Genomic DNA, 72,089 nt, shown 5'->3' on the forward strand with positions numbered 1-72,089 from the left:
GATGTGATGTTCTCTACCTCCCCAATCATTACCCAAATCATAGTAGGGACACTTCTGCATTTCTAAGGGTGTGTGCCAAGGGTGTTCCCTCAAGGTGATGGAGTGGGTTAGCTCAATGAAATTGAATAGAAATTCTGAACAATCGAGACGATAAATGATTTGCAAAATGAACACCAAAATTTGATGCATTAGTAAATGTTAAACATGCTTTCTTTGTCTTTGACTTGACATACATCAAAAAATCTCAAACATGCTCTTTCTTTTTCTTTTACTTGACCAAAAACTTTTGAAAGTTTTAGACAATGTGACTTTCATGTTTGCAATAGGGACAAAAAGGTTTTTTCATGTTACCATATTAGTCGCTATTTTATAGAATTTTTACATAAAGTTATATTGAACTTTGAACCACCAATAAAAGAGTTCATTCCCTCACCTTTTTTATGAATTTTATATCTTGTTTTTTCTAGATTTTTCTTCATGCAATCAACTCATGATGAGGGTATTGGTATTCACCATCATGAGTCACTATAGATGCAAAATTTTTACAAGATCCTAGTAAAGAACTTTGAATATCATCAACTATGGTCTCATCTAGAATGATTTGATGTGCAACAACTTGATGATTTAGATCTTTGATTTTTATCCCAAATACATCCATATAACCACCCTTTTGCATATACTAAGATTCCAATCATTTAAGTGAGTAACCTAGTCGTGCCTCATTATTCACCTAATAAAGACTGGTGTGACCTCCCATACCTAATTTATGTCACATAACCAAACATAAGAAATTCATTCAATTGTCCCCCAAGTGATTGCCTAGTGGTAAAGCGTATGCTTTACAACCTAGACTTTGTGGAGAGATTGTTGATTCAAGCCCTACAAGGTGCATCATGGCGGAAACGAGAGGGATGCAAGGCTCGACCTCTCTTCCATAAGGCATAGTCCCATTCCGTTCCCCCTAAAACAACGTAAACCGGGATTATTATAACCTAGAGTCTAGGTCAGCACCCTTGCTGTTCATTTCCTTTGAAATGATCTCATGGTTGTCCATTATAATTGAGAAAAGTTCCCAGCCAACCGGGACCACCCATCCGTAAGTAGGACGGACCCATGGCCACATCCACTGCACTTTCCTCGGGTTGTTTTAGTTGTCTAATTACCTATCACATTTAGTTGGACATGCATCAAGCAGCTTCCTTAATTAGCCCGTTAGGCACTAGTTCCTTCGCGTAATCTTAGCACTTGACATAGAAAAGCAGTGTCAAACAAGTTCCTTTTCAATAGGTTATCATATTTATCTTTGGAATATATTCATAAAGTCCAGCCTGTAGGCTTATCCATAATCCGCTCGAAGGCTATCCAGCAATCCACAGGGATTACTAATCCAAGATTCCACCCGTAGACTAGTATGCGAGCCTCGAGATCCAATCCTGAGTCATGTTGGCCTCTTGTGCAGGGCCCGGAAGTCGAGGGATTTACAGCCAGAGTCCCCTTGGCACCCAAGCGTCCTCCTGCTCCAAGTAGCATCAACGGAAAGACCTCACACGGTGGGTTTGGTCCACCTTCCCGGCGCGGCTAACAACCCCCTTGGTTAGGGTCAGGCAGACAATCAGGGGTAACTAAGGCTGCCTCTTCCTTCAGGCCTTCAACCTGAAGCATTAGATATCTTTTCATTCTTTAGTTCATTGAGCAAACAAAGCTGGATAGAATGTACCTTTTTAAGCATAATCTGTTTTTTTTAAAACTTATCAAAGAGGTAGCATGTACCCTCTGATAGATCTCCTTTCATGCTAGAGCTATCACAGCATGTATTAAATGATTACCAGAGCTACTACAAAAGCTGCCTCTTTGACGTGATCAGGCTTGTGTTGATCCCTATGCTCACATGGAGTGTTTGTATGGTCCAAAGTCTTGTCCCTTGAAGACTCACTGAGCAAATAGATAAAAATAAATAAATCATTTTTTTATAGATTAGACCAATAATGCATGATTCTATGCATTCTTTACCATCCACATAGCCTACTAATTAGTGTTACATCTAAACTTAGTTGTAATAATAGCACTACCAATATTAGTACATCCTTCATCTTCCTTTGTTACAATAGAGACAATACTTGTGGCCTAACATAGGTAGCATGGCACCTATAGTATAGACCTATAGAGACAATGATGTTTTTGTTGACAACATATTGAATATATTGTTATTCCCACACAATTTGATATCTCAAATGCACCACCAAATTCCTTTATTAACCTCAAATCACAAACACATTAATTTTTTATTTCAACATGAGAAATACTAGTTTATCTATGATCCTATATTGTAGATGTGTCTTAGTATAGGAGTCAATTAATGTAGCAAACTAACTCATAAATAGAAATAACAATTCTTACACACAAGTTTTTAGAAACTCTTGAAATCTAATTGTAAAGCCTAGAATACACATTTTCTATGGAAAAAAAATGTATAATAACTTGATGTCATTTGCAGACGAGTAAAAGAGGCAAATATAAGAGATGTAATGACTCCTCTAATACAAATTTTTAGGACAATGGCAAGAGGGCAAACAAGAACACAAAATTGGAGAAGCAAAGGGAAGCTTGCCACTTCAATATTGAAGATATTAAAAAAGAAGTAAAAATCTAGACTTGCTTGGTTGCCTTTGTGTACCATATGTAGTAGCAATGGCATTGATAATTTTTTGGGATTGCAAGCATGTTCATAGTTCATAAATAGAGGCAATAATATGTTTCCATTGAAATAGACTAGCCTTCATCATATGAACACTATGGTACACTTCACAATAGAGATTAAAAGGTACACAAATGAATATCACATTAACATCAACACTGAGAACACATCATTGTAGCAACACTAGAGGCATATTAACATCACACACTAAAACATATTAAAAACACATGAATAACACATCGCCATCAACAATGGCTACACTTCATATTATTTCTAATCAATATAATTTTTTCCATCATATTTTGTGTTAATCATAGGTTTCTTTGCACCAAAACAAAGGCATGACAATTAATTTCATTAGGCAACACAATTCACTACAAGCTATGTGGCAAACAATATGTTACTACACAACCATGTCATTTGACTCTACTCAAAAGGGACACGCATCTCTATCCATAGCTTTGTCTTATAGGCCATGGTGTAGGGCACCAACACATGTAGAGGAGCAATAAGGGCCACGAGAGTGTGCAATAGCATTGTTACCATACCATTGTAATAGCAGCATACACCCTTACTGGCAATGCTAACAAAGGATGTTGCGCAAGTCCAACTCCTTTGCATGGTCGTGGTAGCATTCTTTAATGTGATACCACTTCTAACTGGCATCTCCTTTGCTAAGGAACTTTCTTAGGACCTTAATACCTAGCTAGTTGGATTGCTCCAAACATCTAAAAGGAAAGTTGCCCCCCAATGTACATGCATACATATGTACGTATGCACAACACATATATTAATATATCCCATGTTCATGGTCTTCAAAGGCAATCCTCCTTAATGCAAGTTACCAAAGAAGTTCACCCTTCGCATCTTTGTCACTTTTGTGGCTCATTATTCTTAATTGTTCAGTAAAGGCACTTCATTGATCTCTATCCACATTGAACAAGTAAAGTCATGATAACTAAGATACAACTTGCCTCTCCCACAACATATGGCAATGATGCAAACCCATGGCTTTTCATACCACCATAGAGAAAAACAAAGCTTGCAAGTGACTTAGATGTGTTAGTAACAATACCATAAGGCCAAAGCATGCCTTACATTTATCTTCACTATCTTAGGCATCACAAATATCATGCAATTTTATTCAACACAGTCAATAATGTGGTTTTGACTAGAGGCCTTCCTTTTCCAAATCAATGCTATACTAACCTTGTAAAATAAATACATAGCTCTAAATTGAATTTTAAAAACAAGACCACTTAAATAGAGAAACAACCCAAATGGTCTAGACCTTACTCTCAAGGCATCATACTAAGCCTTTACAGTCAAAGCATGCTTGATTAGGGTTAGACAAACCATTACCAATAAAAACTTTTTTTATATCTCAATCAATGTTTTCATGTAGCACCACCTCTTGATATTACACCGTTGAATCACCTCAAAGTGTGCTCATAGTATACCAATGCAATATGGAAGCCCAAAGGTGAAGGCCAAACTTAGTTAGGATAAGTTTTAGTCCCTAAGGTAACTAATTTTCAAGCCAAGTCTTAATTCAACTATGTTCAAGATTGATAATCTAAGTAATTGTGTGTGCATGCATGACCATGTAAGTGGCAAAATCATATGAATTAGATGGAAAACAGACTACATTCCTTCTTCTCAACTTTGAAAGATGTTGAAATGATACGCCTTCTTTGGCTTTCTCAAGCTTGGTGGAATCTCAACAAAAGAATCGAACGTACTACAATGATTGTATAGACATAAGACTAAATGAAACCATGGAGAGATACCCCTCATTGTATAGGCTTTTGTTTAGCATCATATTTTGCCTCAACCCCTTAAACATCCACATGACAAGCTTCAAACAATAAGATCTTAATATCAAGCTTCAATATATTTGTATAGGGTTGGTTAACATCTTAAGGTTATTGTTTGCATGACAAAATTGTGTGCTCTTTAGGTCTCAAGCACTCTCCTAAAGATGTGGAAAGAATTACATAAGTTCCTATGAAAACAAGAGTGACAGCTTAGCTGTTGTGTTTTAGGTTAAAAAATATGTTGAAAAGCATACTATGAAAACAAGATTGACAGCTTAGCTGTTACTTTTTAGGTTTAAAAATATGTTGAAGAGCATACTAGTGCGGAGGGTAAAGCATGTGTGGTCCAAATTCTCAGCTTGAAAATATCTGAGATGTGAAAAAGCATGCCTAGCATGTAAGGTTTGGAAACACTCTTAGCTAGGAGGTTTGGAAGGTTTGGAAACACTCTTAGCATGTAAGATTTGTAAGGTTTGGAAACTTTGGAATGAAGAGCATTACAATAGAATTTAAACATCATAAGCTATGGAGTTTAAGATTTAAGCATCTTAAGCTGGTGCCCTTGCAAACTATAGTGCATATCTTTTACATGTTTAGACTTCTACCTCATGCTGTACATGCTTTTAAGATTCTTGCTTCCTCTCACGTCTCTTACTACACAAAGGAGCATTTAGATCTGATTAATTGTGGGTAAGATTGTTGAAGCGCATGTCTAATATTGAGGGTTGAGGGTACGTTGTCAAAGTTCTTGAGTCAACATGAGAATATAGCTTAGACGTGAAAGAACGTCTGATATCCAGGGTCAAAAAGCTTATTTATGACTAGAGGTGAGACGAAGGACTTTGGAAATAAGTGCACTACTATGGAACTGTTAAGCATTCTAAGCCGTTGTCCTTGTACATCTCTTATTCATGTTCATACTTCTACCTTGTGTTTTATATGCTTCAAGGTTGTTGCCTATTCTCACATCTCTTAGAACAGTTGAGACACACAGAGGACCACTTAAATCGAATAAATTGCCCCAGAGTTGAACATGCTTATATAGTATACACCACAAAACTTCTATTTGCTTCAGGCACCTGTCATACATGGATGAAGCATTACAAAGACTTCCGAGTAAATTGAAGCTACACCTGCCATATCCAATGTTCTTACAAAAGAGAAGTATCTACAAACCCATAGAGTAGCACAAATGTGATGGATTTTGTTACAGAAGCTGCAGAAGCTTTGCAATATTAAGCCTCACGACGAGATAATGCAGATGGATTAGTTAGAAGATCTAGAGACTGTCTCAAATAAGAGGTAGCAGTTGCCACATCATCAAAAGCAAGGGCACTAACAGCAAACCTTGCAGCTTTTTGAGCGTCAGCTATTTTCTCAGGTGGAGGGTGGTAGTTGTGTGTCTCCACAGTAGCAGCAGGAGCACTAGAAGTCCGTTCAAGCCCAGTTGGATCTTTTGATCTGGCAACTGGTGCAGCTCCTGAAGGCCGTAAACTGTCATTCAACACTGTCGATGTAGGATAAACAACTGCATTCTGAAATTGACCACCTGGAGGTTGATAGTAAACGGCATCTGTAACCTCGTTTATATCAGCATATGTTATTGGCATGGTAGGCACAGCTACATCAGCTGACTGATCATGGTGATTGTAAGGGGGCCTATTATATGCATCCAAAGGAGCATTTGATCCATACTGATGTGTGTCTGGAGGAGAAACAGATGCATCATGTGCAGCTGGATATGGGTAAAATGATCCATGATAGGGAGATGTGTAGCCAGAGAACCCCGGATCAGGACCCTGATGTGGCGCCTCATGTTCAACATTAGTACCTGAATAATGCTGTCTCTGGTCAGACTGGAAAGCATGCGGAGTAAAGGTCACTGGATGACCCAAAGACGAGGTAGATATCCCAGCTCCAACATTTAAGCCTTGTTCAGCAGGTGGTATTTGTTCTGGGGCCGTCAAAGAATCCTTATCAAACGATATCTATCAAACCCACCACCCCCAAAATCAAACACTACATCAACATATTATGAACAGCATAAAATATAAGAAACTGATGTTAGTACTCGTAAACATGAAAGAATAACCAACCTTAGCCTCTCCACCCGAATCTGATGCATACATATCTTCTTCACCACCAGGTGGACCTGGCACAGGTTTCCTTCCTTCACTCAGAGCTTTACGGATATCTGCTGCTTTCCACACTGCATATTTTTGTTTCTGCTCCAACTATTCAGCCAAAAAAAATTGCAGTGGTCAACACAGCCAATAGAAACTCTATGCTCTACTAAAATACGTCAAATATACTTACGTCAGGCTGCAATGGGCCAAATTGATGTAAAATCTCTATAAATATGCTTGCAGCATAAAATGTTTTGGCAGTATTTCTGGGAAAGAACATGAATAACATCTTTCAGGAATTAAGCATCTGGATCAAGTGGAAATATAGAGAGGAAAAAAAAGGTGGGGGACCACAAACAAACATATCCAAACTTACATGTCAGCCCTCCCTGCTCTATCTTGCTTATCAGCCTTTCTGAAAACACCTAGGGCAAAACCTTCCACATGGAGATTGTCATCAGGACTCACCACAATAGATTTCTTGTCCTGTAGAATGCATCCAAAAAAGAAAAGGAAGACGTTTAGAACAGCACGGACCTGAGAAAGTTTCCAAGTCAATGAACCGTCTTTAATGTTACTTCTAAAAACATAGGAATGAAGCATGTGATTCTACCACCAACAACAGGACAAGTATGCCTTTCCAACTTAGCTGTAGTGACTGTGATCAGTGCTGTGGTATCACAAGGAGCTCGTATTCAGTTTGAACATATAGCAACTGCTGGTTGACTAGAGCAGGCATAGACCAGCAAAAACACAATTCTACCAGAAGCTAAGAGTCCACCTTAGATAAAGAAATCAAAGGTGAACTCAGTGACCAGTGAGGGGACTCAAGCAGAATCTTAAAAAGGATGGATAAAAGATTACTGATTCACCCCATGTGTCAGAATGGCACAATGTGAAAGTAGTGTTTAATATGCATTTATGTTCTTTTCTCTCTATTCTCATCTATCTTGTGTTCTAATGAGAGCAATGGAACTGAATCCGCTAATGTCCAACATGACAAGATACAACATAGCCAATACCATGGTGAAAGAGGACCAACAATGGTAGCCCACCCAAACCATGCCATGGCTCATGTCCAAGGTCTCCACAATGAGATGCCAAAGTACACACGTAGTCACCAAATCACCAAAGAGCAAGGGTACATATATATTGAAACATCCCCCAAGGATCCAACTTGCACACAAGACACGACACAAGCCATATCCACAAATAAAAGGGACTGCACGTCAAATGTAACCAGTAGCTGAATGCTTAGCACTATTATAAGCAAGCTCAATCTAAGGAAGATAACACTCCAAATAAGATTGTTTATGAGAGACATATGAACATAACATATCCTCCATGGCTTGATTTGTCCTTTCGGTCTGTCCATCAGTTTCAAGATACTCTAAGGCAACATTGACAATCGAGTTTCCAATTTTTGGAAAACCGTTTGTCAAAAATGACCAATGAACTTAGGATCTCAGTCACTGACTATTTTATTGGGCAAACATAAAGTCTATAAAGATGTTCAACAAAGAGACCATCCAACTCATGGCTTTTTCATAGTCATCTTTGTGGGTTCGAGCCATTTTCATCAATCGGTTGACCACAACCCAAATTGTGTCATAACCTCACTTCGTCCAGAGTAATCCTACTACAAAATCCACATAAATACTACTCTACTTTCTATTGGAAATTTGTAAAGATTGTAACATTCCCACCTATCTATGCCATTTAGCTTCATTAAGTTACCACTATAGGCATTCACGCACATAAGACTCAGCCATAGTCTTAGTATACCGTTAGTAAAAGTAGCAAGTAACCAAGCCCAAAGTCTAGTGTATGCTAGGATACCCAATGCTCGATGCATCGTGACATTCACATAAAATTTTGTTGCAGATATCCTGATCTTCATCACACACACACTTGGTGAAACCAGCCTTCTGTTGAGAAACCCTTCACCCGCAGTTTGCGTTTTTTACGTTTCCGTGTTTTGCGTTTAGGATTTGCAACCCCAAAAAGGGGCACCATCCTAGACTGACTGTGCCTATTTATAGGCCACTCTCTCATTCATTACTTACGACTGATTCATTCAGTTTATCAACTCTTCTCTCCAGCCTCTCCACTACCCTCACACCCCTTCATGAGGACATTGCGGTTCGTGGTTCGTGGCTATCTTCATCATCTTCCTTGTGCTACGGCACCCTTATTCCCTTGTATCACTTTCACTCCATGATTCAGATCTTCATCATTCCATTCTTCAGAGTTTCTTCTCTCTTCTCTTCTCTTCTCCTAGTTCACTTCGTGTTCCTCTCCGCAAACCCTATTGTCTCACTGGTACGCCATCTTTTGGCATAGTATCAGAGCTAGATCTGCTCAAACAACTGCAAAGATCCTCCACTCCAATGATAGCAAAGACCGGTGGTGGGTTGGGCATCCACTTCTCTTCTTCTTCCGCCCCGCAAACATTACTATCTCGCTAGTACGTCATCTTTTGATACCTTCCTCCTCGGATAGGGTGGTAAATAACCTAATTAAACACTAATTACAGCAAGCATAAAATTCATATAAATTGAAAATACACATTACCACTTTAATCTTAGACATTGGATACACTATTGGTTCCAAAACCAACACCCCTTGCAGTCTTTCTTTAACTTTTATTGCAAATGGATGGAGTACAACTAAGATCCTCTCACCTCCTCTGCTAATCCAAGTATCTCTTGCTATCAAAACTGACCAACAAGCCTCCAAAACAATTTGTCCCTTAGTTTGCTTGGGGATTGGCCTTCACCGGGCTCCTTGAAAAACAAATTCAATCCCAAATTTGATATTGGCTGGCTGGCCTCTTAAATCTTCCTAAAATTCCTCAATTTCAGCTACTGGAATTGAAGTCCTAAACTCTCAATTCTAAGCACGCATCTCGAGGGGACTGTCAATGTTATGTTTAGGCATCTGTGCGTGAGCTGAGCTGAGAGTAAAGGTATAGAGAGTTGAGAGCAGTAGAGTGAGTGAGTGAGCACGACACAATGGGTATTCGGTGCAATGGCAAATGTACCACATTTTAGGTTTTGAATATATATAAAGTACAAAGTATAAGGGTGCGTTCACACCCGAACACAATAAAAGACACAGTGAGCCTTTATTCCCTACAACCTCCCACCTGAAGGCAACATGCTTGAAGGTAGAGGAAAGAATCAGCTAAGTATATGTATGTACAAAGCTGAAAGACACATATACTATACAACCCCCATCATCTGGCAACAATGAGCAAACTGCTCGGCTGGGAGACCTTTCGTGAGAAGGTCTGCAAAATTATCATCTCCTGCAAAATATCCAAGAGATTGCTCCTCCTGTGAAAATAAACACATATCCTGAAGTAGGCTTCCTGCAATCAAGATGGCCAGCATAGTCTACATCTGTGAAACCAACAACAGATGACTTCTACTTACCAAAGCAGATACACAAATCCTTTGTGCCCTTAAGGTATCTCATGATATCCTTCACTACTTCCCAATGCTTTTTGCTAGGATATGCCATGTATCTGCTAACTACTCCTACCGCAAATGCAATGTCAGGACGTGTAGCAATCATAACATACATTAAGCTACCAACAGCTGAAGCATAAGATATCTTCGCCGTTTCAGCCTTACCATCATCTGATGTAGGGCCGTCATCTACACTAAGATTCACATATGGAGGCAATGGTACACTAATAGCTTTCCCCCCTCCATATTAAAACCTTGCAGAACTTTCGTAATATACTCGTGCTGTGACAAATAAAGAAGGCTTTTTTATCTCTCTACGCATGCCAAGAATGTGATTTGCCTCACCAAGATCTTTCATATCAAAGCTATTGTGTGTTAAAAGACACGGGATCTAGAGAATGGCAGTAGCTATGGTGGATCGAAGAGAAAGATTAAGCTCATGATGACATAGACAAAACTTGACCTGTTACACAAGTGAATTAGGTTCCAAGATTGAGACTTAGACTCATAAACACAATCTTGTGTATAAGACTGACAATGATCAAGACACTAACTGAAATGGTAAAGCATCATGATATTGCATTCATCATTATGAAAGTAACATCCAAATACAATGTTATATAGAGATGGGTAGGTGCCAGTCTTCCTCTATATGAATATGGGATTCCTACAGCCTGCATGTCCTCAGCCCATCTGCTCTTACAAAGAGACAGCATGGATGTGATTGCAAATCTCAACACCCCTCCTCAATCACAACCAGAAAGTACCAAGTGTATAGAGGCTTTAGTAAGAGCAACACCTACAAAGTGTGGGCACACCATAAACATGGCAAAACACCAGAGGCCATCGCAAAACAAGCTTAAGTGTGGGTACCACAAACATGGTGGACATCCAGACTTGATCTTGTACTTATTCTTCACTTTGCTTGCAACTTCGATATCTACCGCTTTGATCTTTTGGTCCTCTCCTCCTAGGTTCTCCTGGTCTTCTTCTTTATTGGCTTTACTTGCATTAGTTGCATTAGTCTTCATGTCCATATCCCCCTCAAGCAAAGGTATCATCATCTTTGAGGCAACGGAAATGACTTCAAACTCTTGCACTTTCTCCAAGGTAGGAGGCATTTTTTCAAATAGTGATAGCACTTGAATGCTCACAACTCCATCATTCCCTGTAGGTAAGACAAGCACATCTTCTATGTGCTTGAAATGAGAAACAAGAGTAATGTTACTCTTCGAACAAGATATCCATTTAAAATTATTCATGCTTGGTACTCTCATTAGTGAGGATCAGCTTAAAAAGCCTAAGAGTAACCAGCAATGAGCTGATCTTGAGTGTGTCAAAGGACACAAGACAGTAGTGTGAAGGCACACTTTGTATGTAGTATTAAGAGATACTATGATGATTGTTGCTTGCACTCTTGTTGAACTTGACTGCTTCTATCCTTCCAAATCCAAATCTTATCTTGAAGTTGAGCTTGCTAAAGCTTCAGATTTGAATGGTTAGATGCTTGAGTGTTGCAGCAGATCTTTGAGTGGCAAAGATTGAGCTAAGAGAATGTAGTGGAAAATGAGCTTGAGACTGTAGCAATGAAAAACTTGGTGTTGATGTCGTCTCCAAATCTTCCAAAGTCTTCACAAATTTCCTGGATATGACACAATAGGTGTTAAAGTTTTGTGCCGGATTAAACCCACCCATAAACACCCGCTTGGAATAAATGCACCCAACAGACCTTCAAGACGCGCTCATTCCAGCTGCAATGATAATACAGGAGGTGCAGTCCAAGCCAAGAAATAATAAGACTTGGTCTTACAGGGATCAGAACAAGGGAATGTTTAGATCTCAAACCAAGAGAGCGCGAGACCGGAGAGGCAGTACCATGCTCAACTGAGCTCTAATACCATGTTAAAAGACACGAGATCTAGAGCATGGCAGTAGCTATGGTGGATCGAAGAGGAAGATTAAGCTCATGATGACATAGACAAGACTTGACCTATTACACAAGTGAATTAGGTTCCAAGATTGAGGCTTAGACTCATAAACACAATCTTGTGTATAAGACTGACAATGACCAAGACACTAACTGAAATGGTAAAGCATCATGATATTGCATTCATCATTATGAAAGTGACATCCAAGTACAATGTTATATAGAGATGGGTAGGTGCCAGTCTTCCTCTATATGCATATGGGATTCCTACAGCCTGCATGTCCTCAGCCCATCTGCTCTTACAAAGAGGTAGCATGGATGTGATTGCAAATCTCAACATTGTGTAAGCTCTATTTTAAGGAGTCCAAGGCATGAACATCCTTACCTGCAATTAGCATGTCATCCACATATAAAACCAAGAGAATAAGGTTGCCATCTGCTGCCTTCTTGGTATATAAGTAATGATCATCTTGAGAACGATGAAATCCCAAAGATTGCATGAATGTATCAAATTTGTGATACCATTCGCGTGGTGCTACTATAGACTTTTGTTGAGTTTACATACCATGTGCTCTTCTCCTTTTGCAACAAAACCGTCTGGCTGCTGCATATAGATTTCCTCATGCAAATCGCCATGTAAGAAGGCGATTTTTACATCCATCTGTATGAGTTCCATGTCCTCAGATGCAACCAAGCCCAAGATGGTTCGCAAAAGTAGTCATTTTAACTACAGGAGAAAAGATTTCATCAAAATCAATTCCATGTTCTTGCTTATACCCTTTAGCAACCAAGCGTACCTTGTACTTGGGCAAAGAACCAAAAGTGACTTTCATTTTGTAAACCAATTTGCACGGTAGCAGTTTTTGTCCTTTTAGCAAAAGTATCAAATCCCAAGTGTCATTCTTCATGAGAGATTCCATCTCTGATAGCATTGCTTTTTGCCATTTCTTGCTATCCTGTCTATCCATTGCTTCCTGGAAGCATGACGATTCACCACAATCTATTAACATGACATAATCAACCACATAGTTTACTCTAGGAACAAACCTTCATCACCATATCCTAGAAAAATACATTTACAAGACTTTGGCTCAAGTTTGTTGCGTTCTTCCTTGCGTATGTGCACAAATGCCTCGCAGCCAAACACTTTCAAGTGTGCATACAAAGGTAGCTTGCCCGACCACACTTTTTGGGGAACTCCCCCCCCCCCCTCCCCAAAAGACCTATTTGGTGACCGATTAATCAGGTGTACGGCTGTCATAACAGACTCTACCCAAAAACCATGGGGTAAAGCAGCATGTGACAGCATTGTACGGACCTTGTCTTAAATGGTCCGATTCATACGCTCTACAACACCATTTTGGGGCGGATTATGAAGAGCAGTAAGCTTCCTCTTAATCCTTTGCTGTCACAAAAGTCTTGAAAGGCTTTAGATACATATTCCCCACCATTGTCAAAGCGAAGGCATTTTAACATCTTACTGGTCTGATTTTCAGCAAGTGCCGTAGTAGCAAAAATTGCTATAGCATGCTCTGTGTGTGTGTATGTGTGTGTGTGTGTCCCCTCCCACAAATAAGCTACATGCATAGCTTTCTCACTATTCATAGAGTGCTCTCTCTCTCTCTCTCTCTCTCTCTCTCTCTCTAAAAAAAACTAGGCTCATGGTTTAGACATGTTGTAGGCAGCTCCATAGCCATCTCTCTCTCTCTCTCTTTCTCTCTCTCTCTCTCTCTCTCTCTCTCTCTCTCTCTCTCTCTCTCTCTCCCTCCCTCCCAAAAAAACTAGACTCATGGTTTAGACATGTTATAGTAGGCAGCTCCATAGCCGAGAGCTCTCTCTCTCGCTCTCTCTCTCTCTCTCTCGTCTTTCTAAAGATAGAGAATCTTGGCTATGGTGCATCCCAACAACAAAGGTAATAAAATACTTCTTCCCCCCTAGAGATAATCCTGGCATTTGACATACATCTGAATGTACTAACTCTTAAGGGTGAAGACTTTAGAGAAAGAGACTTTTTATGTGACATTTGAGCATGTTTACCATAAATACAATGATCAAACTATTCAAAATCAACATACCTCAAAGACGGTAAATAACCCAAATGAGAGAGCACTTTCATTCAAGATTAACTCATGTGTCCCAACCGGCTATGCCACAAAGAAACACTTGGCTGCTCAGTTATAGAGTATCACTTTTGAATCCCTTAGCGACAATGTGGGAGCCCTTACATATTTTCCATTTGCTATCCCCAAAGGTGGTGTGATAGCCTTCATCATCTAGTTGCCCTATGCTTATCAAGCTCTTCTTGAGCTGAGATATATGTCTCACATTATGCAAAACAAACACGGAGCCATGTTGAAATTCCACTTTCACACTGCCAATGCCTGCAATTTTACATGCATAGTTATCCCCCAAGTGAACAACACCACGTAATGCACCATTGTAGTCAAAGAACCACTCATGATGTGGTGTGATATGAAAAGACACACCTGAATCAAGTATCCAAGTGTAAATATCATCCTCAAAATCTACAATCAATGCATGTGCATCCAAAGAAGAAGCTAGAAGTATATTACCGTCACTGTCATTATCATGAGTGACTACATTGGCCTCTTCTATTTTCACATTGCTCTTTTCGGCATGCTAGCTGTCCTTGTTTTCAGCCTTGTTGACTTCATTGTTTTTGTTTTTACCCTTCTCTTTCTTCAGCTGAAAACAATCCCTTTTGTAGTGCCCCTTTTTGCCACAATGATAGCACTCCACATTCTTTTCACGAGATTTGTTGCGTGCTCTGCTTTCAGAACTGCTCTTATGTTGAAATCTGCCTCTAGTGTGTAATACATTTGAAGACTTGTTTGCTTAGTTATTCTACCTATTAAGTTCTTCCATCAGCAAAGAACTCTCTACATTAGAGTATAACAACTAAGCATTCGAATTACTCAAAGTTGTCTTGAAAGTATCCCAACTTTCGGATAGAGTGCATAGCAAGAAGGTAGCTTTGAACTCTTCATCAATATGAAAAAACAAAGCAATTAGCTGACTGAAAATTGAGTTAAACTCATTCAAATGTACAAGTATGGTTGTACTCTCTTTCATGCGAATGTCCATCTGTTTTTTCAATCAATAAACCTTGTTGGCTGCATTTTTCTGAGCATACAATTCTTCAAGCCTTTGCTACATTGCATATGCTGAATTCAGCTTCTTAATATTGAAGAGCAAGTTGTTTGACACTGAGAGCTCAATGGTAGAGCGAGCAAGCTCGTCCAAGTCATCCCACTCGTCTTGTTCCATGTCTGCTGGTTTGATTCCCCTTGTTTTGATGGGCTTTACATGTTTCTGTCGTGTTCCATCAGTGCTGTTCGTCTGCGCTGAACCTGTTGCCTTGTTGTGTGGGCCTGGTCACGTCACGGACGCTGAGCCTGGTCACGTGTGCACTGACAAGTCACGTGCAGGTCCCGTTTGGCCTGCGTCAGCCTTAGCATGTCGACTGTCTCTCTTGCACCTGCCAAATACTAACGACTGGTGCATGAAGCTCCTGCTCGCCTGTCAATGAGCCTTTATTACCAACAGTCAAAACCCTAATTTCTGCTGTAAATTAGGGTTTGCAGCTGAGATTGATTAAAATCTCTTCCTCTAATGGCTCAAACTACTAGAAAATGCTAAAATAACTTGAGAAATGGCTAGGAGATGAGAGAGTATACTGTAGAGAGAGAAACTTCAGAGTATCATCACGAGAAACACTGAAAAGCTATCAATGGAATCACACACATTAGTTTGGTATGGAGAAAAAGATCAGCGTGAACATGGCATGACCAAAAAGTACCAAAGCACAAACACCAACCATATAAAGCTAAAGGATGTCATAGGGCCTCACTAAGTGTGTAGACTATAGTGCACAGGTTACATGAGTATTACAAAGCTTATGATTGGAGCATGCAAGTACATACAAGGCCTAAAAAAGTTGGTCTGAATAGTGGGAATAGAACGATTGATGAGGCATGTCCTTCCGTTCTTGAGTGTCTTCTTCTTCTTCTTCTTCTTCTTTATGGTCTTCTTCTTCTTTGGCAGTTGCTAGGTAAGCCTTCTGTGATCTTGTCCTGGCATAACAAAATTTTTCAATGTGTCCCATTCTTTTGTAGAAGTCACAAACAATGTCTTTCTTCCCTTTGTACTTATTATTGACATAGAGAACATGTTCTTCCTTTGAAGTGTGTGCTTTTTCTTTTCCTTTGAGTTTTTCTCTTCTTCTAGGAGTGATGGTTTAATGTCTACCAACTTTAAATGTGGCATATTAATTAGTGTAGTGGAGACATTACCAAATTCTAGAGAAAGACTCTTCAGCAAAACTCCAATGCATACATCTTCATCCATTTTTTAATTAATCCCTACACGTTGCATTAGCAAACTTTCCATATAATTAATATGGATTGCAAGGGATGTATTAGCCTTCATATCCAACCTAAAAAAATTTAATCAACAATCCATCTTTTGAAGATTTAGATTGGGCACCAAACAGTGTGTTCAATTATTCCCAAGTGGCAAGAGATGTATCACATGTGTCTACATGGTGGATATCACTGTCATCAAGCTCAAGCTTGATGATGGCTTAGGCTTTGTCATCATTCTTTTACCATACTGCTCAAAGAGTAACATCTCTGGGTTTCTTTTCTCAGTCACTAGTTATTAACCAAAGGCCCTTCTTCATCAGGATCAACTTGATCCTTGTCTACCAAGTGTGGAAGCCATTCCTTTGGAGTGACATGACAGTGAATCTTTCCCCATACTTGATGGCAAGAGCAGCAACAAATCAACTTCAACAACTCAAGTAAATCCAGCAAGAGAATTGGAAAAAAAAATGGTGCCAAAAGATACAATAGCTATTAGTGTTTAAACAATACTATTTAGTATCAAGTGATACTATCTCGAAGCTTAATGTCGGATGTTGATGCTTGATCTTCTTGAACCATCTTCTTGTTGAGTTTGAGGGTTGTACTTGCTGAAACTTCAGTGGTATAGTGGATCAAAGTTGCAATTAGTTATTTGAGCCAAGGGAAGTGGGAAAATGAAGGAAAATATGAGCTTGAGTAAAAATGGCTATGGTGGATTTAGGGTTTCTAAGATAAGGGCCTAGTTTTTTGCTCTGTGCAACCACCACAATGAACCATTTGGCTTGAGATTTGAATGGGGAGTAGCTTAGGTCATGGTCTTTGATTGCCCTATGGTTGCAGGACTGATCGCGGCCGGTATTGATAGCGGGAGCTGTACGACAGCAACAGGGCGCAACAATCTGAACAGCAACAGGGCGCAAAAATCTGAACAGCAACAAGGAAGAAGGCAATGTCGAACAAGAGAGACCACAGTATCGAGGTTTATTGTGACAGGAAGTTACGCCCTAAGTCAAGGAACAAGTCCCCAGAAGAAAGCCAGTTAAGATCTAGCTTGAATGGAGAGATCCAAGAGCTCCAAGGCAGGTGGATATTGTCGGCTATGGCTACCAAGAAGGGTGGAGTGAAAATTGAGTGAGAGATGAAGTCATCTAATGAAGTTGCATTGACCAGAAGTCGTAGAGAGCTGGAGGGATACTGAACTGAGCTAAACCATGCTCACTATGGCTCTAGTACCATGTTGAGAAACATGGATCCTTGAGCAAGGTCTAGCTATGGAAGACGAAAGTCAATGACAAGAAGTATGATAACTAAGACTAGACACTGATTGTTACTCAAGTGAATTAGGTTTCAAGATAGATTAGCTTGGACTCATAAACACAATATTGAGTAGAGAGAAGTCTGAAAGTACAAAGTACAATAGTGTTCATCATTTAATTCAATGTCAAGTACATGCTTTTATAGTTGTAGGATGGTTCCCCTTTTCTCACTGTGCCTATGGGATTCAAGCAGCTTCTCCTAGGTTGTTGCATGTCCCTTGCCCTACTGCTCCATACAAAGAGGCTGTCTTAGCAGTGTGATGGAATAAATCTCAATACTGGAGGGCTCCAAACTGCCGTTACATACTATAGAACTGATCCCTGGTGGCTGCAAATCACATTAGCATCCTCTCCTTGCTCTCTAGCAGCTTCCTTCTCTCTCACAATGACTGGAATAGACTTCCACTAGCCCCCTAAAAACGTTTTTTCCACTTGTATGGGCAAGTTTTGCCAAGTGGTAGCCTTCTAATCCCATTTTTCAGCATTATTCAGTTTATTAAATTAATTTTTAGAATATTATATTCTAGTGCTCAAAAATTTAATTTCACTAGCTAATAATTAAATTGGCTAGGCCAATTGTAAGTATCCATGAACAGTTATTAGCCCTTAGACCAATATTAATTAATTAATTAATACATGTCTCTAATGTCACCAGTAACATTAGTGAATAATAAATTGGTCTAGGGCGAAATCTGACACCAGGTACCACCTAGTACCTATCAGACATAACTTATTACAACTTTTGCCTTTGGCACCACCTAATATCTTGGATTCCTAGGTCCCCGCACTGTGCAATAATGAACTTGCATCTCACATGTGTAAGTCACTTGAGCACATTTGATTAACTTTTAATCAAATACTAAGCAAAGCAATAAAATTTCATGTCCAGTGACAAACCACCCCCTTGAAATCTTTCCAATCAACCTCAATTGCATGGCAATGTGCCAAAGAAAAAGCATATTGCACTGGAATTTCCATAAGGCATCAGGGCCACTACTGTCCAGCCATGCCATATGCCCTAAGCCTACTAAAAATCTCCAACCAACATATACATAACATAAAATTGAAAATTAGTCCAAAATTGTTGCTAGAGATCCATTGGATACATCCATAACTCATGTTTCTCCATTGTTCTGACTTCAGAACCATGGTAAAGCATATTCTCAACATAAACCATGGCTGAAACTGTCAATGGCATTTACTAAGATGCTGCTGTCCATGGAACCAATTGTAAACCATTGAAAACTAAGTATCAACTGATCATAAATATGAGAATTCATCACAAACTGATTGCAAAAACTGATGTAAAACTCATCCCAAAAATTGCCACAAACGATTCTCAAACCGATGATCAAAAACTGAGCTTAAACATCATCAGAATTTTTGTCTCAAAACTAAGGCAAAAACTCGTGCTAAACTAATCACAAACTTATGCAAAAGTATAGTTTCAATACCCACGTGAAACTCATAGTCATCTGCATACATCTCATAGTGACTAGTACACTAAGTAGTAACCTCATGGCAGACATACTGTCAACACAATATCTTGGATATATACTTAATACATCCGAGATCCACCGCATACAAGAGTGATCCACAATTGGCGGAGTGGAAGTGCCACCTCTCCCTTGAGCATCAAGCAATACTCCGAACCTCTGCTCTGTTGAACCTGATTGAGTCCAAATCAAAGTCGGCTCTAACTGAAAGGTCCCTCAATAAAGTTGCAAGAACTAAGGATGGTCTAACAAGTCATCCTCTTCCATCCACTTTGCATCTATTAGTGAGACAATGTTGAAGCTTCACCAAGAAGTATATGAAAACTTTAACTTCACTTGCCTCGAAACCACCACTAGGTTGTAGGCGTTCCTTCTCCTTAAGCATTGCGATGCTTTATACTTTCACATTGCTACAATTCCAAGTTAACTAATATGCAACATTGCATCCAGTTGACTAGCCCCTCATGTGTACCTGACATGCAAGGAGCACCATATGCATTAGGAAACATTCTTGCTTGCATACTTTGGACTATTGCAATGTGACGGTGCATGGAAATTTGCATACTACCAGCCATAACAAGATACAATTTTACCATACATTGCATACATTACTAGTAGCATTTTTCCTCGTGACCAACATTATAGGGCACATTTGTATAACCAGCATTAATACCATGAGCCTCAAACACAAAGGGCTGCATATATGTATTGCCAAACTTGCCACTTTGTGCCCCAACATCATGCCAACATTGTTATACATGGAGTTATGCATATTACTAGCCATATCCGAATACATTGGGCCTTGCACACCACGCATTGGTTGCTACATACCATAAGGAGTCGTGTCATATATCTTCGTATGTGATCCCTGATCCACCATAGCATGGAAACTAATGCCACCACCTAAGTAACATGGCTGCCCCATAATTGCATGCATGCCTTGCTGTCCAAAAAGCATTGGATTGGCACTTCCAAGTTGGCCTTGCACATGCATCAATAGCCCCACTCACATCATTTGCTTATGCTCACTACCCACATTTAGAACATCATGCTACTGTATTGGCTCTTCCTTCGGTGCTTCTTGTTGTCGCAAAGTTCTCGAAGAAAAATTCCTCTTCTTGCCTTTGCTACCCTTCTTTGAGGATTCAAAAAGTGCATAAACTGAGGATCATTTACCAATTGCATAAACATTTTAGTGTTGTCCTTAGTTGATCTTTATACTAGTCATCAAATTCCTCTTCCTCTTTTGCTAGTCATCAGCTTCAAGAGATCTAGAAGGATCCACATTTTACTCTATACCAACATTATCAGCTTGTTGTCCATCTACGTGCCTTGTCCAAGATCAGGCATTGCATTTTTCCCAACACTTTGTGCACCTTCAGATCGAGAGGCATCATCCCTACTTGATCCTATCTCACTATCCGAAGACATTCTTGTTGTAAAGCTCAACTAAATACAATTTCAGCATTAGAGCAATGCCTCTGACCTTCAATCAGGTGCCTCTCTGGCCCACCAAATCAAGGTAATTAATGGTATCCTAGCAATGTAATCATCCATTGTCATCTAGCCCAGTTAGGATACCTCGTTTTCACTAACGCGACCCGAGTTCAAATCCTAACAATGGAACCTCGAAACCAACCTTCCTCCTCAGATAGGGTGGTAACCTGATTAAGCACTAATTACAGCAAGCAAAAAATTCATGTAAATTGAAAATGCACACTTTACCACTTTAATCTTGGGCATTGGACACCCTGTTAGCCTTAAAACTCACGCCCCTTGTGGTATTTCTTTAACTTTTATTGCAAATGGATGGAGTACAACAAAGATCCTCTGACCTTCTCCGCTAATCCAAGTGCCTCTTGTTGTCAAAACTGACAGCAAGCCTCCAAACCAATTTGCCCCTTGGTTTGCTTGGGGATTGGCCTTCACCCTACTCTTTGAAAGACAAATTCAGTCCCCAAATCTGATATTGGTTGGCTGGCCTCTTGAATCTCCTTGAAATTCCTCAATTTCAACTGTTCGAATTCAAGTCCTAGGCCCTCAATTCTCAGCATGCATCTCGAGGGGCTATCAAAACCCTAATTTCTACTGTAAATTAGGGTTTACGGCAAAGACTGACTAAAAACTCTTCCTCTGGTGGCTCAAATTACTAGAAAATGCTAAAATAACTTGAAATGGTTGGGGGATAAGAGAGCATGCTATAAAGAGAGAAATTTCACGAGAAATACTAAAAAGCTACTATTGCCCTGCTCAAACCACCATGGAAGCTGTCACCTACAACTTAGGACCACTAGAAAGACTGTTGCCCCCTCTTGTATGCTGCCATCTGCACCAGAAGGACCTTGGGCTGCTGTCACCCGCTCCTGGAGAGCTCCAAACTGCCCACATGCTGTAAAACTAATCCCTCGTGAACCTCTCCTTGCTCTTTAACAGCCTCCTTCTCTCTCACAATGGCTGGAATAGACTTCCATCAACCCCTAAAAACGTTTTTCCCACTTGCATGGGCAAGTTTTGCAAAGTGGTAGCCTTCTAATTCCATTTTTCAACATTATTTAGCTTATCAAATTAATTTTTAAAATATTATAGTCTAGTACTCAAAAAATTAATTTCACTAACCAATAATTAAATTGGCTAGAACAATTTGTCTTCTAAGTATCCCTAAGCAATTATTAGCCCTTAGATCAACATTAATTAATGAATTAATGCCTAGTCTCTAAATGTCACCACAGACATTAGTGGACAATAAATTGGTCTAAGTCGAAATTCGACATCGAGTACCACCCAATACCTATCAAGCATAACTTATTACAACTTTTGCCTTTGGCACCACTTGATATCTCGAGATCCTAGGTCCCACACTATGAAATAATGGACTTGCATTTCACATGTGTAAGTCACATTAGCACATTTGATTAACTTATAATCAAATGCTAAGTAAAGCAATAAAATTTCACATCCTTGTGACACTTGATCATATTTAAAAAGTAAACCATTACGAATGGAATACTTTTTTGCCATCTTTTTCTCAGTAGCCACCTTTCATGCATCCGAACTGTCTTCTCACTTCTCATGACGAGAGAGACTCACTTGCAAAAAGCTAGTCCCATTGGTGCTTAAGCACCATCTCTCTAGTCCTGTAATCTCTATAAAACCTATGTGTATGGCATTTTCACCCAAAACTGTCCAAGCTTAAATTCTTACAGAAAAGAATTCAAATCCCGGGGATGGAACCATGAAACCGGTCTATGACTCACATAAAGCGGTAGTTTCTTCAATTAACACCTGGTCTTTTCACACACACACACAAACAGAGACCTCAATCCCTCGCTCAACACCACATTGGCCCCGAAGACCGGCGCCCCTCTCGGTATTTCTTTATCAATTAAAAGATGGAAAGTTACAAAAATGAAATGTTTCAAAATACATAACCAATGAACAATTCGTTTTCATCTTTCCTGAGTAAATCCCAGTTGCATAAGGACAATACAGCATGACCAAACAACATCCCTTTCAGGAAAACATTTTCTGTGACCATAACTCAATGATTCATGTGCAGAATTGCAATTTACAGAACTCTGTATTTACTGTTCTTACTGTCCAACATATCCAGAACAACATCGCTTTTAGGAAAGCATTTTCTGTGACCATAACTCAATGATTCATGTGCAGAATTGCACTCTGCAGAACTCCATATTTACTGTTCTTACTGTCCAGCATATCCAGAACCACATCCCTTTTACCTTGGCATCATTCCAACAATAAAACAATCCCACAAACAACACTAAATCAGAGCTGAAAAACCCTGTTCCTGTGTAGCATGGTCATCACTTTCTTTGGTTCCTGCATTGGGGAAGCCAACAACTGCTCTTAAACCTGGAGAGTGAGGCTCTTGCCTCAGCAGAAGTGCATAGAAAACACAGAACTGTACCTTTGATGGAATCAGCCCATCATGCTAAGCATTTCTTCTGAGAATAGAGAGAGAGTTAACCAGAGGGAGCAAGCTCTACCGTACATGAGTCAGAGACGAAGAAGTACTCTCCATAGTTGATAAACTTGCAGCAATTTGCCCTCAGCTCCTCCAAAAAACTTCATTCTCAGATCTGCCCCTCATGCCTATTACATTTTTTTTAAATGCTCTCTCTCTCTCTTTTGGGAATTTGTGCCACATAGCATACATGTAACAATTTTCCCATTTAAACCTTCCGGTCTAAAATTCTGCATGATTAGTGCAAAATTTGACCTCAACACAGACCAGAGAATTAATCCTCGTGCAAAAACGAAGATAATGACGCGAACAGATTCTGAGATCCAAAAATAATAACTCTCTAAATTTTAGGGATGGTAACCCCTGCATTCCTCAAGTTGTTCTGAGCAACTTTTATCATTGCAACCACATCAAAAAGTGTAGTGGCTCAGTTACGGTGACTTTTATTCCATGAGCATTCTCACATGTGTATCTTCTATCTTGGCCAGACTCATTGTCATGCACCATCTCCAATGGCTAAGCACACAGTCCCAAACCACTAATATTCTATTCTTTAGTGCCCATTCAATATGAAACTGGTCCCAAGGCTTAGACAAACCATTAGTCCAATTTATCCCAATGGCTGCCTCTTCTGGCCATGCAAAGATCCCGCCTTAATCCAAGAAAACTCTGGGGGTAAAAAGCAACAGCAATAAAAGAAAAGAAAAATAAAATATTACATAAATAAATAAGAAAAGTAACTACAAAATGTATCACCACCTATTGGCAGTTGCTATAATCGAGGTAAATTTCAATGCCTTCTACCTAATTTTTCTCTTTTCAGTCTTCGATAAAGTGACTCTAGCCTCCCTTGTGGATAGATAGTGCGTTATGGCAGTCTACCAGGATGGAATGGAGGCCGTAACAATTTTGAATAGACTCTCAAGGTCACTTCCTTCAGCCATGACTTCCTTCGGCTCCTCAAAATTCACAAGACATTCAATGATGCCCTGTAACTTTGGTGGCTTACTCCCAATTTCATAGTCAAACTCTTGCAAAGTGATCATCTACTTTGCTGGTCTAATTTGCAGCCATTGGATGACCTTCTGAGGCTATTGAGACAAGGCAGCAGCAGTAAATGACACATTTTCTTCAATTCTTCGCGAAGAAAGTCTGAATTTTCTCTCTCCTCTGCGTTCGCTCTCATCTCCCAACCTTTCTACAGCCTTGCCCCAAAGATTACAGCATTGAGATCACCAAAGGCTAAGAAATTTCAGATTTCTTTGCTGTAAATCCTAATCTGCAACAAAAATTAGGATTAAGTAGCAACCTTGGGAAGCGCGCAAAAAATTGAAAGCTCCAAGACTTGGATTCAATAGGGCTAAAGCTGTTTTCAGTCAAATTCAAGTAGAGGACCAAAAAATCAATGAATTTGGGGCATTTTCCATCTCCATTAAAGCGGGTGAATGCCAATTAACTACGCGAATCAAGGGGCAAATCAAATTGAAGACTTGCTGGTCATTTTGGACAGCAAGGGGAGTTGGAATACCGAAAGGGATTGGGAGAATCCCATTGTACATCAACTTCTTCTTCAATTAAGTTAAATAAATACCGAAAGGGCACCAATTTTGGGGCCAACAAGGTGTCCAATGTCCAAGATTATATTGTAAAGTGTGCATTTTAGTTTTGTAAACTTGTTAATTGCTGTAAATAGTACTTAATCAGGTTATTTACCACCCTATCCGAGGAGGAGGACTGGTTACAGTAGTCATCTCCTGCCTATGAGGCTCAGTCTAAGTCCAGACGAGGACATTAGAAGCTCTAAAATTGTAATTGTCTATCATTTTATGTGTTTTAGACACTTTAGATGGAGGGCACATTAGTGCACTTCTTTTTGGGCACTTTTGGCCATTTTTAGGATTTTTACCCTATTTAGGGTTTTGCCACTTTTGGCCTATATATAGGCGGCAGCCTGCCCTCCCACTCTCATTATCCATCATTGATCCTTCATAACCAACAAGCCCTCCTCATTCTCTCATCCCCCTGCTTTACCATCTAGTCTCCACACTAATGTGTAGAGCTGCATGTTGGGACTGACTATTGCAACCTTGTACCTTCAACCATTGCAATCACATTATTCCTTCTCTCTCCTGTATTCTATCTGTCTCCTTCTTCCTCCATTTTCATTTTCCTCTTTCCGTTGCGCACTCTCACACCAAGAGCCAATGAGGATAGGAGAGTAGGATAGCTCCCAAAAACCTGCATTGGCAAAAGCTGAAGCAAATAAAACAATCTCTTGGATAGTACTACTTGGCACCATAACACTCAACCAAAGCTCCATGAGTAATATGAGATGTTGAGTGATGGATCCAATGATAATGTATCCTAGGGACAAATTATCGTGAAGCATAAAGATACCTTGGTCTAGAAAGCATTGTTGGCAATGGTATGGATGTTGCTACAAAACAAGTGGAAACGAAAACACAAAGTAGGTCAAGGTGCACACGTATAAGCAAGCATAAGTCTCTCTCACAGTGCAAACACAAGGACAAAAGGGACACACAACTCCAACTGTGAACAATCATTATGTGCATGAAATAGTCTTAAAACATCAAAACACCTGTGAACAAGGGTAAAACAAAGTCAAAAGTTAAAAGACGTGTGAAACACATCGACTATGCTAGCAAGCACCACATTGCTGCCATGCTCAGAACAAAAGTCAAACAACAGCAACAGATGGATGCCACAGTCCACACAGCTACCAGTCAAAATGCAGAACCTGTGAACAAGCAGTGCATCAAAATGGAGACAAGATTGCCACAATGGCAGGAAACACAAGACTGCTGGTGGGTTACATCAAATGCCTGGCAGGAATGGAGGTAGGACATGTCAAGAACAATGTGTCACAGCTGCCACACTGCACGGTAAAATGTGCTGGTGGCCAAGCAGGCTGAGTTAATGTCTACTTGCCTATAAAGACATCAAGGCAGCCAGAAAGCTCCAAAAATTAAGAACAACCACTGGCATAGCCATCTACAACAAGCGTGCTCGAAAGCGAAGGCTCTGCAGACAACCTCTGCAGCAAGCTAGCAAGCTGAAATGCAAGTTAAAACAGGAGAAAACATTGAAACTTAATACTTGAAAGATCATGAAACCTGTGACATGTGATACCCTGTCAGAATGCTGCAATAGGGAAGTAGAACACAAAATCAATGAGCATAGAAATCAAACAAGACATAAGCACACAAACACAAATTTGATCAACAGAATGGAATCCACTAGTGCACAACATGACAAGATACAATTAGTGAAGAGTGTTGGATGTAAAGTCCCTTCATCTCCGTGTAAAGTTATATGGGTGTGAACACACCCTTATTTGTACCCTAACATATAAATACATTTTATTCTTTGTGTACTGTAACAAATCTGGTACACTCATCTTGGGATTCACTCTCTCTCACACTCAACATTGCTGCTCCACTCCTGACTCGCACTTTCCATTGCGCACTCATCCCTTCAAAGAGGAGCACATGTTGCCCCCCATCCATACCAAGGGCAACAGCTGTCACGTCAAAGTCTTCACAATGATATGTCAAAGTACATATGTAACCACAAAGGGTTGCAGCACACATATACAGATACAAGAAGTGACTGCCCTATAAGACAAATGCAAAGTGGCTAAAAAAGTGGCCACCTGGTCCTCCTAGGGTGGACACATATGAAATGCAAAAATGACCTCTGACACTGGTGTGCTGAGGCAAAAGAGAGGACTTTTGGAAACAGTGATTCGCTCTCTACACAGATGTGACTGTGGAGTAGGGATTATTAATGCAATAATGAGCATAATTAAAAACCACATTCCTTTCAAATGGTGCCCATAAATATCCTTATTCAACTCTCTTGTTTACGGTGTCGTGCCACTACGCGGGCATAGTGTGAAAAACTCTGGAGTCCATCATCATCCGACTTTCTTATTGATGTAGAGCATCAATGTGATCCAAGTCATTAGTGCTAGTGTAAGTGGCATGGATGGTTTCAAAATATTAGATTTTTGAACAATTTTAGCTTATTTGTTATATTATTTATTGTTTAAAAAATCCTAAAAAGCCAGTAAAGCTTTTAGATTAGGATGGCATGCAAAAAGCAAGTTGCTTTTTCAGTCACTTTTGGGATTTTTCATAAAAAAGAAAGATGGGCGAAATCGCACGCGTCACGATCGCAGTTGACAGTCTAAAAACAGCACTTTGAACTAGAAGAAGAATAAGGAGTGAATTGGGAGATTCTGGATCAGGCGTAAGCATCCTGGGGTTTTACCCCCCTTTGAAAGCCAACGGAGCGATCAGATTTGAGTTCCAAGCAGCAGAGAGGAAGCTATCGTTTGATATACGTTTTTAGTCTACGAGGGAGCTCCAGGAGATCTAATGCTTGAAGATTGCTTCTGAGTAATACCAGACAAGGGATTTCAAGTTCTATCAATACATATTGATTCAATTCATTGTGCTTTGTCTTTATCGTGTTTACCTCTTGTCTATTATTTTTCTTCTCTTCCATCTCCTATCTCTACTTCCTTCTATCTCTGATCCCCGGTGGATACGACCTTTCGACAAAAACCCCTCCGACATTGGTGAACCCGACGTAAAAGGTCGTCAGAAGAAAAGACAATATGTGAGAACCTTCGAGCACAATTTCCAGTGATGTTTTGCAGCAGCTGGTGCAAAATATGAATATGCTTATGCAGGTATAACAACAACAACAAGTGATGCAGGCTTCTGCTCAAACAGAAACTATTGTGATGAATGCTCTGCAAGCAGTTGAGTGTGAGATAAAGCTGTTTAATGGCAGGAATGTATCTGCATATATACATACCTATGCTCAAAAGATGGAATTCTTTGGAGTGGCTCAACTTGCATGGAGCCAATATTTTATACGAATTACTGTACATGAATTAAAAGCACGAATTACTGAATTGTACCTACAGGATGCTGACTGGGTAGCTTTCAAGAAGACACTCAGGGAAGAATTTTACATTGAAGGTACCAGTTTGACTATGCACAAGACTTTTCAGAAGTGGGCTTTATAACCCAATAAGGGTCTTGTGGCTACAGAATTGTTAAGACAATTTGAAAGTCAATTTGAGCAATAACATTTTGTAGAACAGCAAGCTCTTGCAAGTCAAAAATTTGAATTGTTTCTACAAGCAGCGAATCCTGCGCTTCAAGAGAAGCTTGATGATATGCTAGAGCATCAGAGTACAAAGACAGGTCTTAAAACAGAGTGGAGACATGTCAAAGAAGTTGTTACTGCACTTGTGAAAAAGCATAGAAGAAGAGAAAGATTGCATGTCTCTAACTTGCTCACTGTTACAAGCAAAACAATTAATGTATCCAGTAAGCCACCCACTTCTATGGCTAAACCTATGGTTGCACCTACTATTGTTTCCACTTTTAGGGAAGATGTATTAGATGAATTGGTCAAAGGCATGTCGGAACTTCAATTGAAAATCGCAAAATTGAATGAAAAAGGACAAGAGAAAAGGGGACAGGCAGCAGCCCCTAAGCCACGAAAAAGATGTATGTGGTATGATAGTTTGAAGCATGAGAGAAAGAATTGTGATGCCTATCAAGAGACCTTGGCACGACAGCTCATCTTTTGAAAAGATGGCAAGATCCACGCACAAGAAACGGGATTGCCTCTTGCTTTGAATTTTGAAAAGGGAGGTATGCAGAAGTTGTTGGAAGACTTGGCTGTCCAAAATGCTTATGCGGTTGTACATGCTTCTACTTTTGATCTACAGTTGGATAGAATGCATGGCCAAGTGATGGTTGGTCCAAAGGCTAAAATATGGATACGTGCTTTACATGCAGCTGAAAAGAGAAAAGTTACTGATAGTAAAATATCTCATGCAAGGCAAGACATTCATAATATAACTGGTTGGAAATCACCGGTAGATGTATATTCAGTGTATGCATATTTAGCAAAGGTACAAAACACGGATGTACTTGTGGAAGAAAAACGAAAGAGAGATGAAGATAATGCAGGGACATCTAAAAGAGTGACAAGAAGAAGTGTGAATCAGTCTAAAGCTACAAATCAACCATCTCCCGAGTATGTTATGAAAGAGGTCAGCCTGGAGCAAAAACAGGATAGCAAACAAGAGGACAAGCAGCCAGGGTATAAGTTGCAGCCTGACATTGAGACAGCCACAGATCTTAAGAAGGTTCTTGAAGAACGGATCTTAAACAGTCGGCTGGAATTCACCTTAGGAAAGGTGCTTGGCATCACCAAGCGGGAATTTCATGATGAGATCATTGATATAATTAAAAGGAAGCATCAGTTTCTTGGTGATACCACTAGTGCATTGCTGCAATTTGAAGAGAAAATTGGTTTGTTGGGTATTCGGGCTAAATATGCTATGAAGTAAGTACTCGATTATCTATGCAAGATTCTACTAATCAGTGAACAGTATGTGGAAAAGAGAAGAAAGTGGTTGAAAATGCATTGTCTTGTAGCAATATGTATGGTGGAGTAAGGTAGATGCAACAATATAGGGAAGAGACTTTAGGATTTATTCCTTGAAGTCATTACACAAGAAATCATTGGGCCAGGGCTACCACTAAAACGGTAGTGAAAATAGGGAAACGTGAAACTCCTTGTGTTGCTTTGCTTGACCATGGGTCTGAGATTAATGTCATTGAGCATGGATTGTATGAGAATGGTACATGGCTTATGGACACTGATCATGGTTGGCATATGAGGGCTCCAAATAATTCTTCAAGAGAGCTCTATGCAGTACGTCCTAATGTAAAAGTGATGATTGGTGATGTACAAGAAGAGCAACACTTCTTTGTGCAAGATAATTCCTCATATGCAATGATTTTGGGATAGCCCTATATTACAGGAGTGCGTATGGAAACAAAGGTGCTTGATGATGATTCTGCTTATGCAAGAGTAAAAAGTAAGAATGGGAGGAAAGCAATCCAATTTCTTACTGTTTGTGTTAATCATCCTAGAAATAGGGATATGCTTCGAGAGTCTCCTTTGTCTCCAAATGCAAGGAAATTCAAAGACTTGGATTTTCATTAAGCACTGGTATAATGTCCGGCTACAGTAGTGTTGTTCAAAGGATGTACTCGCCTCTTGATGGAATGAAGCATGTATTTACTATTGGTTATTCTCAGTTTACAGCAAACAGTTCATGTTGGTTTAAGCCTATGAAAGCTGTGTGCAAGGCTAAACGTATATCTATGAAACAGGCTACTAAGGAACTAAAAGCATTGGGACTGTTAGCTGAAAATGAAGGCATTTCACGCATCTTTTATGGGCTGAATATTAATGACACTATGGCTAAAATTTCAACAACTATACATGCAAAAAATGAGGCTAAAAACAAAGTGTTGTCAGTATGTTCTTTGGACATGTATGATGTTATAGCATTGTTTGCTCAACAGGAAGGATTACAATGGGTTGAACCACTTGCGGAGACAAAGTATAAGACAGTTAACAAAAAGATGAAACCAATTGCTTTGCTGCTTCCACCAGAAAGTGAGGGTCTGTATAAAAAGGTGTCAAGACAGCCAAGCTTACAAGGATCCTAAAGATATAGGTATCAGTTTACATCTAAAACATTATAGAAATTGAAAGTTGATACAGAAGGGTTTCTTTTCCTTGCTGAAAGAGACTGTTTTATGCAGATGTTGGCTAGGCATGGAAAGGGATTTGCATTTCAGCCAGCCAACTGAAATAGGTTGTGTGGATCCAAATGTTGTCTCTCCTATGGTAATATCTACTCTACCACATGTACCGTGGAACTTGAGGCTTATTCCAGTGCCTGAAGCTTACTTGCCAAAGCTAATGGATTTGCTAAATGAAAAGATTCGCATGAAGATCTTGGAGCCCTCTTCAGTCCCGTACTCAAATCGCTGGTTTACTGTACCCAAAAAAAATGGGGCCTTGAGATTTATTCAAGACATGCAACCAGTCAATAAAGTGACCATAAGAAATGTGGGTGCAAGTCCTATGATTGATGAATTTACAGAGGCTTTTGCAGACAGAGCAATCTATTCTTTGAGTGATCTTTACTCGGGGTATGATCAGTTTCAGCTTGCAGTTGAAAGCACGGATATCACAACCATGAAGACTCCCTTGGGGTTAGTACGGATGTGTACTCTCCTGCAAGGTGCAACAAACTCAGTGGCACACATGACAAATGCTATGAATAGAGTACTCAGGGATTTTATACCACAATTGACAATGTCCTTCTTGGATGATGTTCCAATCAAAGGGTGTGCAATGGATGAAAAGAATGATGAGATAGATGCTCATGGATGTAAACAGTTTGTTGCAGACCATATTGTGAATTGTAAGAGGATTTTGATGCGTCTAGAAGAGGTGCATTTAACTCTTTCTAGACAAAAGTCTATCTTTAGAGTTGAAGAGGTTTTGATTATTGGGCATATATATGGGCCCTATGGATGAAGACCATCACCAGCCAAAATAGATGGGATTGATAGAATGCAAGATGTATACACGAATATATCCGAGGTGTGTAGATTCTTGGGAGCATGTGTGTTCTATTTGATATGGATTACTCACTTTGCACATGTAGTTGATGCTCTATATCAGCTTCTAAGAAAATGTCAAAGATTTCATTCGGAAAGGAAGCATCAGAAAATTGAAGCAACTCTTAAAATCTGCTCTTACATTGAGAAAGGCTGATCATTCACATGGAAAGCCTATCATTATTACTGTTGATACAAGCCCAATCAAGATTGGATGGGCAATTAGGTGAGATGATGAGGAAGGGTAAAGATATGCAATTCGCCTTGGTACTAAAGTATTGACTGAACGATAGAGAAGATATCCACAGGCAAAAAGAGAATAATGGAAAATTGTGATAGCACTTAAATGTGATAAGGAGTATTTTATGGGTACTCATGTAGTCATTGAGACCGATTGTTTGCCAATATTAGATATGATTTCTAGTTGTGCTACCCCGGACATTGCTATGCTCCGGTGGATTGTATACATCAAATCTTTGAACCCTGAGTTTCAGCATATTGCAGGAAGAGATAACCCAATGGCAGACATGTTATCTCGGACACGCTATGAGAATGAAGATGGAATGATGGATGAGGAGGAAGAAGATGACTTTCTTGCGGCTGAAGATGATGTTGTAAGAGTGAATTTAACAATGCAAGGAGTTGTTACAGCATTAACAGAAGCTTGGACAACAAAGAGAAGACACTTTAGATATTTTGTATATTGTGTAGAAGTGTTTCTGGAAGACAAATATATAGGAGAGTGGCTAAGAATTGGTCAATACCTCAGTACAGTAACAAAGAGAGATGAATGGTCACATGAGGAGTTTAAGAAGTTCAAGAGGAAAGCCTATGGGTTTTTCTTAAAAGATGGATACTTATGAAAACATCCTAAAAAGAAACAGGGTATGCCATTGCGAGTTTTAGGTGACGAAACTTCACAACTTACAAGTAAATGTTATGCAAGAATTTCATAAAAGCTTATGGGCTAGCCATAGAGATGTTTGGGGTACTTTTGCAAAGATCAAAGAAAGATATTGGTGGCAAGGTATGTATAAGGATGTTGCTTACTTTGTGGAAACATGTACGACATGTCAAATGTATTCATCTGTTAGACATCGGGATGGATTGCAATCCACATATCCATTATCTCTTCATTTTAAGTGGGTGGTGGATTTAGTCACGATGTCTACATGTCTTTGGCAAATGAGATATCTTATACTTGCCCATGAAAACTTGACTAATCAAGTGGAAGGGAGAGCTCTACGTACTAAGATAAGAAATGCCATGTGTACTTTTCTCTTAGAAGAGATCTTTTGTCAGTATGGCTGTGTGGAAAAAATTACTGCAGATAGGGGTGAACTGGATGCAAATGAAGCTCATGATTTCTTTGTACAGTTGGGAATAAAGCTTGCTTTAACTTCAGCTTATAACCCTGAAGGAAGTGGCAAAAGTGAAAGATGTCATCCACCTATTGTGAAGGCATTGGCAAAAGTATATGGAGAGAAGGTAAAAGAGTGGCCACGATTGCTCCCTTATGCTTTGTGGACTGACAGAACAACACAATGTGCTGTTATAGGATATATACATGTTGAATTTATGTATGGTCAAAAACTTATCATGCCGATAGAAGAGATGACAATCACATGGAGTATGCTACCTTGGGAAGAGGAGTTGAATCGAAAGGAGTTGTTACCCTTACGCATTAGACAATTGGAAAGAAAGTCAGAAGACATAGAGGCAACAGTTGCAAAGTTAAGGGAAGTAAGGATATAGAACAAGAAACGGTTTGAAAAAAGACAAAGATTGAGGCCAAGAACCATACAAGATAGGGATTGGGTATTGGTTTATAATAGCAGTTTAGACAACCAGCATAGTGCAATGCGTAAAGTTTCCAAAAGATGGTTTGGATCCTATATCGTAAGACACATGTTTGATAATACTACTTATGCATTGAATGAGCTGGATGGGACAGCCATAAAAATAATCAAGTTATTCAAGAGGCGGAAATCTATTGTCTATGAGTTGTCAAAATTGAAAGAAAATAGTGGCCATGATACAAGGGCTAGCCAAGAAGATATGGAAGATGAAGAAGCAAAGGATATGGTTATAGAGGATGAGGAGGACTCAGAATCTGGTGACAACTAGGATTTTGGCATATATCGAAGGATATGCAGATTCAAAAGAGATGGATATTGTGCCACAATACGGGCACAGTGTGAAAAACTCTGAAGTGCATCATCATCCAACTTTCTTATTGATATAGAGAGTCAATGTAATCTGAGTCATTAGTGCTAGTATCCGCGGCATGGATGATTCAAAAATACTAGATTTTTGAACAATTTTAGCCTATTTTTTATATTATTTATTGTTTAAAAATACTAAAAAGTCATGAAAGCTTCTAGATTAGGATGGCATGCAAAAAGCAAGTTGTTTTTCCAGCCAATTTTGGGATTTTTCAAAAAAAAGAAAGTTGGGCAAAATCGTTCACATCGCAATCGCAGTTGATGGTCTAAAAACAGCACTTTGAACTGGAAGAAGAAGAAGGAGTGAACTAGGAGATTCTGGACCAGGCATAGGTGTCCTGGATTTTACCTCCCTTTCGAAGCCAACGGAGCCATCAGATTTGGGTTCCGAGCAACAGAGAGGAAGTTGTTTGATACACGTTTTTGGTGTATGAGGGAACTCCAAGAGCTCTAATGCTTAAAGATTGCTTCTGAGTAGTGCCAAACAAGGGATTTCAGGTTCTATCAATACATATTGATTCGATTCATTGTGCTTTGTCTTTATCGTGTTTACCTCTTGTCTATTCTTTTTCTTCTCTTCCATCTCCTATCTCTACTTCCTTCTATCTTTGATCCCCGATGGATACAACCTTTCGACAAAAACCCCTCCGACAACGGTACCCCCCTTGAAAGAGGAAAGAAGGCTTGCAAGCTACAAACATCATGATCAGTGTTTGCAACTTTCAAAAGAATGCACCTCCTTCGAGAAAATCACAAAATACAAGGGGTAAGAAGACTTCTAAACATGCAAGTATAAAAAGAGAAGATACACCCAATCTCTCTGTTTGCCTTTTATTTGTTTCACGCTCTCAAACTCAACCTTATAAACACGAATACCTTTTCAAGTTGATTCATGAGAGAAATCAGTATTGCATTAGTTGTCTTTGTTCGCTCCTTTGCAGGAATCTTCAGCCCACGCTCCATAGCATAAAGTCTGCCTGCAAGAAAAAGCAATAAATGTGAGAGGTCACTAGAACAATTTAAACAATAAATGTAAGATGTTGTTAATACAATAAATATAAGGTGCCATTAGAACACAAAGTCTGCCTGTAAGGAAAAGCAATAAGTCTAAGATTTCACAAGAACAGTTTAAATTATTTGTCAAAGACAAAGACAAATGGTTGCGGTGTCGGTAAGTTATAATGAGTGTTACCTATGGACTTCCAGAGGGCCTATTTCAATTTCACTTTCAATAGCACCTCTTCTAAATTTTCCGCCATTTTAGAACAAGAAAATGAGCTTTAATTGATATTCAAAATATAAATTTCCATAAAGCTCTGAGTACTTTAAGCTGAACATGCATAGCACAATACAGTCCAATTCATTATTACAAGTTGTACTTGTGTTTATATTTTCTGTACATACTGTTGTGAGACCAGTTGCTAAGTAGGGACAGTTCTGAAGCTTTGTAAACCCCCTGCCCCAAACCACTACGGCCAATGCTAAGCAAATGTCATGGCAACAAGGGCAAGACAACAAGGCAAAAATACCTCAAATTCAATTGAGAAACAAGTATGCATGGCCCCATCTTCTCGAATCTCAACTATGTGTGCCTCAAATTCTAGTGTCCATCAATCAAATGTGGCTAACTTCTTTGCAAGGCCTCTATTACAAAACAAAAAAAGAACTTATCTTTTTAATCAATTTGCACGGTCCATTATTTATCAACTTTGTTTCCTTTGCAATTAAAAGATATCTAGAAAATGCAATAGAGTTGACCATTGTAAAGTGCAATAGAGTTGACCAATTAGAGTGGATTCATAAAATGCGTTAAAAGAAAAATAGTGCACACTTCCACCTATATGGCTCGATTGGGGGTAGGTGAATGGAACTCAAGCATATCAAGGTCTAATACTCAAGAGGGTGCACTTTACAAGCTCACTCCACTTGGTTGCACAGACTTTCCATGACCTTGGGCTACTTTGGCACGCCCATTATGAACACATTAATTTTGATCGGGCAGGCTTCTCTGAAGAAGTTAGTGGAGGGCCCCCCATTCACATATTATGTCCTACTTACTTACAAGGCAAGCAGAATAGGCCGCCTCCTCCTTAGGTTGCTTCTTATAGGGCTACTACCCCATTTGAGTTGCTACATACACATGCACCGACTATGGGCACAGTCTCCATTGGGAGGGCCAAATATCTAATGCTTATTGTTGATGATTTTAGTAGGTATGTGTCACCGTATTTTTTGGAGTACAAGAGTGAGGCATACTCCAACTTTTGCAATTGGAAGGTATTTGCTGAAACACAAATCTCTCTCAAGATTCGCCGTGTAAGAGCAGATCCCCTTCTAAGTGTTACCCAGTACAAGTGCCTTGTTGGCTCATTGATCTGGCTTATTCACACTCGGCTAGAGATTTTCTTTATGGTAGCATTGTTGTCTTCTTTTATAAAGACTCCTACTTGGGCTCACTAGAGAGCCGCTTTGTGCGTCTACTACTATTTACAGGGAGCTCGATCCTCTAGGATCATGAATGCAGAGGGAGGCACTCTTTCTAAATCGAATGACTCTGATTGTGCAAGTGATGTGGATTCGAGACAATCCACTACAAGTTACATTTTCTCCCTTACATCGGGAGTTATCTCGTGGAGCAATAAGAAGCAGCCTATTGTAGCACTTTCTTCTACAAAGGCTAAGTACCATGCTCTTTGTTCCACACCTATGGAGGCATTTTGGCTTTGCTGGATGTTGGCAGAGATTGGCTTTCCGCAAACAGGTCCCATTTAACTGCATGTGGATAACCAAAGTGCCTTAGCTTTAGCCAAGAGCCCGACGTTTCATACTTACACGAAGCACATAGAGGTTCAATATCATTTTATATCAGAGTAGATTGTGAATTCCGAGTTAGCGGTGGTCTACTATCCTACGGCAGACAATGCAATGGATCTCTTCACGAAGTCTTTGCCCAAGGCTTCTATACTTCATCACATGAGATTGTTAGGTCTTCACACTCTCCCAGGATCTGAGAGAGGGTGTTAGCTTGCCTATTTTAGTTTGTCTATCTGTCATCTCATGGTTGTGAGCTCCATTTGAGTCTGACAGAGACATAAGAACTCTAGCTCAATTTTGTGTGCATTTCTTGTCAGTTTCCAGCCCTAGGATAGCTACCTCAGCATTGCGCATGCTCCAGAGTGCCATGTTAGCGGCTAGCTTGATCGTGCCACATCACCATTTGCACATTTTTCAATTGCTACCAACTGCAATTAATGCACGTTGGCCAATCTTTTTTTGGCCCTAGACAGCTAGTCGGCAAAATTTGCTGGTTTTCAGCTATTTACAACTAACTTTAGAGCTTCTTCTTTTGCCTCTCAAGTGCTCCATCAAGTGGCTGCAGTCTCCTCCTCCTCGGCGTGGACAGCATGCTGCATACTCTCCATCACCATCGCCATCACTATCGGAGTTGCTCTCATCATTATTCAGCCTGATCCAATGCCCTCACTGACGTGTTGGGCTGCGTGCAGGGACTGATCAGTCCTCTGCTTTGTATTCAGCTCTTCTTCAATCAACGCAAATTTCTTTCCTTCATATCTTGTTATCTGTGTGTGTGTGTGTGTGTGTGTGTGTGTGTGTGTGTTTTTTAATTCTCTTCTGTTGTGCACTCTCACAAAAACATGGAAAATTTTTCAATCCATTTCTCAAAAGCAATTCATAATCAATGATCTGATTTAAAATTTTCAAAAATTATTTAAGCAAAGTGCATACTTTATCTTTGCATAGGTTGCATCCAAGTCTTCCACATAACAGTTAGCCTCAAAGATCTTATCCTTAGTTTGCAAGATAGGTGGTACCTTCTTGCCACCCTCAACCACCTCAAATGAAGCTTTGCCGGTGGAACTATGTACAGTGTTGTTATAAACAAACTCCACCAAGGGCAAATGCTGCTCCCGCTATGTCTTGTGGTCTGAAACATAGCACCTCAAAAGATCTAACATTGTGAAATTTGCTTCCTTAAACTGACCATCTGTCTGTGCATGGAAGGAGCATGAGAATTTCAGCATAATACCCATATTCTCAAATAACCCCTTTCAAAATAAACTGGTCATCCGAGGATCTCGATAGCTAACAATCAACTCTGGCATACCATGGCACTTAAATATATGCTGCAAAAACAATCGTGCCATATGATTAGCCTTTATTTTCTTCCTCACCAGAATAAAATGGGCTTGTTTGCTAAATCTGCAAACGATAGTCCATATGCCATCATTCCCTATAGGTATCCTAGGAAGCTCAAAAATAAATTCCATTGCAATGCTCTGCCAAGGCCTATCTGGAATAGGCAAGGGCTGCAACAAACCCGGCATCTTTTGCCTATCATGCTTTATCTTCTGACATACGATGCATGTCATGACAAATTGTTTTGCATTAATATCTGACCAGCTGGTGATACTTTTTGCAGTTGCTTCCCTTATTTACTTATATAAATATTTTATTTTTCTTTTCTTTAGTTGCTCTTGCTTTTTACCCCTAGAATTCTCTTGGATTAAGCTGAGATCTTTGCATGGCCAGAAGAGGCAGCCATTGGGACAAATTGGACTAATGGTTTGTCTGAGCCTTGGGACCAGATTGAATGGGCACTAAAGAATAGAATGCCAGTGGTTTGGGACTGTGTGCTTAGCCACTGGAGATGGTGCAGGACAATGAGCCTGGCCAAGACAGAAGACGCACATGTGAGAATGCCCATGGAATAAAAGTCACTATAACTGAGCCACATTACACTTTTTGATGTGGTTGCAATGATAAAAGTTGCTCACAACAACTTGAATAATGCAGGGGTCACCATCCCTAAAATTTAGGGAGTTACTATTTTTGGACCTCAAAATCTGTTCGCGTCATTATCTTCGTTTTTGCATGAGGATTAATTCTCTTGTCTATGCCAAGATCAAATTTTGCACCGATCATGGAGAATTTTAGACCGGAAGGTTTAAACGGGAAAATTGTTACATGTATGCCATGTGACACAAATTCCCAAAAGAGAGAGAGAGAGAGAGAGAGAGCATTTTTTTTTTAATGTAATAGGTATGAGGGGCAAATCTGAGAGTAAAGTTTTGAGGAGCTGAGGGCAGATTGCTGCAAGTACATCAACTATGGAGAATACTTCTTCGTCTCTGACTCATGTACGGAGATAGAGCTTGCTCTCTCTGGTCAACTCTCTCTCTATTCTCAGAGGAAATGCTTTGCATGATGGGCTGATTCCATCAAATGTACAGTTCTGTGTTTTCTTTGCACTTCTACTGAGGCAAGAGCCTCACTATCCAAGTTCAGTAGCAATTGTTGGCTTCTCCAATGCAAGAACTAAAGAAAGTGATGACCATGCAACACAAGAGCGGGGTTTTTCAGCTCTGATTTAGTGCTGTTTGTGGGATTGTTTTACTGTTGGAATGATGGCAGGGTAAAAGGGATGTCGTTCTAGATATGCTGGATAGTAAAAACAGTAAATACAGAGTTCTGCAGATTGCAATTCTGCACCTGAATCATTGAGTTATGGTCACAAAAAATGTTTTCCTAAAAGGGATGTTGTTTTGGATATGCTGGACAGTAAAAACAGTAAATACAGAGTTCTGCAGACTGCAATTCTGCACGTGAATCATTGAGTTGGACAGTAAAAACAGTAAATACAGAGTTCTGCAGATTGCAATTCTGCATGTGAATCAATGAGTTATGGTCACAGAAAGTGTTTTCCTAAAAGGGATGTTGTTCTAGATATGCTGGACAATAGAAGCAGTAAATACAAAGTTTTGCAATTCTGCACATGAATTATTGAGTTATGGTCATAGAAAATGCTTTCCTAAAAAGGATATTGTTTTGGACATGTTGTACTGTCCTTATGCAACTGGGATTTACTCAGAAAAGACACACCAGACTATTCCTCCTCAATTTACTACTTATCCTAGTCAGTTTGGTGGTGGGCCAGTTTTTCAAGCAATGGCTGGATTGCCCACTGGTTACCAGGGATACTTACCTAGAGGACCACTAGGAATGATGCCTATTGAGGCACTGAACCCACTTAATGCTAATATTGGTCTACAGCCTGGTTATCAGAATTTGCAGAGCCCTTATTTGATGCATGGAGTACAAAATGCAGCGGCTAGTTTTTTTCAGCCTAGTGGGCATATGGCAGCTAAGACTGGTGAAATTAATGTTGATAATGTGACTAAGGGACTCCCCTTTTTACAACCACCTATCTATGACAACCTAACACCAAAAAGTGAAAAGCCTAAAGACTATAAAGAGTGTGGTCATGTATTAAAGTTTGAAACCTTCAGTGGTATGCAAGATAAGCTGAAAGTTTTGACATTTATACAGCAGTTTGATGCAACTTATACTGGAGGGAATTTTACTGAGACTTCTAAGGTGCAAAAGGCTACAACTTTTTTGAAAGGTAATGCTTTGCAATGGTGGAACATATTGCTGATGCAAGGATATGCACCTGCCACTTGGGTCCATTTTAAACAATTGTTTGCAGCCTCATGGTTAACTAACACGTTTGAAATAGATGTCATGACTGCATGGCATAAATTGGATGTGGCAAATTGTGCGGATTTAGAATAGTACAATAAGAAATTTTGGGAAGCACTTTTCCCCATGAGTTCTTACAGGATAGTGCCCCTGTCAAAACAAATTGAAAAGTACTGTTGCGGTTTGCCCAAAGCCATCAGGGATTATTGTACCAAAACTAGGGTTACAAATACAATACAGTTAATTGAAAATGCTGGTGTGGCAAATGCATTGTTGAAAGGAAAAGCTGGCCGATTTAAAGGCACTAAAAAGAAGGATTCTCAGTTTTAGTAGGATCCTGGCAAGAAGAAGAAGCAATTTCCAGAAAAGACCGGTTTTACAAAAAAATCTTTTTGGAAGAAAAGATTTCAGCAGCAACCTCAGACTTCTTTTAAACAGGGCAAAGGACAAAAGAGACCACTTTTTGGCAAATCATTTGAAGAAAGAAAGGCTTTAATGATGGCTGAGAAATACTTTATATGTGAACAAAAAGGCCATATTGCTTCTAAGTGCCCACAGCAATCTTCTAAAGATGCAAAGGATAAAGATGCGCCAAGTTAAAAGAAGCCCAGCATTGGCTTAGTGCTTGATGTGGTGGGAGATTGATTAGCTGATGATGCTACAAAATTGTGCAAAGCTTGGGGAAAGATCAGAGATTCCACAATGCTTATTTTCTTTGATCTTGGAGCTCCTGCAAACTTTATCTCACCGGCATTGGCAACTAAGCTAAGTATACGTCCCGAGGAAATGGGACTAGTTGGACAAGCTGATTTGGCATGCCCAGGACATATTGAACCTGTCACCCCCATTCTTGGCAAACTCCGTATGCACATTCAGGGCTATGTAGACACAGAGGAGTTCCATATTATGCCGTCTAAAATTTATGACTTACGTGGCAATGCATCAACCACAACATTCTTTTTACCATCAAGTTGTACAATTTGAAAATGAAACATAGAGAGAAATTTTGCCCATCTTATATGCTTCTCTAACAACTTTGTCTATGTCAAAATGTACCTCAAAGCCTAAATGGTCTGTCTACATTGTAAAATCAGTCTCTGCACCGTAGAGAATTCAGCTCTCATAAGCCACAACTCGGCCATCTTGCATAAGAATAGCCCCAATGTCGTTACCACATACATCACACTAAACTATAAATGACTTCCTTAGATCAGGCAACACAAGCACAGGATCTAAAGTCATCTTTTTCTTCAACTTTTTCAATGTTGAAATCTCCACTACTATCCATCTAAATGGCACATCCTTTTTTTGCTAAGTAACAATGGAGATGTAATTTCAGTAAACCTGCGTACATACTTATTGTAGTAAGAACATAAACCCAAGAAGCTGTGGATCTCATGCACATTTCTCAAAGGTAGCCATGATCGTATTGCCTCAACCTTTGTACGGTCCATATGAATTCCAACCGATACAATATGTCCTTAAAAGTGGATTTCATGCAAAAAGAATTCACTTTTCTTATAATTGATAACCAACCTATGCTCACGCTATTCATTGAACATAATGTCTAAGTATCTTCCATACTCTGTCTCACTTTTTGAATAGACAATCATGTCATCAAAGAAAGTGCCCACAAATCCTCTACGTGGCTTGAAAACGTAATCCATCATCTAATTGAAAGTCATAGGAGCATTCGTAAGCCCAAAAAGCACGACAAGAAACTCATATAGCCCAAAAGATGTTCTAAAAGCCGTCTTAGGCACGTCCTCTGATCTAATGCGTATCTGATAATACCCACTTTTCAAATCTATACAGCTAAATATGGATACCCCTTGCAATCTATCCATAACATTATCAATCTGAGAAATCAAAAAGTGATTCTTTATTGTGATCTTGTTTAGAGCACGATAATCAATGCACATACGCCATAAACCATCCTTTTTCTACACCAAAAGCACTAGAGAACAAAAAGGTGATAAGTTGGGTTGAATCAGCCCTTTTTTCAACAGCTCATTCACCTAATTCATAATCTCCTCTTGTTGAGCTGCATTGACTCTGTAGTAGCTTATTGGGTGGGCTACTCCCACGAATAAGATCTATGCCATGATCTTCTAGCCTTTTAAGCGGTAGCTACCCAAAAAGTGATTGAGAGAAGAAATCAATATACAATTTCAAAAATGACATGCAATATGTCACCAAGTGGTGATACTTTTTACAGTTGCTTTTTTTATTTACTTATATAAATATTTTCTTTTTCTTTTCTTTTGTTGCTGTTGCTTTTTACCCCCAAAGTTCTCTTGAAATAAGCGGGATCTTTGCATGGCCAGAAGAGGCAACCATTGGGACAAATTGGACTAATGGTTTGTCTAAGCCTTAAGACCAGTTCCATATTGAATGGGCACTGAAGAATAGAATGCTAGTGGTTTGGGGCTGTGTGCTTAGCCACTGGAGATGGTGCAGGACAATGAGTCTGGCCAAGATAGAAGATGCACATGTGAGAATGCTCACGGAATAAAAGTCACTGTAACTGAGCCACATTACACTTTTGATGCGGTCGGAATGATAAAAGTTGCACAAAACAACTTGAGGAATGCAGGCGTCACCATCCCTAAAATTTAGGGAGTTACTATTTTTGAACCCCAGAATCTGTTCATGTCATTGTCTTCGTTTTTACACGAGGATTAATTCTCTGGTCTGTGCCGAGGTCAAATTTTGCACCGATCATGGAGAATTTTAGACCGGAAGGTTTAAACGGAAAAATTGTTACATGTATGCCATGTGGCACAAATTCCCAAAGAGAGAGAAAGAGAGAAAGCATTAAAAAAAACGTAATAGGCACAAGGGGAGATGGAAGAATGAAGTTTGGAGGCGCTGAAGGCAGATTGCTACAAGAAAACCAGCCATGGAGGTACTTCTACATCTCTGACTCAAGCACGGAGGTAGAGCTTGCTCCCTCTAATCACCTCTCTCTCAATTCTCAGAAGAAATGCTTTGCATAATGGATTGATTCCATCGAAGGTATAATTTTGTGTTTTCTCTGCACATACTGAATCATAAGAACAATGAACTCTATTTATGCTGAATAAGAACAGTGAACTCTGCACATACTGAATCGTAAGAACAGTGAACTCTGTTCATGCTGAATAAGAACAGTGAACTCTGCACATGCTGAACAGTAAGAACAGTGTGCTGGACAATAAGAACAGTGAATTCTGCACATGCTGGACAGTAAGGGATGTTGATCTGGACATGCTATACTGTTACTATGCAGCTGGGATTTACTTAGAAGAGATGAAAACCAACTGTTCACAGGTTATGTATTTTGGAACATTACCATTTTTGTAATTTTCTAACTTTTAATTGATAAAGAAATACCGAGAGGGACGCCGGTCTTCGAAGCCAATCTGGTGTTGAGCAAGGGAGAGAGGTTTCTGTTTATGCGCGTGTATGTAAAGTCCATATGTTAATTGAAGGAACTACCGCTTTATGTGAGTCATAGACCGGTTGCACAATCCTTCTCTAACTTAAACATATCCCCAACATTCTCATATCGTATTTATTCTTAGTAAAAACCAAATACACTGAAAGATGATTTTTCATTACTTTAGAAATAGCAGCTATAAATACAACAGGGACAAATTCACCTTTTAACTTTATATCAAGTGTGAGTGCCTTTTCCTTATACTGAATAGTGATCTCTTTCGAACGAGAATCAATCACTACATGCATATGATGACACCACAGCATACCAAGCAATACATCAAAACCCTCAAGTGGAGCAATGAGGAACTCTTCGTTGTCCACGTATCCCTATATATGCAATCGAAGCTTTCCAATGAGTAGTGTGACAAGCTCTACATGGCCTTTACATACCATTCCAACTTTTCCTATGGGTCCTATCTCATCCTCTTTGATGACTAGATGGGATGCCATATCAACAAAGATGAAGTTGGCTCGTGCACCATTATCAAAGAAAATCAATGCATGCTGATCCCTAATTTTGCCCCATGCTCTACACAACTCAGTAGTATCATCATTGGCTTGATCACTAACAACATTGAGCACCAATCCTACTCATATTGTGGGCTTCTTTCCTTTAGAATCTCCCTAACTTTCTAATTTTCCAACTTGCTGCCTATTGGGATGGTCCCTTGCAATGTGACCCTCGTGTTCACAAATAAAACATTTATTTGCAGCAATCAATTCCCTTCATTGTGCCAATGTTTTCGAGCCCTTTCTTTGCTGTTTTGGCCTCTTTACAGGCTAATTTTCAGATCTTTCCCTTTTCTCAACCTTAAACAACTTTTTATTCAGCTTCTCCCCGCTCTCTAGGAAGCTCAAATCCTTCCCATGTAGCAAAGCATCGGCTGTAGCAACAATCTCTATGAGCTAAGACATGCTAAACATGGTGGATTTAATGCAAAATCCCTAATTCCTTTGGGCAGCCCACAAACATATTTTTCCACTTGCTCGTAAAGGGATACGGGGTGATAAGAAGTAATAAACAGCAATGCATCCCAAACTTCTTACTATATTGCTCCAAATTCGTACTTTCCTTAGCATTCAGCTTATTCCAAGCTGTCATGATATCCACCTCAAAGGTACTTAACAAATTTAATGCAAACATTTACTTGAATTATAACCACGTTGACGATGCTCTACCTTGCATCAAAAGAGTAGACCACCACTGCAATGCATTCCTTTTCAAGAAAATAAATGCCTTTCGAATCTTCGAAGACTCGATGAAGTTTCCCCCTTAATAGGCTGTATCAAACTACTGAATGAAAGTCAAAAGCTTTCAATCTATGTTATGCACCACTAAAGGACTCAAACTCCATTGCTTTTCCACCCTCATTATAGTCTTTTGCATCAAAACCAACACCAAACAGAGCATTTGTATGACCAGCATTCATTTCTTGAGCCCCATAAGCATTGGGGGGTGCAAATGCATTACCAAACATGCTACTTTATGCCCTAGGCATCAAGCCAATGCTGCCATTCATAGGGTTTTGCATATTTCAAACCATACCTGAATACATTGGGCCTTACACACCATACATTGGCTGATACATACGATGGGGATTTGTGCCATACATTCCCGTATGTAGTCCCTGTCCAACCATAGCATGAAAAATCATGCTTCCACCAAAATATCCTAAATGACCCATCATAGCATGCATGCCCGGCTGTCCAAAATCCATTGGATTGGCACTTCCATAATGACCTTGCATTTGCATTCCTTGCCCCGTATGTACCAATTGTTTTGCTTCATTAGCATCTTTAGGAGCTTCAGATGAAGGTTTGACATTACCTTCAGTGCTCCTTGCTATCCCGAAGGTGTAGAAGATGTCTTCTTCTTCTTGCCCTTGCTGTCCTTCTTCGGAGAATTCAAAAATCTGGTAAATTGAGGATCCTTTGTCAATTCAGTAAAGAGATTGATGATGTCCTCATCCAATTCTTGAGCTAGTCATCAAATTCCTCTTCACTTTGCTAGTCATCAGCCTCATTATGCTTTGAAGGCCTTGCAACTTGCCCTACAGCAACATTTTCAGCTTGTTGTCCACGGTCTAAGCCTTGTCCAAGGTCAAGCATTGCATTTTTTCATTTCCATGTAAATGTTCATACAAAGAGGTAGCATCACTACTTGATTGCATCTTACTATATAAAGACATATTGTTGTAATTTCTCAGCTAAGAGCAAAAATCAGCACTAGCACAAAGCTTTGGCTTGCAATCAAGTGCCTCCCACCAAATCAAGGGATTGAGTGATATTCTGGCAATGGAACCATGAAACCAGCCTCCCTTCTTGAAAAGGGCGGCAATTCCCTAATTTGGCACTTAACTACAGCAATCAGCAAATGAATATAACTTGAAATGCACAAATTACCTTTAAAAAATCGAACATTAGACAACCTATTGGTCCCAAATCTAGCACCCCTTTCGGTATTTCTTTAACTTGATTGCTAATGGAATGAGTACAAGCTGAGATTCACAATCTCCTTTGCTATTCCAAAAAGCCTCATTGCTATAGCAACAATCAGCAATCAATTTGGGCCAACTACCCCTTGATTTTTCACCTAGGACTTCCACAAATGGAACCACCAACTGGCCAAATGCTGCCCCAAATTACAATGAATGGGCTAGCATCCGAATTCCCTAACAACTACACAAATTTCAGGTGCTGAATTCAGTATACAACACCTTCACCAATTGGCACAAATCTCGAGGTGGCTATCAAACCCTAATTTCTACAAAAATTTAGGGTTTACAGCAGAGATCTCTCTGCTATCCACCAAATTTGGCTAAGATCTGCTCAAAATGGCTGAGAAATACCTAGTCCCTAGTGTCACCATTAACACTTAATGGTCAATTAACTATCCTAGGGCCAAAACTGACACCAACTGACATCCAAATCCCAATTGGCATAACTTGTCACAACTTTTGCCTTTGACATCCACTGTTTCCTCAATGTCCTTTGCCTATTACCATGAAATAATTCCCACCTACATCACATGTACCCTACAACATTGCACATTTGATTATTAGATTAATCAAATGCTACAAGCAAGAGCAAAGTATCTCAAAAATTTCACATCCCCATGACACCTATTATGTGCATCATTGTGTGCTCACCACTCTTGGATTCTTGGCCCGTTGGCCGATATGTCTGCACACCAAGATCGAGTGGGCTGGTTATATGGAAATGTTAGTTCTTGGGATGTGACCCGAAGTGTTACTAGCTCCGAAGCTCATTTGGCTCTATGGCTAGGAGGTGAGTCTAATATCGAGCCCTTTATATTTGTAAATATAGCTTGTGTCGTATCTCGTCACTCATGTGCAAGTTGAATCCTAGGGGGAGGCATTTCACCCCCTTCCACTCTCCTTCTATCCTTGATAACTCCTACTCCTCCATCAAGTATTTCTACTCCTTCCCCATCTCCTCGACTGCCTTCAAGGGGTATTGAGCCATCTGAGAGAGAGCCCTCTTCTTTTGATAAGGAGGATGTACCATAGAAACAGGGAACGCCCGTTCCGGGACTTAGGAACGGATTAACACATTCCGGGAGGTCCGAACCCAGGAAACGCTGGCGGAACGTTCCAGCCCGTTCCCTGTCCCGTTCCCGCCCGTTCCAGGCCTTTCCCTGGCCGTTCCGTGTTTGGAACGGCCGTTCCAACAGTACAGTATTAAATTTTTTTTAAAAAATATTGATCGCGTCCTGTCCCGCCTCGCGCCAGTTGGCTTGACTCCTGCCTCTCGCCTACCTAACCTGCGTCCTGCCTCTCGTGCCTCTCTCGACTACCTGACCCAATTGCCTGGCGTCCGACTGCCAGGGCTACCTCTCGCAACTCCCACACCACTATCCTGCTTGGCGCCTCTCTCGCCTGCACATGTACATGATATATATCTCTAGATGAATCTAGGCTTAAGTGTTGAAACTTGACACATACACACACACACACACTCTCTCTCTCTCTCTCTCTCTCTCTCTCTCTCTCTCTCTCTCTCTCTATATATATATATATATATATATATATATATGAATATATTATGACGTTCGGCGTTCCCCCCGTTCTGGGGGGTTCCGTTCCCGTTCCCGTTCCCCGTTCCTGGTAACTATGGGATGTACCATTACCCATCAATGAGGGGGATTCCCTATCCCAAACAAGTGCATTAAAGGTACCGGATGCCTCTTAGTCTCCATCACATCAAGATGAGCCAATTGTTATTCCATGGTACTACAAATAACTTATGAAGCATGGGGATGTTTCTAACTCTCCCACTATACTAATGAGCCCACGTAGATCAGCCAGGATACAAGCCCCGCAAGGTAGTTCACTCTATGTGAACTATGCCCTTATGTCTCGCATTTTACAAGATCGTGAGCCTACAACTATTGATAAGGCTCTTGCACAAGATGTATGGTGCCATGCTATGCAGGAGGAGCTCGATTCCATGGAGTGTAATCAGACTTGGGAGTTGGTTCCGTGTCCAAGAAAAGGAGGAGGTGATTGATATGAAATGGGTCTATAAGACCAAATACCTAGCTGATGGCACCTTGGACAAGCACAAAGCTAGGCTTATTGCCAAGGGTTTTGCACAAAGGGTAGGCTTGGACTATTTAGAGACATTTGCATCTACAACCCATATATCTCCTATTCAGGCTATTTTGGCTCTTGCAGCTCATCACCGATGGGTTTACCAAATGAACATAGTCTACCTTCTTGAATGCCATCTTAGATCAGGAAGATTTATGTTGATCATTTTCATGTGTAGGAGAAGGAGAATCATGTCTACAAGTTGCAAGAGACCCTCTACGGCCTGAAGCAAGCTCCTAGGGATTGGTACCAATGGATTGATCAGTTCTTTCTACAAAATGGCTTCCATCATTCTAATCATGATCCCAATCTTCATTATGAGTTTAAGGGCAATAATGTAAACGCCCCGAACAACGTAGTATGCTTAACAATTATGATATTCGTTGTTTTCGAGATTTAATATAAAAGAGAATGAACATTTAAAGCTGAAAATGAAAATTACTCACAAAATTACAACCGTGAAAATGTAAAAGTAATGGAGACAAGATTGAGGGTTGAAGATGGGCAAACCCCCCCCCCCCCCCCTCCCCGAAGGAATGTATTTCTGCTCAACCCAAGTTCCTTAGGGAAGAGCTCAGTTACAATCAACCTGAGAGTGAGGAGAAGTAATTCTCACTCTCACAAGATCATGCAAAGATGTACAAACACACATGCATTATCTATTATGCAATGATAAGAACTGATTTCTTTACAGTATGAGAGAAGAAAGAGGGAAAATCAGCCTTTCTCCATCGTTGATCAGCAGTACATGGATAGGGCTTGCTTCTTGTTGCTAAAATGGAAGAAAGAGCTCGAGAAGGAGGTGCTGTAATGAATTTACAGGCTTGCTGTCCTGTAAAACAACAGTGATAGAAGAGGGAATATGGAGGAATTTAATAATGGAGAAGTGGGGGATGATGATGGGAATGGATGGGGCCAGTTTCTAGCTATCTGTGGGTGCTGTACATGAGTTTACAGCAAAGAAAAATGATGCTGAATGAAGAAAAACGAGCTCTTATTTATAGGAGGGGGAAGAGCTAGTACAAAAGGGGAAAGTGGAGTAGCACAAGACAAGTGTCCAGCCACATGTCATGAGATGTGACAAGTGGTAGGACACTTGGAAACTTGTGTGACAAGTGTCTTGACACTTGTCTCTTCTCTATGGCCTTCCTTTTTGGGCTGAATACTGTCAAGAATAGAAACAACCAAATTTAGTAAGCACAGTCAGAGTACAGAATTTACTATTTTTAGAATGACATCCCTATTTTTTAGGACTAGCATTTTTAGGCTAATTTGAGGCTCCTAAAATTTAGGGACCTCCCAATATGGGTGTCATATGAAAGCTTTTTCCGTGTACATCGCAAAAACGGTATCAGAATCTTCATGTGACTCCTATGCAAAGAAATGTGCAGTTCAAGCTTTCAGCCCACACATGCACATTGTACAAGCATTTCATGATCATGCCATCTTGTTGATTGTAACTGTTTGTTCTGGCGGATCTAGCCCACGCTTCAAGGCATCAATCCTTTCTGTGTGCGAGTCTAACCCTGATATGCGTGAGTTCTGGTCACAGGCGCCCAATCGGGCCATATAGGTGAAAGTCTGAACTATCTTTTCTCTAACCCACCGCGTGGGTCCACCATAACCTGTGACCACTCATCAGTGGCCAGCTCCAATGCACTTTTCTTTATATCTAATTAGTGCAAAGGAAACAAATTTTTAATAAATCATTATATAGACAAATTAGTGAAAAAGGATACAAATTCTGTTTCTATAGAGTTGTGACAAATAAGTATACTTTGGTCATCTTATAGGTGGATGACTTAACTATTACAGGGAGTGACTAACAACAAGTGGATTGGACTCTAGAAATTTTGACAAGAGTTTAACATGACAGACCTAGGAATCCTTCGCTTTCTTGGTCTTGAGATTTATCACAACTGATACAAGGCATCTTTATTTCCCACATGTATATCTCCAAGCTTCTTTCAAAGTTTGATATGGCTGAGTATAAGCCCATTTCATGCCCAATAGACCCTAAGTCTAAGTTGGTGACTACCAAAGATCCTCTTTCAAATGCTATCCGGTACAGGTGTCTTGTTGGATCTTTGATATGGCCTATCCATACTAGGCCAGACATTTCTTTTGTGGTGGCATTATTGTCTCCTTTTATAAAGACTCCTACTCAAAGTCACTAGAGAGCTACCTTGTATGTGTTGTGCTGTCTACACGGGACTCAATCCTACAGAATCGTGTATAAGAGGGGGACGCTCTCCCTAAATTTGCCCCATGCTCTACATAACTCAGTAATTATTATTGGGTTGATCACTAACAACATTTGGCACCAATTCAACTGATATTTTGGGCTTCTTTCCCTTGGGATCTACCTTATTTTCTAATTTACCAGCTTGCTACCTATCGAGATAGTCCTTAGCCATGTGACCCTCTTGCTCACAAATAAAACATTTTTTTGCCACCATGAGTTTCCTACAATGTGCAGCACTTTTATAGGATCTACCCTACTATTTTTGCCCTTTTCAGCCCTATTTTCAAATCTTCTCTTTTCTATCAACTTTTGAAAAACTTTTTATTTGGCTTCTCACCACACTCTTGGAAGCCTAAATCTTTCCCACACAACAAAGCATCAGCTGTAGCAATAGTCTCTAATGACTAAGATATGCTAGACATTGTAGATTTAATGCAAAAATCCCAATTTTCTTTATGCAACCCACATACATACTTTTCCACTTGCTCATGAAGAGGAACTAGATGATAAGAAGTTACTATCAACAAGGCATCCCAAAACTTCTTTTTGTAGTATTCCAAATTCTTGCATTGCGTTGCATCAAGCTTATTCCAAGCTGTCGTGATGTCCACCTCAAATGTACTAGCCAACAAATTCGATATAAACATTTGCTTGAATTGTACCCATGTGTACAGTGCTCACCTTGCATTAAGAGCATGGAGCAGCATTGCAATGAATTCCCTTTCAAGAAAGTGCCTTTTGAATCTTTGAGGATTTGGTGAAGTTGCCTTCCGAATAGGCTGCATCAAACAACTGAATAAAAATCAAAGCTTTCAGCCTATCTTGTGCACCACTCAAAGACTCAAACTTCACTCATTTTCCACCCTCATCGTAGTCTTTCGTTGCCCCTTTGGGAGTTAAGTTATCATACACTCATTGCTGCAAAAAGGGTGCATTTGCTATATTTGCATCATGACCAACACCAAATGAAGCATTTGCATGACCAACACTCATTCCTTGAGCCCCATAAGCACCAAGGGATGCAAATGCATTACCATACTTGCCACTTTGTGCCCCAAGCATCATGCCAATGCTGCCATACATAGACTTATGCATATTACCAGCCATACCCAGATACATTGGCCTTGCACATCATGCATCGATTGCTACATACCATAAGGAGTTGTACCATAGATCCCCATATGCAGTCCTTGACCCATTATAGCATAAAAAAGGTGCCACCACCAAAGAACCTTGGCTGCCCCATAATTGCATGCATTCCCAACTATCCAAAACCCATTGGATTAACACTACCAAGATGGCCTTGCATTTGGGTATCCAATCCCACTTGTACCATTTGCTTTTGTTCATCCCCAATCTTTGGTGCATCTTTAGGCTAAGATGGCTATCCTTTGGGTGCTTCTTGCTACCAAAAAGCCCTTGAAGATGACATCTTCTTGCCCTGATGCATCATCGTTGCTTGATCCCATCTCACTATAAGAGACCATACTTACTGTAGATGCCCATCTCACTGTAAGAGAGTATACTTGCTATAAATGCTCAAGTGAACACAATTTCAACACTAGAGCAAAGCTTCTCGCCTTCAATTTCGTGCCTGCAACCCACCAAGTCAAAGATTTTGAGGGTATCCCGGCAATGGAACCTTGAAATCAGCCTTCCTCCTTGGAGAGGGTGGTAATGACCTAATTAACACTTAATTACAGCAAGAAACAAATTCACATATAATGAATTACACACTTTATCCCTTAATTGGAACCCCTTGTAGTATTTCTTTAACTTGTATTGAAAATGAATAAAGTACAATTGAGATTCTTAAACCTCCTCCACTAATCCAAGTGCCTCTTGCTGTCACAAATGACCAATAAGCCTTCAAATCAATTTTCCCCTTGATTAGTTAGGGGATTGGCCTTCACCCATACTCCTTGGGAAATAGATTAGCCCCGAATTCAATATTGGCTGGCTGGCCTCTTGAATCCTCTTGGAATACACTAATCTCAACTCTAAAAATTAAGTTTGAAGCCTTCAAATCTACGACACTTCCCAAGTGGCTGTTAAACCCTAATTTCTACTGTAAATTAGGGTTTACAATAGAGATTCACCAAAATATTCACCTCTAATGGCTAGATTGCTATAAAACTTGGAGCAAAGCTAGGAAATGACCAGACAATGAGAGAAAATGTAATAGGGAAAGAAAATTCAAAGATTTGTCATGAGAATTTGATGAAATTGAACTACTGACCCGATTTTCCAGCCCAAATGGATTCATGAGAAGCAAAGGGAGTAGCAAAGGCTATAATCTTCAGGAGAAAGTGCATTTGCCGCAATGGCTAGCTTCCCCTAGTCAAGAATATGCAATCGCTTTACCAAAATGGTCTCCAATGGTTCGATAATGGCCCCAAAAGTAGATAGCAACAGTCCAACATCTCCATTGGTTGGAAAATGGCCCCAAAAATAGGCAACAGCAAGTCAACAACTCCAAAATGTAAAAACGAGATTTCATTCTTCCTTTAGCCCCAATTCATCTTTCCTAAACTTGCATGTTAGCAACCTTCTAAACTGAATTTCCAACATTATCCAGCCCATTAAACTACTTTTCAGAAAATAAATTCTGAAAATTAATTTAGTAACTATTTCTATGCCAAGAAAAAAAACCTAACCAACCAACAATTAAATTGGCTAGGCCAATTTTCCCCCCCAAGTAACTTGGAGCACTTATTAGCCTTTTATTGACAATAATTAGTTGATTGATGCCAAGTCTCTAGTGGCAGCACCGAGACTTATGGCTAATTAAAGTGTTCTAGGCCAATATCTAACATCAAAAACCACCTAGAACCCGACAAGCATAACTTATTACAACTTTTGCCTTTTTCACTGGCTTATATTCTGGGGTCCTTGGCCCACTACCGTGAAACAACTTGCTTGCATATCACATTTTACATTTGCACATTAGATTATTAAATTAATCAAATGCTAAGCAAACCATTCAAATTTCATGTCCCTGTGACACCTTTGGTATCTTCCGAGGGACTTGAGTCGTCTAAAGAGGAGCCCTCTTCTTCAAATGAGAGGGATGTATCTTTACCTAGTGAGGAGAATTCCATTTCCCAAACAGATGCATTACAGGTACTGAAGGCCTCTCGACCTCTTTGACAACAAGATAAGCCTATAACCACTCCTTGGTGGTATCAATGGCTCATGGAGGATGCAAGTATTGCTCACTTTTTTGCAACCCCTTCCAGGCCATGTAGATCAACAAAGATATAGAACCAACGGGATAGTTCACTCTATGTGAACTATGCTCTTATGTCTCGGATTCTTCAAGATCATCAGCCTAGTATATTTGATGAGACTCTTGCACAAAATATATGGTGTCTTCCTATGCAAGAGGAGCAATTCTATCGAGCAAAATCAAACTTGGGAGTTGGTTTCGGAATCTACATCCACGGAAGTGAAAGATGATTGGTGTGAAGTGGATTTTTAAGACCAAGTACCTAGTTGATGGATCCATGGACAAGCACAAAGCTAGGCTTGTTGCCAAGGAAGTTGCATATAGTGCAAGGTTGCATTATTCAAACTTTCGTACCTACAACTCAAATCTATTATTCCCAACTATTTTGGCTCTTACAGCCCATCACCATTCGCCTATCTTTCATATGGATGTCAAGTCTACCTTTCTGAACAGCGTCCTATAGGAGGAGATTTATGTTTCATAGCCTCCCAATGTTCTTATGTGCGAGAAGGAGGATCACGTTTGTGAATTGTGAAAGGCCCTCTTATGGCCTAAAGCAAGCTCCTAGCGCTTGGTACCAATGGATTGATTGATTCTTTATATAGAGTGACTTCCATCGATCAAATCATGACCCCAACCTTTATTACAAAGTTATGGATGACGTGTGTTTTAGTCATCTTATATGTGGATGACTTGATTATCACAATAAGTGACTGACACAAGGTTAGTTGGACTTGTGCGATCTTGCGGTAAGAGTTCAACATGGCAGACCTAGGCATCCTTCACTTCTTCCTCGGATTAGAGATCTATCAAATGGCACAAGGCATCTTCATCTCCCAACACAAATACATCTCTGAGCTTCTTTCAGAGTTTCGTATGGCTGAGTATCGGCCTATATCATGCCCTATAGACCCTAAGCCCAAGTTTGTTTCTATTAGAGATCCTCTTTTTTATGCTACCAAGTATAGGTGTCTTGTTGGATTCCTCATCTAGTTTATACATACTAGGCCAAACATCTCTTTTGTGGTGGTATTATTGTCTTCTTTCATGAAGACACTCAAGATCACTAGCAAGCTACTTTGCATGTGTTGTGCTACTTACAAGGGACTCGATCCTACAGGATCATGTATGGAGAGGGAGCCACTCTTGCTGGATGGAGTGACTCGGATTGGGCGAGTGATATGGATTCCAAACAATCCACTACAGTTTATGCTTTCTCCCTTGGATCGGGAGCTATCTCATGAAGCGTTAAGAAGCAGCTTACCATGGCCTTACCAAACTACCTCCATACCAAAGTACCAAGCACTTTGTTATGGAGGCAATTTGGCTCCATCACATATTGGCAAACATTGGGTTTCCACAAACAAGACCCACTCAGCTGTGTGTGGATCCTGGACTATCCTAGCTCTAGCAAAGAACCCTGTACTTCATGCTCGCACAAAGCACATTGAGGTTCAATACCATTATATCCGAGAGCAAATCGTGGATTTCAAGTTAGCAATGGCCTATTGTCCCACATAGGACACTGCAGCGAATCTCTTCACGAAGACTTTGCCTAAGCCTTCTACACTTCATCACATGAGGTTATTGGGTCCTCGAACACTACCAGGGTCTAAGAGGGGGTGTTAGCCTGCCATTTTATTTGGTCAGTCTATCATCTCCTGGTTGTGAGCTCCATCAGAGTCTCAAAGAGACAGAGGAGCTCTGATTGTGTCCATTCCCCCCCGGATTAGCCCTGTTTGACTGTGATCAGCTTCAGACTGCTGCGAGTTTACTCGGCAGCTGCCAAGTCATCATTTTCACTGCCCAAACTGGCAATCAGACTGCATTTAATGCAGTTGGCCAGCTGGCAGTAGTCAGTCAACTGCTAGTCGGTCAGACTTATAGTGTAGTTTTTACAAGCAAAATGTGCTTGTGATGATGTGCACCTGGTTGTGAGACATGTTAGTTTTTAGAGTCAATCAAGATTAAGAATATACGCTTGAAACTGACATGACATGCAGCCTATATGTCAAGGTTGCGTGAAGGCCATAAGAACTATCACAAACAAAAAGATCGATAAATCAGTTATCGGACATGGCAATTACGGTATGGAAGCTTACAATAATACGCAACAAGGGGCTCATGCTTTTGGAGTTCATCCGCGCGCTGCAGGTAGGGTAACAAGATCTTCTTGGCAGGCTCAACGTCACTCCCCATGGCGATGGATGGAAATACGATGGCGAAAGGCTGATTGGCGTCTGCGGTGCAGGAAGGGGGCTTGCCCGTTTGGGAGGCCTGAGGCTGTCGGATTATAGATCGAACAGCACGAATCGATCTTCCTGTTTTTGCCTGTGGAATGGGACTCCTGGAAAATGTGATGATGATGGAATCTGGTCTTTGGTGCCTGTGAACTTTGAAGGAGGCGGGGAGCAAAAGCGCACACACCACAAGGCACAAAACTTGTCAAACGCGTTCCCCTTTGCACATGTGGCACAGGCCTAGATAACCTTTCGGTTTTTGGCCTTTTTCCTTAAATAAATTAATAATAATAATAATAATGCGCAAGAATATGTCGGAAACAAAACTACAAATTCTAATTTCCACATACAAAATCAAAAGTTTGAAAGATAAATTCGATAAAATTTGGAAAAACCACGAGAATTATCAACTTCCAAAAATAAACATTCTTTGTACACAATCAAATGTTAAAAACATAAGTTCAACTAGGCACGTGTAATTGCAATTGTTTTTGAATGGTACGGAGTTATGTGTTTTACTCTTTGTTGCTCGAAAATGAAAGTTGAACATAAAGCCTTTTTTTTTTGGGGGGGGGGGATTGTGAATCTTCTTTAAAACAGTTAACATCAAATGAAGGTAAATTATTATATTCGTGCTTACACAGAGAAAGCGAGAAAAAAAAAATTTGTTTGTGGATGTCGAAAATTAGCAATTATGCTGAAGCTTATTGAAACTCTGAACTAAAGTTTAAGAAATAAGAAATGTGCCTAAAAGCCTAGAAAAAGAAAGGCTTAAAGTTTGAAAAATGCATCAAGATTGAACTTACGCACCCATGTACACACCCACATGCTCAAACCACTTGAGCTACAACCTTGTTGGCAAAATTTAAATTTTTGGAAGCCATGAATCATGCAACAAGTGGAAGAACCATACTTATTTATTCAATGTTGAGAAGCACGGAATATGTATTTCTATGCTAAATAAAGTTTATTGTCTTCGAAAGGTAATATTCTACTGACTAGGTGTCCATATAGGTGGTTGTAGGCTACGGTAGTCAAGATGATGTCTTGCTTCAATATCCTAGCCTTGTCTATACTATCAATTGTTGCATCTATGTTGACCTCAAAATTATCTTTAAAAGATTGGTAGGTTTGGATGTCTTTTTTTTTTTTTTAATAAGTTTTCTTTGGTGTCACTAAAGTCTTTTTCCAACATTCATCATGTGGCCTACGTACACTTTTCCATTTTTTTTGCATCTTATACTGTAGATGAAGTGTTGTGTCTGGTTTCTCTACATTGTCACTTTTGAATTGGCTCATAGGTGTTGCTTGGAGTTGGTGCTAGATGATATAGTTATGCTCGAGCTGGTGGTAGCATTCATAATAACTAAGGTTGATGTTTTGGTGCTAGTAAAAGTTTACTTTTTTGTTGGTTTGCTTGATTATGTACTTTTTTACAACAAATCTTATTGTTGTTAGAGTTTTTTTTTTTTGTTAAATGTTTTGCAAGTTAAAAAGAATGTATATTTGAGTACTTGCATGTCACATACATGATAGTGCTACATGGATTGCTTTGGGTACCATGGATTTGGTTGTAGTCCTCTCTATTAAGTAAGTGAGTGACTTTGTCAATGGTTATGACAAGCTTTTCGCGTGGTTCTTTTCCATGTGTGTTCTCTTGATGTCACTTTTGCCAATGTCTCGAGCAAGATGTTGAATCTATAATGTAGGATCTCCATTGTGTACATGGATATGTTGTTTGTTTTGGTGCCTAATAGGACTTGGGTAGCACATGTTTAGCCGATTCTCATGCGTATTGGAATTCAAATATGCCAAGTATGTTTTTTAGGAGTCTTGCATATGAGATGTGTTTGTGTTTATGGGATTAGATTATGAGCAAAAAATGTGTTGAAGGTCATAGCAAGGTTTGTATTGTTTGCAATTTTGTTCTATTATCCAAACGGTTTTGTTATTGAGTATGTGCTTTGATGTGTCTATCAAAATTTGAAGGTCATTGTAGTTTGTGAAGGTGTTGATGTATGTTGATGGAATTTGCCTAGTGACATTTGTCATTCTCATCTAGTTTGTTGTTAAGTACCTATGATGTTATGCATCAACGAGACAATGCTCAATTTGGTATTCTATGTTCCTGGTTGTGAATGAATAGCTTGAACATAAGCATCCATAGTTTAATGAGGTTACATGTATTTACATTGTTACAATTTCACAAATACTAAGTAGTACAGTGTATATCATATGTACCTCATCTAATCCTCTTTGCCTTTGTGAATGTTGTTTGTAATTGTGTTACTATGTTGAAAAAGATTTCAATATAAGTGATTATATTTGGAAAAGGAAGAACGAAAAGGAGGTTGATTATGCATATGTTCGATTGGGTGATGATCATATGGGTGTTTGATCCAAGTGGCTACATAGTGTGGCACATCTAAGGGATGTGTAGCTTCGAAGGGGGTGAATGTCATATGGACTATTGTCCATATGAAAAATGTGAGTGCGATATGCTTTGGGACAACTTTAAGGTTCAAACATTGAATGTAGAATGACTAGAAGTCATAAAGAATACACTAAATACATGGTTTCCATGATCATGTTTCCAATTAGAATGTGTTTATGGGTAATTGACCTACCAAGAGCAATTGAGTTAGCTGAAGGTGAGAAGACAGAGAGAGGGAAACAAATGAAAAGGGTTCTTTCTTGATGGAAGCATATGACATATGGTTCTCAGTTTGATGAAGGACACAAAAAGAAAAGCATTCATAAGGACCTATTTTATTATGTACTTAATGAGTTGCACTACCAATCTATAAGGGAAAAGGTTAGCTTTATTGAAGCTAAGGCTATTTTGACCTTGTACAAGGCTATTCTACAAGAGAAAAAGCTTGCATGCTTTTGCGGAAAAAGAGGGTATACAATGCTTCTAGATTGTGAAGAGAAAAGGAGAGTTGGAAAAAACTTGCATGATAAAGTTGGAAGGAAAGGAGACCAACTATGTTTTACATGCATGGTATATCAACTTCATTCAAAGGAGTTCTTGGAGAGCAGCCTCTATATTTTGATTGCCCAAGCATCGTAATGCTTTTGCATGAAACTGAAGATGACGTGAAGCTAAAATTACACCAAGGTGATGAAGACTTTGAAGCTGGAAGGAAATATCATGGAGCTCAAAGAAAGTTGTAGTCAATATCCCTGCAATTGAAAGTTGCAGATTAGTAGCATATTTTGATGTGGATCTTTCTCCTTCAAGGGCTCAAACATTGCTGCATTGGGGAAAATGCAGGATGATAGTATGCTTAACTAAATAGGAAAGTTATTATTGATGAATAAGGCTATTCAAAATCATTCTTTTCTACAATGGCAAGGTGGCTACCTCGAAGGCTTTGCAATTATCTACAAAAACACACTATGGTGAAAGGGAGAATCGTGAGCTTATTTGGCATGTTGGACTATCATCCAAGGGAGACAATGTGACAGAAGATGCTCCAAGCTAGGAAGCTAGTCCCCAAAACCTCCTTCTATGACTGGTCTTCTACCCACACTACTAGGATCAAGATCAGTACATTATAATTCAAGTGGACAGTTTGAGTACATTGAGCCCGACAAGAGGAAATATTTATTTCTTTAGAGGAGCTTTGGCTAGATTGAGAAGGTGGCTTGAAACTGTAACGTGCCCGCTCCTCAAATCGCGGGACACGTCTTAGCAGTCCATCGAGAGATATATTTAGAAGACGCCTCCCAGCACTCCCAAGGAATGACACGGGCTTACCAACTAGGGTCTCTCGAGTCTGCCCCACAATGGAACTAATCCGACCGTTCCCACTAGGATCGACCTGAAGTCCGAGTTCCCAGTCAACATTGTCTAAGGACATAGACCAACTTTTTCCTAACATTTCCAGTAACATCTCCTTTGAGGAAAGCTCTCGGCTAACCGAGACCACCCTTCCGTAGGATAGACCCATTGATCACATCCACCATGCTTCCCTCGAGGGTTGTTTTAGTTATCTAATTACCTACCACGTTATGCTTGACACATAAAAGCAGCTTCTTTAATTAACCCGTTAGTCACAGGTTCCTTTACGTAATTTAGGCCACAGACACAAAGACAAGTTAAAACAAGATCAAACACTTCCTTAACTTATCTTTAGATTAATGTGTGTCTCCTGCCCATACAGGAGAATTAAGTGCTCCTTTCTGCCTCCACAGAAAAATCCTTCCTTCTTCCGGCAATAAAACCCAAGGTTTATCCTTCCAAGATTTTGCCTTGTAACTAGTATCAAGGCCTCAAGATCCCATCCCGAGTCACATAGAACACTTGTGTAGGGCCCAGAGGCATTGGGATTTACGGCCAGAGCCCCCACTGGCACCCAAGCATCCTCCTATACCAAGTGATTTCCACGGAGAGACCTCTCATGGCGGGTTCGGTCCACATTCTCGACGCGGATTCATAACCCCCTTGGTTAGGGTTTGGTGGGTTGCGGGGGGAGTAGCGAGCGACATCTTTCCTTGATTAATCCTTTTATGAATCCATCACAACTAAGGCAAAACAAGCCTATCATTTCCAATCAAGAAAATATCATTTTTTATATCAAGCAATCACTATGCTTATAATCCACTTGTCCTTAGTAGGGTCTCCTCTTACCAAGGCAACCAATCAATTCACTTAGAAATATAATTTTCAAAACAACCAAGCATAAGCCGTGATCAACATTCCATTTAGAGTCAGCTTACTAGCCTAGCTTAAACATGGAGGATATCCACTTCCAATAATCCAAGACAAGATCCTTAAAAAAAACTCACAAGCACGTGTGTTTAATCACTCAACTTCTTCTGAATCTCTCTTTCCCTTGGGTTTTATCCTAGGGTTCCAAGTTGTGAATCCTCGATTCTTAGCACGTCTTTTAACATACTTGGTAATCTTTAAAACACATTAAATATATTGCAAGACTTGTCATACATTCTTTCCATCCTCTCTTAGTGCAGGCTATGCAGAATTTTGCCATCAAACTCAACTCCCGTGCACAAGGGTCGTTTAATAAACTGAAAAATCTACGATCCTTAACTCCCTTCACATTTAGTCGATGACTTTTTAATCTTAATATGCATGTATTTTGCGGCTTAAGTACATTAAAGCCTAAATTTCCATGCATTTCTGCATTTGCGTGCTAAGAACAGGAACTATCATTTCATGTGTTAAATCCTATGCCGAAATCCATTTCTCCTTATTTCATGCATGCAACCCTATCATGTAAGTCTACTCTCATGTTTCCTTAAATGAATGTAAGATCTTAAAATACGTAGGCATAGGGCCTAAATCCTTAAAAAACCTAGTTTTAATTTGGGGACGGAGGGACATTTGGTGTGTTGGCCGCTTCACTTGGACGGTCTTAACCTTCGAATCTCTTCTTCTTCTTCTTTCACTAACTCCTTTCTTCTCCTCCTCTTCTCACTCTCTCCTCCTTCTCTTCTCTCTCTTCCTTCTTTCTCTTCTCTCCTTCTCTTCCACTACTATCTCTTCTCTTTCCCTCTCCTTCTTCTTCCCTTCTCCTTCTCTCCTCCTCTTCTCTCTTTCTCATCTTCTCTCTCTTCCTTCTTTCTCTTCTCTCCTTCTCTTCCACTACTCTCTCTTCTCTTTCCCTCTCCTTCTTCTTCCCTTCTCCTTCTCTCCTCCTCTTCTCTCTCTTCCTTCTTTCTCTTCTCTCCTTCTCTTCTTCTCTCTCTCCCTCTTCTCTCCTTCCTCTCTTCTTCTCCCTCTCCCTCTTCTCTTCTCCTTTCTTTCCTTCTCTTCTCCTCCTCCCCTCCTTCTTACTTTTCTCCCACTACTTCCTTCTTATCCTCTCCTCCTCCCTTTCTCCACACAGCCGGTCAGGGTGGCAAGGGGGGGGGGCTTCCACGTCAGCAGGGGACTTCTACATTAGCAGGGGGCTTCTACGTCAGCAGGGGGGCTTCTATGTCCATCGGTGGACCCAAGGGAGCTAACGGCTGTCTGCAACGAATAGGCTCTTGCAGCAACGGGGGGGGGGGGAACGTCGTCACGGCCAGGGTGGAGGCGCAATTGGCTAGCGCGTAGGTCTCATAGCTTGGGGAGGCTTCTACAGCAACAAGGGGGAAAACCGTCATCACGGCCAGGGTGGAGGCGTAGTTGGCTAGCGCGTAGGTCTCATAGCTTGGGTGGGCTTCTGCAGCAACAGGGGGACTGGGGGGGAGACTCTCCGACGGGGAGGATGGGCACATCCTTTATAGAGGGGGGCGAGGTGGTACGCTGCCACCAAGGCGGCATGCACCTCCCCTTCCTAATTCACTCCTTCTCTCTCTCTCCTCAATGTACTGTCAGGGGGGAGGGAGAGGGAATTTTTTATTTAAAAAATTTAAAAAAGGGGGGGTAATGTTACAGAAACCTAGCCTAATAGTAATTTTCCCTCTAATTTAGTCAGATACAGTGAGCTTGATGATGTAGTTACATATCTTGTTGAATCTGCTTGTGAACTCGAAGTGATGATTAATCAGGCACAGTTCAATGGTTTGAGATTCAATTCAAGTAGCATGCCCGATTGCTCTATGAAGAGGCTAGCTCCAATCATTGAGGTAAACTTGCGTTATACTGTTGTTTGTCCTTATGCTCTAGAATACAATCTTAGTTGATAGAGATTACACAAAGGCTCTCTCTCTCTCTCTCTCTCTCTCTCTCTCTCTCTCTCTCTCTCTCTCTCTCTCTCTCTCTCTCTCTCTCATCCTAGGAGTTGTTTCTTGAACTCATTGAAACAACTCTTACATTTGTTGATTTTCCTTACAGCTACTATAAATATGATTAGAAGCTAGCATGATAGTTCATGTTACTGTGAGAAAATAGGGTGCTACAATTAAGTTTAGTTTATGTAGGAACAATGCATTGATTAAGGGTACTTGCTGCATTTCAAAGGACCAACAAAGAAGAGCTACTTTGATTCTGAAAGGAAGAGCTATGTTGCATGGAGAAGAAAGCGTGTTGTTCAATTATGATGATCTTTAATCACATCATCCTTGTCTATAGTTGTATCAACTTAGGAGCTACTATGATAAGGGTGGAAACTTTATGATGTGGATGTTTCAATGGGAAAGAAAGGGAGAAAGATTTTGAGTAAGCCTAAGCTAAAGAAGAAGAACAAGAGTCAAGTGGTAGTAGTTTTATTAATGTTTATTACTTTCATGGGCTAGAGTTTGTATACAAAACAATGTTTTTGGGCTACCTATTGTATGCCGCAATCTAGAGTTGGGTGTTGTCTAGTGAGTATTCTTGCTTTGAGAAGAAGCTTCAAACATAAAAGAAGTCCATAAATTAAACCTAATCAAGGTTAAATTATAGGGGTTTTGATTAGGTTACGACCAGTCCTAGGAATTTAAGAACCTAGATGAAGTGGACTAATCCAAAGGGTACTTGAGTCACTTAATGGGTGTTTGACTTTATACTAGTATTAGGGCTTGTTTTGCAAGATTCTAAATACAATCCAAGGTTCTATTATTGTTCTTCGTGCGTTCTCTTTTGTTTCTTAGGCAAATTCAAGAAGGTATGTAACAACATCATCAAGCTCATTGAGCTTGGCTAAATCAAAGAGCACATTACTATTAGGCTAAGTTTCAAGCCACCTTCTCGATCTAGCCAAAGTTCCTCTCAAGAAAGAAATATTTCCTCTTGTATGGCTCAATGTACACATAATCTCCACTTAAATTATAATGTGTTGATCTTGATCTGAGTAGTGGAGTGTAGAAGACCAGTCAAAGGAGGAGGTTTTGAGGTCTAGCTTCTCCACTCGGAGCATCTTCTGTCATTGTCTCCTTGGGACAATAGTCTAGCGTGGTGGATAAGCTCACAATTCTCCATTTCACCAAAATGCATTTTTGCATATCATTGCGAAGCCTTCGAGCTAGCTGCCTCACTATTGTAGAAAAGAATGACTTTGAATAGCCTCATTCATCAACAATAATTTCCCTATTTAGTTAAGCACAATATCATCCTACAAGTTTCCCTGTGTACTAACAGTTGAGCCCCTAAAGGAGGAAGATCCACATTACAATATGTTGCTAATCCACAACTTTCACTCATTGCAAGGATGTCGATTACAACTTTCTCTGAGCTTCATGAGATTTCCTTCCACCTTCAAAGCCTTCATCACCATGGCGTAACTATAGCTTGATGTCATCTTCATTTTCATGCAAAAGCATTACAATGCTTGGACAGTCAAAATACTGAGGCTGCCCTCCAAGAACTCCTTTGAATGAAGTTGATATATCATGCATGTAGCACATAATCGCTCTCGGCCTTCCTTCCAGCTTTATCATGCAGGTTTTTTCCAACCCTCCCCTTCTCTTCACAATCTAGAAGCTCCATATACCCTTCTTTTCCCCAAAAGCATGCAACCTTTTTCTCTTCAAGAGTAGCCTTATCTAAGGCCAAAATAGCCTTAACTTCAATAAAGCTAAGTTTTTCCTTTGTACATTGATGATGTAGCTCATAAATACATAATAAAATAGGTCCTTATGAATGTTTCCCTTTTTGTGCCCTTCATCAAACTAAGAACCATATGTCATATGCTTCCATTAAGAAAGAGCCCTTTTTGCTTGTTTCCCTCCCTTTGTCTTCTTGCCTTCAGCTAACTCGATTGCTCCTTATTGCCATAATGTTAATCACTGTCATGGTCCTTCTTATCCATGATAGGTTTATAAATGCTTGGTTCATGAGGCAATATATAAGAGTACTACACCCATGAACAAGTTTGCACTGGAAACATAATCATGGAAACCGTGTATTTAGTGTATTCTTTATGACTTTTGGTCATTCTACTTTCAAGCTTTACACCTTAAAGTTGTCTTGAAGCATGTCACACACAAAGTTTTCATGCGATGGATGATAGTCCATATGACATCATGTTTGTTGTATTATTGATGACTACATCATGCAACCATAAGATGGCATGTGCATGCAATGAGCCCTTTTGTTGAATCTCGTACTTGAGCACATGATATTGGATGTGCCAAATAAAAGCGGCTTTCCCAACAATGCATTGATTGAAAAATAGGTGGAACCTAGTGTGAAAGAGATTAACACACTCAATAGGGGAATCTTTCCATGAGAATTTTGGATTGAACTCCTTTGCAATGCTTCCAATGTGTTTATTTGAGCCCACCTTGTACCAATCACATCATTTGCATTGATTGGATGATGTGCCCATTAAGGGGTGTGTAGAGAAATAGAAGGATGAAGAGCTGGATGAACATGGTTGTAGTAAGTTTGTTAGAGATCATATATTAGACTATGAGAAAATCATTTCCACACTAAAGGAAGTGAATCTACCCTCTTAGTTCAAAAATAAGAGTTTGGGGTCAATGAGGTATTGATAGTGGGTCATATATGTGGGCCTTATGGATGAATGCCTTCTCTTGTGACAGTGGATACAATAGAGAAGATAGAAGAGATATATGTTCATCAATATTTTAAGTTAGAAGGTTTCTTGGAGCCTATGTGTTTTATGTAATGTCGATTCCCCATTTGCTCACCTCACAAATGACTTGTACGAGTTTTTCAGAAAGGGAAAGAATTTCTTTTGGAACAAGAGATATCAAAGCTATAAAAGATGGATCCTTTCAACTTTGCATTGAGTTACTATAGGTTAAATCAAGTCACAGTTAAGAAGAAGTATCCAATCCCTAGGATCAATGGGTTACTTGACCGACTTCAAGGAGCAAATATAGATCTAGTTACTATTTGATAAGGATAAAAGGAGAAGATACTCCTAAAACTACCTTTAATATAAGATATTGACATTATGAGTTCATAGTTATGTATTTTGGACTAACCAAGGTTCACATAACCTTCAAAAGATTACTACAAGACATCTTCTAGTGTTATCTTGATGATTTTGTTCTTATCTTCTTTGATCATATTTTGATCGGTTCCAAGAAAGACAAGGAACATGAGCCACAACTCTACATTGTTCTTGAAACAATGAGGGCACAAAAGCTTTATGCTAAGTAGAAGTGTAAGTTTTTCAAAAGATGGATTGAATATCTAGGGTTTATAGTATCAGAATAAGGAATTGCTATAGATCTTGCCAAGGTTAAGGATGTACAAGATTGGTCACCCCCAACATTGATTAGAGAAGCACACATTTTCTTAGGATTGACCGCGAGTCTTTATCAAGGATTATGCCTTGACTATTGCACCTCTTATCGACCTGCTAAAGAAGCAAACCTTCATAGTGTGGACTCCAATCAAGCAATCTGGCTTTGATAAACTCAAACAAACCTTAGTGACTACTCCTATTCTAAAGCTTCCAAACCTATATAAAAATTTTGAATTGTGATAGATGCATTGGGTTGTGTACTTATGCGAGAGGGACATCTAGTTGCTTATTCCTTAAGGAAGTTAAAGAGCCATGAAAGAAACTATACTATTCACAACTTAGAGTTCTTGGTTGTGATCCACACTCTCAAGTTGTAAAGACATTACTTGCTTAGTATGGAATTCACCTTAGTAAGAGTCACAAAAGTCTCAAATGGATCTTTACCCAATCGGATCTAAACATAAGATAATGAAGGTGGATTAAAGTCCTACAAGGGCATGACTTCAAGATTAAGTATAGATCAGCAAGTAAGGAGAATGTAGTTGCAGATGCTTTAAGCCTTAATGTGTTCCTCACTGCTCTCATTTCAAAAAAGAACCCACAAACAAAATCATTAGCTGCTATTTTATCAATGCCAAGTAACCCCATCATCCAAATGACAAATAAAAAAGTTGCAAAGGACCTTAAGTTAAGAAGATATATTCAACTTAAGGATCAATATTATGAGTTGCAATTTAAGTATAGAGACTTGTCCATTGGAAGAAGAGCTTGTGCACTTCAAGAAAAAATTATGCATTTCTTTATGTCATGAATTAAGCAAGAAGATACTCTAGGAAGCACATGACTGTTCATTTTTAGGACATCCTAGCTACAGTAAGATACTCAATAAAATTAGGAAAAGATATCATTAGGACAAGCTTAGAGTTGACATACTCAATGTCATTGAATGCCTAAGTTGCAAAAGGGTGAAAGTAGAGTGTGTTAAAATGCCAGGGCAAGCCTCAACCTCTTGATATCCATCAAATTAAGTGAGAATTCACTAGCATGTATTTTGTGGTAGGGCTGCCTCTAATCCAAAGAGGATACAACTCTATCATGCTAATTGTGGATATGCTAACAAGGCCTACTCATCTTATTCCATTCAAGACAAACTACAAGGATCTAGACATCACAAGGTTATTTGTCAAGGCAATTTTTAAGCTTCATAAGTTGCAAAAAAAAAAAAAAACATCGATGATCTATATTTTCTCTTTACTTCTCGATTTTTGAAAAGCTTATTTGAAGCTAGGGATCGATTGTGGACGTTACAAGATCCTCAAGTACCTAGGGACCAATCCATACAAGTTGCAACTTCTCAAACATTGAAAGATCCATGATATTTTTCATGTTAATTTACTGAAGGACTTAGTACCCAATTCCAATCCTGTATTAGATGATCAATAGATTGTAATGCCAAACCAATGAGTCCTTGAGCTTCACCTTAAGAGAATAATTGAAATTAAGGAGAGAGTTCCTAGAAGTAGAACTTTAAGGGAATACCTCATTCAATGGAAGGACTATCCCAAAGCGCATGCCACTTGGATCGATAAGGAAACTTTATGTAAGTAATATCCCCAGTTTCTCTCAAGATCATGACATCTCGATTCCTCTAAGGGGAAAAGATGTAATAACCTTAGCATTGAATAAGCTTGATAGTTAAAAAATATTTATTTAGCTAAAAGCCTTCTTGCCATCATTTGCATCCAACTTGTCATCTTAGCATTTTCCACGTCATCAATAATGTCCGCAACATCCACATCAACATCTTGGCCTCATTACCCTCATTATCATCTAAAAAGTTATTTGAAAGTAATGCCATGGATAAGATCAGATTAATCAAATAGATTGGGGGATGAAAAGCATGTACACATCATCATCATCATAAAGCACACTAAGTAGATAGGGGGATAAAAGGCTATATGAAGCCTTAGGCTATGTAAGGAAGAGACTTAGGGATAAAATATCAATCATGGGGGCAGGGTATAAAATGAAGGGAGAAGACCAAGCGGAAGTACGAGCAAGTGGAAGCAAGAGAGGTGTGAGCTATGGTAGATGGAGCAAGAGAGCAAGAGAGAGAGACTCAAGATGTGGGAACTCCAACAGTCACAATGTGTGATCGACCTTCCCTTTAATATTCAAATGTTACTGAAAGAATAAACAATGAAATGGCTCTAATGGGCACCCCTTGCTTGTAATGTATAGTTGCAGGTCTACTTTCAGTGTAGTAATACATAGGCAGCTAGGCACAAGCGCCTTTACCCCCAACAACATCCCACTTAAAGGCAAATGTGCCTCAAGTGAAGAGGGAACAAGAAAAAAAAATGGCAAAGTAAAATGTGTACATAAAGTACAACAAGATGAGGAATAGAGGTCATCTCATCCAATGCCCATCAACTTCCTAAGGAAGGCAAAACCTCTATTGAGAGACTTTTTGAGAGCATATCTGCAAGATTTTGATCAGTTGAGATCTTGATAAGGTCAACAAACTTGTCCTCAACTACCTCCTTGATAAAGTGGTACCACACCTCAATGTGCTTTATCTTCTCGTGGAAAACCGGATTCTTGGCTAACTGGATACCACTCATAGATTTTGAATACAGTATAGGGACCACGTCAATCATACCAAGGTTATACAAGATGGCCTAACCAGAGAATCTCCTTGCAAAACTTAGTGGTGGTTGCAACATACTAGGCCTCTTTAGTAGAGAGGGTTGTGCATTTTTGTACCCTAGACATCCAAGAAACAACATCCCTAGCAAAGTAATCACATAGCCAGGGGTGCATTTCCTATTGTCTGCATGTCCTACATAATTAGAGTTAGTGTATTCCACGACTCTTGTATCATGGCCACCATAACATATGCACATATTTGTTGTGCCCTTTAGGTACCTCATGATACCCTTGACGACATCCCAATGCCGCCTACTAGGTGTAGCCATATAGCGTGCCACAACTCCCACTGCAAGTCTCTACCATGGCAGGCACTCCCGTTCTTGCCATCATGGTGACCTCGAATAGTCAAAGCATGAGAAGTACAAGAAGTGTCCACATTCTTCCTATTTATCTCCTCTATCAGGAATGCACCCTCTACATTAGACAAATTCATCGAAGCTTGCACATGAGCTATGGCAGGAGAGCAAGAGCAAGAAAGAGAGAGACAAGAAATGGGAACTCCAACTGTCACAATGTGTGACAGGGCCTTCCTTTATTTACTAGTCACTAAAAAATGAATGTAAAGAATAAAGTGACGTGACGGGCGCCCGCCACCTGCAGTGTGCAGTGGCAGGTACTGTCAGTGTAGTAATACACGGGGCGGCACGACAGAGGTGCCTTTACCCCAACAACCTCCCACTTAAAGGCGAATCTGCCCCAGTGAGAGAGAAAGAAAAGAAAAAGACAGTACAACTGTACATAGGTACAAGGGATGAGGAAAGGCAACATCTCATCCAACGCCCATCAATCTCCTGAGGAAGGCAAAGCGCTCAGTAGTGAGGCTTTTCGTGAGCAGATCTGTAGGATTCTCGTTAGTGGAGATCTTGACAAGGTCAACAGACTTGTCCTCCACGACACCACGTATGAAGTGATACCTCACCTCAATGTGTTTTGTCTTCGCATGGAAGACCGGATTCTTAGCCAACTGAATGGCACTCATAGAATCCGAATGCAGTGTAGGTATAGCATCAATCCCAAGGTCAGCAACTAGATGGCCTAGCCATATGGCCTCTTTGCAAGCCTCAGTGGGGCTGCAACATACTCGGCCTCAGTGGTAGACAAAGCTGTACACTTCTGAACCCTGGACATCCAAGAGACAGCACCTCCAGCATAGGTGAATACATAGCCAGAAGTGGACTTCCTACTATCTGCATGTCTTGCATAATCGGAGTCAGTGTACCCCACGATCCCTGTATCCTGGCTGCCATAGCAAATACACATATATGTTGTGCCCTTCAGGTACCTCATGATACCCTTCACGGCATCCCAATGTTTCCTACCAGGTGTAGCCATATAGCGTGCCACAACACCAACTGCAAAGGCAATATCTGGACGAGTGGCTATCATGGCATACATCAAACTGCCCACGGCTGAAGCATAAGGGATCTGGGCCATCTCGGCCCTCTGCTCATCTGTCTGCGGACAATCGGCCTGTGATACCTTCACATAAGAAGGCAATGGACAACCAATAGGCTTTACGTCCTGTATGCGGAAGCGCTCAAGGACTTTATGAATATACTCCCTCTGTGACAAGTAGAGGAGTTCATGATGCCTGTCGCGTCTAATGCGCATACCAAGTATGTGAGAGGCCAGTCCCAAATCCTTCATCTCAAAGCTCTTCTTCAGCTGAGATTTAAGAGCATCTAGCTCATCATGAGCTTTCCCTACTATCAGCATATCATCCACATAGAGTACCAAAATAAGCAATGAACCATCACGGGCTTTCTTCGTGTAAAGACACGGATCCATAGCACTCCTGCTGTAGCCCTGTGACTGCATAAATGCATCAAACTTATGATACCATTCCCTAGGTGCTTGCTTCAAGCCATAAAGACTTTTCTTCAACTTGCACACTAGGTGCTCCCTGCTAGGTTCTGCAAAGCCCTTAGGCTGCTCCATATAGATCTCATCATGCAAGTCTCCATGTAAGAAAGCCATCTTAACATCCATCTGATATAGATCTAAGTCAAGCTGAGCAACCAAAGCCAAGACCAAGTGCAGGGTGGTCATCTTAACCATAGGAGAAAAGACCTCATCAAAGTGTACACCATGCTCCTGCTTAAAACCCTTTACTACCAATCTAGCCTTGTATGCCGGCTTGGGGTGTCCAGGGGTACTTTTCAGCTTGTACACCCACTTGCATGGCAAAGCCTTCTTGCCCTTAGGCAAGGCAACCAAATCCCAAGTCTCATTCTTATGCAAGGAGTCGATCTCAGACTGCATAGCCCTCTCCCAGGAGTGACTATCACCCCTGCGCATAGCCTCATCATAAGTGAAAGGCTCTCATGCATCTGTAACCAAAATATGATGCATAGAGGGCTGAAATCTATCAGGTGGATGTCTGTCTCTAGCAGACCGTCTCACTGCAGGCTCTGCTGCCTGCCCAATTGCATGTCCAACACTCTGACCATGAGCATCTGCTGCAGCTGTAGGCTGTCCAACTGGCTGTGCAGGAGCTCTAGGCTCCTCCTGAAAGATCACTTTGCGGATCTCAACCACTTTCTCAGGCTGCCTGTGCATCTTGTCTTCATGGAAGACTACATTATGGCTGCGTACTATTTTCCGCACCTGCGGATCCCATAAGAGATAGCCCATCTCTCCTGAATCACCATAACCAAGAAAGATGTATTTAATGCTCTTTGGATCCAACTTACTCCTCTTGTCCTTGGGCACATGGTAGAATGCCTCACATCCAAAGACACGGAGATACGCATAAGAGGGTGGCTTACCAACCCAAACTTCCTCTCCAACGTGGAAATCCAATCCACTAGAAGGCGATCGGTTTATGACATGCACTGCCGTACTAACTGCCTCAGCCCAAAAGCTCTGTGGTAGGCCTGCATGGCTAAGCATAGAGCGGACACGCTCCTGAATAGTCCTGTTCATGCGCTCAGCCAAACCATTCTGGGCGGGGGTGTAAGGGGCGGTCAACTGACGCTTAATACCCTTGTCAT

The 72,089-nt window shown here is 40.1% G+C and overlaps 1 protein-coding gene and 1 pseudogene across 1 annotated transcript; one reads left to right on the plus strand and one right to left on the minus strand.

Moving 5' to 3' along the window:
* Positions 1-5,513: 5,513 nt before the first annotated feature.
* Positions 5,514-56,509, minus strand: EXT-LIKE (hydroxyproline-rich glycoprotein family protein). The gene is made up of 6 exons (XM_087666456.1): positions 56,156-56,509; positions 34,859-34,959; positions 7,015-7,124; positions 6,829-6,904; positions 6,609-6,746; positions 5,514-6,500 (listed from the first exon to the last, which is right to left on the minus strand). The coding sequence occupies exons 1-6, from the start codon at positions 56,250-56,252 to the stop codon at positions 5,748-5,750; spliced, it is 1,275 nt and encodes a 424-aa protein (XP_087522582.1). The 5' UTR covers positions 56,253-56,509; the 3' UTR covers positions 5,514-5,747.
* Positions 28,079-30,745, plus strand: LOC148014247 (uncharacterized; annotated as a pseudogene).
* Positions 56,510-72,089: the final 15,580 nt, after the last annotated feature.

This window comes from Lygodium microphyllum, chromosome 25 (assembly GCF_053477565.2).
Source record: "Lygodium microphyllum isolate KBCC chromosome 25, Lygodium_microphyllum_v1.1.10, whole genome shotgun sequence".
Lineage (NCBI taxonomy): Eukaryota > Viridiplantae > Streptophyta > Polypodiopsida > Schizaeales > Lygodiaceae > Lygodium > Lygodium microphyllum.

Excerpts from the sequence above, each read along its gene's own strand:
- EXT-LIKE (XM_087666456.1), bottom strand. The coding sequence starts at position 56,252 with ATGGGGAGTGACGTTGAGCCTGCCAAGAAGATCTTGTTACCCTACCTG. Across the intron at positions 34,960-56,155 it reads GCCCCTTGTTGCGTATTATT|GCAGACTTTATGCTATGGAG; the intron begins GTAAGCTTCCAT and ends TTTTTCTTGCAG. Across the intron at positions 7,125-34,858 it reads TCATGAATCAACTTGAAAAG|GACAAGAAATCTATTGTGGT; the intron begins GTATTCGTGTTT and ends TGCATTCTACAG.